The sequence below is a fragment of the Lissotriton vulgaris genome, chromosome 12 (assembly GCF_964263255.1).
Source record: "Lissotriton vulgaris chromosome 12, aLisVul1.2, whole genome shotgun sequence".
NCBI classification, from domain to species: Eukaryota; Metazoa; Chordata; class Amphibia; order Caudata; family Salamandridae; genus Lissotriton; species Lissotriton vulgaris.
Genome location: NC_141700.1, coordinates 723929355 through 724001443, shown reverse-complemented (window position 1 = coordinate 724001443; position 72089 = coordinate 723929355). Strand labels below are relative to the sequence as shown.

The following is a 72089-nucleotide window of genomic DNA, read 5'->3' as shown; positions in this document are numbered from 1 at the left end:
AACACATCACATGTAGCTGACAGGAACTGTAGATAGCTAAAAAGGGAAATGGATTATAACAGACTGCACACCGCTGAAAGAAAAGGGATTAATCAGTGTAACAATACAGTATGGAATATAGCTTAGGAAATAAAGGACAAGATTAATGTATGTATATATATATGGACACTAATATAACAGGACAGATATCACCTGATTAGTGTGAAGTCTTGCTCTAGCTGTCATCTGGGTAACTCTCCATCTGTGCCTTGGCTCATCTCAGATTCTCCCCTGCACTCTTGGACACACATCTGCGCCGATCACTCTGCACTGGATTCCTCTCTCCCACGAACTGTCTTCACCTTCCAACTTCAGCCTAATGATATAGTTTCCGCCGCTCTGATAACCGTTCGCTCCACTAGCTTCTTCACTCTGTCTGATTGTTCCAGCTCCAATGTCCAACTCACTCCAGCTGCTCCCACAGACTAATCCACGATATAACTTCAGTCTCTCCCAAAAGGTATCACTCCAAACGCCAGCTGTTAACTGCCTGCTCCAACTGATCACAACTCCTTCTGACAAGTAACTGCTTCTGACTGCTTTCTTCAGCTTCAAAAAACATCTGCCTTCTCTCTTCAGCTCCAAACACCATTTGACTTCTCTCTTCAGCTCCAAACACCATCTGACTGCTCTCTCCAGCTTCAAACACCATCTGAACACAACTGCTTCTGACAACTCCAAAAAACCAACTGAACACTCTGCCTCTCCTGCACTTCGCTAATACGGAATGCTCTCTCCTCATGGAAATTTCCAACAGAGAGCTGCCTCCCACCGAATTCCTGTGCCAGCTCCGAGGCTCTCCGCGCAGCTGCAGTGACCATCTGCATGTTACGTCTGGACCCAAGAGACAAACACATTCTTTCTATAAGATCCAGTCTCCGCTGGTTTTCCCCTAGCACACAACAGGCTTAACTATAAACATCACCTTTACCCTGCAAGCTCCTCAGTCAGCAGAGGCAGAAAGCAAAATGGAGTCTCTCTGGTTCTGGGCCTTGTAGGCCCAAAAAGGATGAAATAGACACTTAGCTCTATACACAAACCCTACCAATAGGTAATATAAAGTCAGAACTACAGGATCCACCCTCTACTATAGGTAGAATGATGAAAGGACACATAATTATGTCAAAGCCAATAGGCAATAGATGGATTAGAGTCAGGAATAAGGGATCTATCATCCTATAAAGCGGCTATCCTCTAGTTTATGCTTCTAGGTCTGAAAAGAGGCCTGAAAAGGACCAAAACAAGCTAAGAATAGGGATCTAGGATGGTAGCAATCTTAAAGTCACCATCACTCAGAAATAGAACCAAAAACCCGGTCAGTACACCAATCCATCCATCATTTCACTCATTCATCCACCCATTCACTTGCCTATCATCCACCCTTTCACTCATTCGTCCATCCATTCACCCTTTTACTTATTGATTCATCAATCCATCCATTATTTCACTCATCCATCCATTCTCCCATTCACTCACCCATCATCCACCTTTTCAGTCGTCCACCTATTCATTCACTCATCCATCCACCCTTTTAACCATCCATCTATCTTTCCACCCATACGTCCATCTATTTACCTTTTCTCTCATCCATCCAACCTTCCACTCATTCACTCATCCATCCATCATTTCTCTCATTATCCATCCATTCACCCTTTCATTCATCCGTTCACCTTTTCACTAATCCATCCAGCCATCGACCCTCCCCTTACTCACTCACCCACCTTTTCTCATTAATTATGAGCTGAGCTTTTGTCTGCAGAGTTGCAGCCAGAAGACACCCATCAAGAACTTCACCCTCGCTGTAGTTACTTAAGCAAGGGGTGGGGTGGGGGAAGGGTGCACTAAGCCCCTGCACATAGGCGATCTGAAAAAGTGGAAGTCACGAGTCATGCATAATGCACAGTGCCAGGACGTGAGGTGACTGTGACATGCTGTTGTTTTCAGGGCTTTAAGTGGGATGAAAAAACTGGGGGTCTCTGCAAAGGGGGTGTTTGATGTAATTAAGGGCATGGCTTAAAACACCTAAGCTAAAAATCTGTCCTCAGCATAGTGTGCCGCCCGACTGGTATTTTGCTGCTTCTGTCATTGTATCAAGATATATAATACAGCAAGTAAAGTTACACCTACAACAAACCAGAACTATTGGCTTTATCAATGGTTGTTAGTTCAATTAAATAAAAAAAGCAGCAATCATGACTAAGTAAACATGACATGTGTATTGTGGAGAGATGCACACCTTTTCTTCTTTGATTATTCCAACAATGTCTATAAATTCCACTTTTAGCCTTGTCGGCGTGCTACAAACAACAAACAATAATTATCATTGTACTGATCAAAATGTATTTTGTTTGTACTTTAGAAACCCCCGAAGAAGGGATTATTCCCGAAATGCATTGGGTGACCTGTATTAAAACGTGGCATAAGGAAGCAGCCTCTCTCCTGTGTTTTTTGAACTGCAAAGAAACTATGAACATGGGTATAATGGATTGAAAAAAAAATAGAGAAGGACGAGCATTACTGGTATAAATATGGAATAATTATATGATTGAGCAAGAATTTAATTCATTAAATTCATTTACAATAGGTTGTGCAGCTATAGGGGACAGAAACGTGTTCCCTTGTGTTTTAAGAAAACATGACGCAACAATGGACATGTTCTCCATTGGGCTGTGTTGCACAGCACCTTGGAGAACATGCCCAGGTTCCCTGGCACTGCATAAGCGGCCACCAATCACGACACTGCTCATGCAGCGTCATGATTGGCTAGGAGAGTGTGTGAGCCTGGTGCTTCCGGTGCCTTCCAGCATATGAAAAGGATGGAGGAGAGTCGGCGCGGTGGCAAAGGTCAATTTTGCTTTTATTATTTTTTTAATCCATTCTTACCCCCTCTCCCATCACCCCTGTTCTGAGGCAGCCACCACTGGATTTCCAGCTGCTCCCGAATTACTCCACTGACACTTATTCTGCAAATGAGTGTTCATGATTGTAGAAGCAAAACACTGTACCTCAAAAATCAAAATACCCCTACATTTATTTCAAACAGTGGATCATAAACACTGTTGAGCCTCAATTTCATGAGGCAATGCTTTCCCGGGTTAAGGCACTCCCCGAAATATTAGAATCAGGAAAAATACAGTTTATTAAATAATTCAAAAATTACATGAGTTGGACCCACAAAATAACTGCCCTACACAGGGCTGGGTGCATTGTATTGAAAACGTTGGACATATATACGTTTAAGTTTTGCATGTTCTGGTAGTGAAAAACTCCTAAATTTGTTTTTATTTTGTCCCTTGTTGTAGGAGAAAGGAGTGTGGAGCTTGTTCGCCTTACCTGCCGCCAGGAAAAGCTCGTGGAAAAAAGCTTGTGGACAACTGCTAGCCGCACCCGCTTCACGGGTGCTGCGTCGTTGCTACAACCAGGAGGAGATCCTTGCCTTGGGCTCTGTGGCTGCCTGACACCTGGGGCTCAGAGGAGGCGGAGCGGGTACTGGATACCAGCAGGGACTCGCTGTTCCAGGAGTCCCTGCGCAGATTGTTAACACCTGCTCCAGCGCTCTGCACCCAGCCCCGCCCACCGGCACCTACACGCATCTTTAAAGCCCTCAACTGACCGGCGCACTTGGGTTCCTTGTTGTAGGAGAAAGGAGTGTGGAGCGTGTTCGCCTTACCTGCCGCCAGGAAAAGCTAGTGGAAAAAAGCTTGTGGACAACTGCTAGCTGCACCCGCTTCGCGGGTGCCGCTTCGTTGCTACAACCAGGAGGAGATCCCTGCCTTGGGCTCTGTGGCTGGCTGACACCTGGGGCTGAGAGGAGGCGGAGCGCATACTGGATGCCAGCAGGGACTCGCTGTTCCAGGAGTCCCTGCGCAGATTGTTAACACCTGCTCCAGTGCTCTGCACCCAGCCCCGCCCACCGGCACCTACATGCATCTTTAAAGCCCTGAACTGACCGGCGCACTTGGGTCCCTTGTTGTAGGAGAAAGGAGTGTGGAGCGTGTTCGCCTTACCTGCCGCCAGGAAAAGCTCGTGGAAAAAAGCTTGTGGACAACTGCTAGCCACACCCGCTTCGCGGGTGCCGCGTCTTTGCTACACACAGGAGGAGATCCCTGCCTTGGGTTCTGTGGCTGCCTGACACCTGGGGCTGAGAGGAGGCGGAGCGCGTACTGGATGCCAGCAGGGACTCGCTGTTCCAGGAGTCCCTGCGCAGATCGTTAACACCTGCTCCAGCGCTCTGCACCCAGCCCCGCCCACCGGCACCTACACGCGGTATATAATCAGCTCAAGTAGCCGCTGCGCGGGAGCACGCGGGAGCGTCCCGGGAGAAGCCCGGGACAAGGGCGGGGCCGTCTTAGGCCGTCCGGGGCCGGCAGGGGCTGGGCTGGGCCACCCCCCTAACTTGTACTGTTCAATATCTGTGTAGAGTATTGTTTTCCCCGAAAACATTTGCAATTTAGTTGTTGGCGGTGTCTGCGCTAAGCCTAGTACCAACGCGGATGCCAATGACAACCCGATCTGGTAAGGGGAAGGGGGCCGGAGGAGGTTCCATCATTGGCTCGATGGACCAGTTTATCACCAGAGCAGTCTCGGCTATTGACAAAGAGATTGCCAATACTGAACGTCGTCTCTCTCACAAACTATTCAATCAAAAGTGCTCTTCCTTAGGTCCCACTGCTTTGGTAGTATCTCCTGTACAGCTAGTCGATGACCTGCCTGTTATCGGCGTTCCTGTTCTAGATCTGGCAAGAATAGGAGCTATTAGAGCCAGCCTCGACAGGCTCAATGCTCTTAATTGTAGTATATATCCGTCCACACAGCCTTTACTGGGGGTCGATTTGTGCTCTTCAACCGGGGACCAAACTATTGTTAGTACTCCTATTTCTTCTGAGGAAATCCCGGTCCAGCTAGAGGTAGCGCCCATTAGCATTAGCAGACCTAGAATTGTATGCACCAAGCGGAAAAGAAATTCCATTCAAGGGCTGACTACCTAAACCCCTCTAAGAAGTTTATGGGCAAGCGCCCTAAGGCAAGTGTTAATTTAAAAGGGGGAGGGGAGTCCGGAAATCATCAAACCATCGTTTCCCACTCTGCTCCTCCTGGGGTCTCTCTATCCAGAGCTCAGGTGCCAAGCACCCTGAGCAAGTCAGAGAGTGGGAAGCAGGCGCCCTCTAGCACATTAACTAATCCTGATAACTTGCTTTCCCTAGCCCAAATTGAGAAACTGTTGAAGTCACTCATTCTCCCGGTTCTTGAGAGGGTGAAGGTCTTGACTGAGAGGCTTGATCGGTTCGAGCAGGCCACTCTCAATAACTTTTTTTCTCTCAAGTCCCTAATTAAATTACACACAAAAATTTGGAGGGGGCTCCTGAAATGATTAAAGCCAGACAGTTGGACTTAACATCTCCAGTGTCTAGGGGGCAACCATCACCTGAGGAAGCAACAGGGCCCCCGTGTGTGAAAACCAAACTATTCAAGATGGATCTATTGAATCCAATGTCCAAGCTGGTAAGAAGCCCAGTGTGGATAAAGGATCCAATGGATGTCCTCCAAGTTTGACCATCCAGAGCAAGCCCACTAAAACCACTATCGGAAATAGCAAGGGCCAGAAAGGTAAACATCTTGATCTAACCAAAGAATCTACTGTAGCCAAAAATGATATTGACCTTCCCACCATCAACCTACCCCCAGAATGCCAGCCGTATGTAGTTGTGCTTCCAGGGGTACCTCTCCGTAAACCTGGCAATCAGGAATCGTATAATGAGCTTAAGAATAAAACGATGTTCTGGTTATCCGAAAATAGACCCCTGCCTAACTCATTTGATGGTCAGGTTCTCCACGTCAGAAGAGTTGGTTGGGTTGGGAATAGGCCCAAAGATTTGCCAGGGGATTGTATCCTGGTAAACTTTAGGGACCCCAGGGTGGCCAGATATATTTGTAATCTCCTGCCTACCATAGGGAACACAGAGATTGGCACATTTTAACGTAGCCACTTTCAAATTCTCCCTGTTCCCCAACCCATTGTTAGTCAGCATCCTAGGGGCTGGAGGGACAATGTGCTACATCCCGAAGCCGACTACGATACCCATCAGCGTTACATGCCCCGGGTTGGTAAAGCGGCTTATAGGTTGGGCTATGGCTGGTGACACAATCCCTATCCCTTTGTTAAGCTAGCTGAGTACCCCACAAAGGATGGGGGTTTGTCTGGGTGTTGGAAGGTAACTGAGGACCCTGATGGTAGAGTTTTCAACCAATCCTGCTCTGGTCCCTCGGCTCGAGAGAACATTAGTGGGTTGGGGGAGCAGGAGACTATCTCTGCCGAGATTGATGCTGGGCCTAGTCTGCCAGTTACACTTTATCCCTCTGAGGTGGTAAATACGAGTAATGATCTAAAGATCCTGAGTTGGAATATAGCTGGCATCTCCAGGAATTTAGATGTTCCTGATTGGAATTCACTGATCGAGTCCTATGAGATTTGTATCTTTCAAAAGACTTGGAGTGTGGAACCCTGTCATAAGGTTGGCTACACTACGTTTTTTGTTCCAGCTATTTCCTCACACACCAGGAGAGGTTGCCCTTCAGGAGGTCTTTTAATTTGGATCAACATCTCCTTGGGCTGCCACACTAGACAACTTGCTTCTAAAACTCCTGATATTTTAAGACTGTCAGTGAGGGGTCCACACCGAGGGCTCACAATTGAGATATTTAATATCTACGCCAGAGGCACTAATGGCGGCTCTGAATCTCCAATTATTTCTATCCTTGGAGAGGAGCTCAGTAAGTGTAGCAAGAATGCAAATGTCTTGGTCGCAGGGGATTTCAATTGCACTTTTGAACCCCTGGCGGATGAAGACATTTTGGGCACTACCGGTGAGGATAGTAGAAGGGGCATTCCAGCCCTTACTATTCCACATATTAAGAGATGGTCCCAACGGGCCATCCAGCTTAACACCCTGACCTTAGAATTTGGCTTGAGGGCTGTGAATGGTAGAACATCCTCAGACCCCTCAGGTGCCCACACATTTAACAGGGTAGACCATTCCTCACGGATAGACTACATTTTACTTGACCTAAAGCTCTGAGTTATATGAGAGATATGGAGGTACTGCCAACCACAGACAGCGATCACAACCCGTTGTCTTTAAGCCTAAAGTCTATGTGGCCATCCCCACTCGATGTTCCCCTACCACAACCCAGAATAACCTCAGATGTTCGTCCATCAAATGGGGGAAGGCGCCTTAAATGGTGCACGGTTGTCCTTGATGATGGGCTGGTGCAAAATTTAGGGGCCCTGATTGTAGGGGCAGTATCCAGGTTGGATACCTCCATCTTGGCCCCGCCTGAGGTTCTCTGCCTCTTTTGCAACACCATTGATGCCCTGGGAAGCCTACTTATAAAACCATGCAGGGACTCCCACGCCAGGGGGGATCAGAAACCGAAACATAATCCGGGGTGGTTTTTCATAAAGTGCCGGTCGTCAAAGACAGCTTTGGTGAAGGCTGTCAAGCTAAAAGATCTTGCACTGATTGGGACCGCCAGGAAAAATTACAGGCTTACCATTAGGGAAGCTAGGAGGGATTGGGATGATCAGTTTTGGTGTGATCTAAAGGTTGTCAGTGTAAGGAGGGATGCTGGAGGTTTCCGGAACGTGGTAAGGACCAGGTATAGGCCTGATTGTACCCTTGTTACATGTAATATCACGGGGCAAGCGCGGTTTGATCACTTTTCTCTTCTTTATTCCACACATCCTGTCGAGGGGTTGGGGTCGACTGCATCTCCTGCTTTGGACCTCTCTGAGGCAAGCGAGGCGTTACTTTTTACATCGAAGGAGGTGGAAGACGTGATCAAATCCCTAGTGCCAAACAAAGCAGCAGGCACTGATAGGCTACCGGGGGACCTACTCCGTTCGCATCCACAAGATTGGGGTAAACTTATATCAACTTTACTCAATGCCATTATGCATGATGCGGCGATTCCAGAATCTTGGAAGGGGGCGGAGGTCGTCCCGATTTTTAAAAGGGGCTGTCGGGACGACCCAGCGAATTATCGCCCTATAAGTCTTATAGACTCCACACAGAAGGTAGCCGGAAAGGTTGTCCTATGGAGAGTGCTCCAGTGGGAGGTCGAGAATAAAATTCTTTCAGAATTTCAAGCTGGTTTTAGGCCTGGCACTGGAACCATCGAGCAGGTTTTTAGACTGATGCTCATTTACTGGAAGGTGGTAGTACTTGGCAAAGGCAGTCTTTATCTCGCTTTTATCGATCTAAAGACTGCCTTTGACCTGGTGCCTCGGGACCGCTTGTGGGGGGTACTTCTCGATCTGGCGATTCCTGCATACATTTTGTCCTTGTTGGTGAAGTTGCACGATGGGAACTATGCGCAGGTGAGGTGGGGCACCCAGGGCCAGAAGACAGCCAAAATTCCAGTGGTTTGGGGCGTCCGCCAGGGGTGCGTCCTTGCCCCCACCCTGTTCTCACTATATGTGAACGGGGTGGTGGAGCATCTTTTAAATCAGCCATCTGATGCTCCCTCTTTGGCGGGAAAGAAAATACCCACGCTCCTTTTCGCTGACGATACCCTGCTCATCTCAAAGTCCCAGATGGGCCTACAGAGCCTCTTGGACAATTTTCAATCTGTTTGTAATAGCAGGGGCCTCAAAATCAATACTGATAAAACCAAGTATTTAGTATTGAACCCCCCCCAGGAATCTTGGTCACCCTCCTTCCTTAGACCTTGTGCCCTTGGAAAGGGTCAAGGAATTTGACTATTTGAGTATTCGTTTATCTGATTCTATGCAGTGGGGCCCCCATCTCCAGAAAATGCTACTGGGTCACAAAAGGGTTCCGGGGGCACTGATCAAAGAGCAATGCTCATCCTCATTTAGGCCTATTGCCCCAGCCCTAGATATTTATAGAGAAAGGGGAGTTAGTGCAGCGCTTTACGGGGCTGAACTTTGGAGATTAGGTACTATTGACCATCTCCTAAAATCCGAAAATAAATTTTTAAAGGACTTAATGTCACTTCCCCATAGCATCTCCACGCTTCCCTTACTGTTGGATATGGGTTGTCGCTCGATCGGAGACCAGGTCCAACTGCGTCGGCTTTTATTGTGGGCGAACTCCCGAACTTGCTAGCTACGCGGAGGGGCTAATGGAAATATTGTCAATGCCCGGCTGGTCAAAAATCGGGTGGCTTCCCAATGTTAAAACAATGTTTGACAATCTGGGTCTTGGAGATGCTTGGGCATACAGGAGTGCTCCCCCTAAATCTGTCCTTAAAACCATGTATTGGCAGTGGGTAGCTAACAAACTAAACTCAAACCCCAAGCTTTGTAGGACATACACTGAGTTCCTTAGGATCAAGGATGTCCCCCTTTGCGAACCGTATGTGGATCTGATTTCTAAATCCTTTGATCGAGCGCTGTACTTCAAGTTCAGGGTGGGTTTGCTCCCACTGAGAGAATTTCTGCCCGCTGGAACATTCCAGCACAAACCTCTCCATTTTGTATATTTTGTACTTCTAGAGTGGAGTCTGTCGCCCACTTTTTATTTGAATGCCCGGCCTACAAAACCCCAAGGTCTTTGTGGCTAAAGCCCTTATGCAGGGAGCTGGGTACCATAGTCGCTTTGCGAATCTTGAGGTCGGATTTCCGGCCCCTGTATGTTTGTGGTATGGCCAAATACCTTGGCTGGGCTTGGTCAATCAGATGTAAAAGGCTAAAACCCATTGTTTAATTGCGGTCATGTAGTGGACCTTCTTATCTAATTTATTGGAAAGTGTATCATTTTTAATTATTTGATTAGCCATTGGATTTTAACTAATATGGTTTTACTTTGTTGTTTTATGTAATGCTTTTATGATATTTTTATTATCGAAATAAAGCTGATTGACTTGACTTGACTTTATTTTATTTTATTTTAAAAGTTTTATATAGCGCTGGCTAGACCCTGAGGTATCAGAGCGCTTTACATGATCAGGATAGTATAAGGCAAACATGGTATAAAAAGCATAATAACAAAGTAAAAAACAACATAAATTACACAATCATGGAGGAATGAAACAGGAGTTGGAGCAATACAATATAGGTAATATAGGTAGAGTGGAGTACAAGAAGAGGGCCCTATATCACTGAGACAAATATGGTATAGTGAAAAGAGATCAGGAGTCGGGCACAGGTTCGGATCCCCAGTAGTAGTTAAGGAGGTGGGTTTTGAGGTCTTTTTTGAAACTGGCGTAAGAGCGGTTGCAGCACAGGTTTTTCGGGAGAGTATTCCAGATAGTAGGGGCATTGACAGAGAAGGAGCGAGATTGTGTGGTTTTCTTTTTATGCAGAGGTGGGATTAGGAGGAGGGCGTTGGTGCTTCTCAGAGGACGAGTGGTACCAGCGATGAGGAGTTTCTTGGATAGGTACTGCGGAGTGTTTTGGTGGAGGACTTTATGAGTAATGCAGGCCGTTTTGCAAGTTGATCTCCCTTCGATAGGGAGCCATTTAAGAGATTTGAGAACTGGGGAGATATGATCGAAGCGTTTGCAGTCTGTGATGAGCCTATTGTGAGGCCTATCTCTCTCATAGGCTAACACTGGGCTAAATCATTACATTTAGTAAATAATACATTTGTCTGAGAACAGGTAAAAATGTCATGTTTGGTCTCGAGAGGATTGCAATTTAAGCCCCTCTTTAATGTTGAAGTTGGATTTTAAGTCACAATTCTGGAAATTCCACTTTAAGAAAGTTCAGAAAAGACAAAAATTGCCAACTCCAATCATTATTATAAAAAGTTACTTAAGGACTACCCAAAAACCAATTGAAGTATGTCCTGGTATTTTTATTTATACCATATGTCTTTTTATATTTTATATACTTTTTTTCTTCATTTGCGTTTGAAAAAAGAACACATATACAATCAACAAAATTTACAATTATATACACCTGTCTTACATAAACATATTTACATTGCACAGTGAAACATACAAGCTGTGACAAAATCTCAAATATTATATACATACTAAATACAATCAAACAAAGACATATCTTTATATATTCACAATTTAGAAAACCATGAATTAATCAATATCCAAGATTCTTAAAGTGAAAAAGTCGAAAAAAGGAGAAAGGGGGGGCTAGATTGAATCACTAAAAAGCGACCAATTAAACCACGCAAAGATTGCTGCTGTAGTCTCCTGTAGATGTGCCTACGCGTTTCGAATCTAGGGATTCTAAAATTACCGTACATACCTGCGCAGTTTGAAATGAAAATAAAAAGGTATGTTTTACTTGCTGAGATGCAAGTTTTAAAAGTCCAGTTTTGGGGTGGCAATCAAGCTTTTTTTAATTGGCATTCATTTACCGGCAGATCATGAACTGAAAATTTGATCTTCTACCTGGAAATTCAGCGCCATGATGCTCAAATTACAAATTACAAATTACAAAATAGAACATCAGCCCAATTTCTTCCCCTGCCATAAAAACTGTAAGCAGCGTCTAATAAATAAAGGTAGGATCTCTAGGAGTATAGCTATAGTGATGCATTGTGCTTTTTGAGACTGTGTAACTTACAACTAAATAAGAAACCTTGTTGTTTCTATTTTTTAGAATATCGATGTCAGGATCGCTACAGTGTATCCCAGCCTAGTTTCAACAAAAAGAAACACTTGTTTGTCTAAAACATATAGATACAGGTACATAATTGAACATTACTTCAATAGAAGGTTGAGTAAGAGAGACACAAAATTTAAATAAAATTTAAACAAAACTTTATTTGTTTTACATTTTATACAGACAAAGTGATAGAGCCCTGATGAGAGTCTAGGAACTGGTTCCCTAGATTTGAAATGCGTCGGCACATCTACAGGAGAGTACAGCAGCATTTTGGGTGTAAGCTCCAAATTTTATCTAATACTGCTGTGGTTGCTTTATGCGACATCACCACTCATTTGGAGAGCAAGCGAACATATTTAATCAATCAATCAATCAATCATCTAATTTGTAAAGCATACTACTTACCCGTGAGGGTCTCAAGACGCCGGGGTGGGGAATGCTGCTACTGCTAGCAAAGCCAGGTCATGAGGAGTCTTCTGAAGGTCATCAGGTCTTGGGTTTGCCGTAGGTTGATGGGGAGAGTGTTCCAGGTCTTGGCGGCGAGGTGGGAGAACGATCTGCCACCGGAGGTCGTGCTTTGGAAGCAGGGGACTGTGACGAGGGTGAGGTCGGCGGAGCGGAGCTGGCGGTGGGGGTGTAGAAGCTGAGTCGTCTTTTGAGGTACGTTGGTCCGGTGATGTGGAGTGCCTTGTGTGCGTGGGTGAGGAGCTTTAAGGTTATCCTCTTGTTGACGGGGAGCCAGTGCAGGTCTCTCAGGTGGGGTGTGATGTGGCTGCGGCAAGGGATATCGAGGATCAGGCGTGCAGAGGCGTTCTGGATATGTTGGAGCCATCTCAGGAGTTTGGCCGAGGCTCCTGCATAGAGGGCGTTTCCGTAGTCCAACCTGCTGCTGACAAGTGCCTGTGTGACCATTCTTCTCGTTTCAGTGGGGAACCACTTGTAGATCCTGCGGAGCATGCGGAGGGTGTTGAAGCAGGAGGAGGAGACGGTGTTGACCTGATTAGTCATGGAGAGGGTGGAGTCGAGGATGACCCCTATGTTGCATGTGTGGTCGGTGGGTGCTGGAGCGGTTCCCAGTGCATTCGGCCACCAAGAATTGTCCCAGGCCGAAGAGGTGGATCCATCTTGTCCAAGTTCAGCTTCAGTCGGCTGTCCTCATCCATTCAGCGACGGCCTTCATTCCTTCGTGAAGTTTGGTTTTGGTGGTGTGGGGTCCTTGGTGAGGGAGAGGATCAGCTGGTTGTCATCGGCGTAGGAGATGATGTTGAGGTCGTGCCGACGGGTGTCGTGGGCGAGCGGTGCCATGTAGATGTTGAACAGCGTTGGGCTAAGGGATGAGCGCTGGGGTACGCCGCAGATGATCTCTGTGGCTTCGGAGCAGAATGGGGGAAGGTGGACGCTCTGTGATCTGCCAGAGAGGAAGGAGGTGGTCCAGTCCAGGGCCTTTTCTTTTATCCCGGCATCGTGGAGGCGTCTTCGTAGTGTGTGGTGGCAGACCGTGTCGAAGGCGGCTGACAGGTCCAGGAGGATGAAGGCCGCTGTTTCTCCATTGTCCAGCAGGGCCTTGATGGCATCGGTGGCTGTGATGAGGGCAGTCTCGGTGCTGTGGTTGCCTCGAAACCCAGACTGGGAAGGGTCCAGGATGTTGTTCTCCTTGAGGTAGCGGGTCAGTTGTTTGTTGAGGATCTTCTCGATGACCTTTACCGGGAACGGGAGCAGGGAGATGCGCCGGACGTTCTTGAGGTCTTTGGGGTCCGCCTTGGGATTCTTGAGTAAGGCGTTGATCTTGGCATGCTTTCAGCTCTCTGGGAAGGTTGCTGTCTCGAAAGAGATGTTGATGACTTTCCGGAGATGCGGTGCGATGGCTGTGCTGGCTTTGTTGAAGATGTGGTGTGGGCATGGGTCTGATCGAGATCCGGAGTGGATGGTGTTCATTATCTTGATGGTGTCGTCGTCATTGATGTTGGTCCAGGAGAGCAGGCGGTTGGTGCGGATGGTGGTTGTGGGGGCGGAGGTCTCAGTGGTTGTCGGGCGGTCTTGGTGTTGAAGCTGTTGTGGATGTCTGCAATCATGCGGTGGAAGAAGGTGGCCAGGGAGTCGCAAAGGTCTTTCAAAGGTGGGACATCACTGGTGTTGGAGCTTGGGTTGGAGTGTTCTTTATTGATGTTGAAGAGCTCTTTGCTTAAGCATGGGCGGAAAATCCGTTACGCTCGCGGATTTTGCGGATTTTCGGTAAATTCGCAATCCGCGAGATTCGCGAATTTCCCGCAAAATCCGCAAATTCGCACGCAGCAGATTTTTTTTCTTTGCGGTGTAAGTTCGCAATTGCGAACATGTAGGTGCGGTGGGCAGCAACAATCTCGCACTCGCGAAATTACAAAAATTGCAATTCTGCACAAGAAATCTACTAGCAAGCAGCATAGACCTTCTGAAAATGATGATTTTTATCAGAATAACTCCTCAGGTTGACATTTGCCTGTACTTTTTTGGATTTGAGGCCTTTTGATTTTCTTTGGATAACTTTTGGATTAGAAATCAACTTTCTCATATAAGCTTGGTGGGGCATTACAGTTGCTGTAATGCTGTTCTGCAGAAAAACGAGTTTTGCAAAAGTGAAAGCAGGTTCAAAAGTTCAAACTCATCATTAGTAACAGTTCCCTGTAGTGCTTCCTGACAAGGGCCCCTCCAGAGTTCAGTTGCTAGTTGCAACAATTGTATGACCCTCCTCTGACCCTCACAGCAGGCTCATAGAATAGCTACAAGTAGGCCACAAAGGTCCTGGAAAAAAAATTGCACTGCAACAGAAAGCAAATTACAGATAAGGAAGCAGGTGCCAGACTGGAATTTTAAAACAGTGACACATTAATAAATCAACCCCAAATTAATTCATGTCAGTTGAAGCAGGCAGGTGTGCTTGCTTTTTCCCCCCATAATCTACAGTGATGATAAACCAGAGGGTGGCATAAGGCATTGATGTACCAGAGGGTGGCATGGGTGAAACAGAGGGTGGCAGGGGTGAAACAGAGGGTGCTGGGAACCTGTGATGATGAACCAGACGTAGAAACAACATAATCGTGACCGTTGCGAGCCGACATGTAAGTTCGCAATTGCGAACTGTTACAAAACCCTCGCGAACTGTCAGAAATCCTTGCGAACTGGCAGAAATCCTTGTGAACAAAAAAAAAAAAAAATCCGCAAATTCGCGAGAATTTGCGGATTTTGCAGATTGCGAGTTCGCAAATTCGCAAAATTCGCGAACGACAGATTCGCAAAATTCGCCCATGCTTATCTTTGCTGCTGTGCGTGTTGTTGTCTAGGCGATCTTTGAAGGAGGCCCTATTGGCGGATCTGATGAGGTGATGGTGTCTACGGGTGGCATTCTTGTGGGCTGCATGGTTGTTCGATGTTCGTTCACGAGAAAGATCTTCTCCAGCTTTCGGCAGGTTTGCTTGGAGGCCAGGTGGTCTTCAGTGAACCAGCTGGCTTTCTTGCTGGTGTGATTGTTGGAGGGTTTCTTGAATGGGGTGAGTGTGTTGGCGCAGTTGTTGATCCACTATCTGAGGTTGCGGGCAGAGGTGTCAGGGTTGGTGGGGTCTGCAAGTGGGCTCTGGGCAAGGGTAGTGGTTAGCTGGTCTTCGGTGACTTTGCTCCAACAGTGGCAAGGAATCTGTTGGGTGCGGTGGTGAGTGGTGGGTTTCTTGAAGGTGAAGTGGATGCAGCTATGGTCAGTCCAGTGGAGTTCAGTGGTGTGGTTGAAGGAGAGGTGGGGTCTTGGGAAAAGATGGGGTCAAGCGTGTGACCGGTGGAGTGGGTGAGTGTTTTGACGAGTTGTCTGAGTCCGAAGTTGGCTAGGTTGTCGATCAGGGTGGTGGAGTTGGTGTTGTTGTTGTTCTCGAGGTGGAAGTTCAGGTCCCTGAGGAGGATGTATTCCGTGGAGGCAAGGGCGTGTGTGCTGACGAAGTCGGCAATGGAGTCGCTGAACTGTAGTCGGGGTCCGGGGGGTCTGTAGATGAGGGTTCCTCTGAGGGTGGTTTTGGGGTCGGTGTGGATCTTGAAGTGCAGGTGTTTGGCGGTGCTGAGGGTGTCGTCAGTGTTGGTTGAGACTCTGAAACTGTTCCTGTGGACGATGGTGATACCTCCTCCTACTCCGTTGGTGTGCTCCCTGCGGGTGATCTTGTAGCCTTCCAGGACAGCTACGGCTATGTCGGGTGCCGAGGCGGGGTTCAGCCAGGTCTCCGTCAGGAAGGCGACGTCTGGGGAGGTTGAGTCGAGTAGGTCCCAGAGTTCAACGGCTTGTTTGTGGGCAGAGCTGGTGTTGAGGTGGATGCATCTGAGGTAGTTGGGTTCTTTCCTGGTCGGTGAAAAGTTCACCAAATATATACATACGAGGATTGAAGTATGTCAAAGAGGTTTATTAATAAACACCGCATCCATCAGCTACCAGCGAGTAACTGATTTCCAGGGAACATCAGCAGGCATCACATTCCAAGTTCCACAGAACCTTAAGCCATGAATATAGAGAAGACACTACACATCTTCCTTCTTATAACAAAGCATCAACTCACAACTTAAGCATGAGGAGAAAAACAAGAAAAAGAACAATGCAAGAAGAAATCAAATTAAAAACATGTTACACATAATGCCACTTCTTTAACTTACATAGTCTTTGAGATATAATGGCATTTTCCTAATACGAGTAGAATTCTTTCTACAGCAAACATTTGACTCATTAGAATCGGAAGACCTACTTTCAACAGGAACAGAATTAAAAGTATTTTCATTGACCACCACCACACGATTAACATTCCAGATTTTCCCATTCTCCAATTTGACAGACTTCTTAAAACATTTCACTACCCGCATGGGAGTAGAATACTTTGACCAGGACATAGCTCCAACTGGAGCTTTCACACGAACAAAATCACCAACTACTACTACACTTTCCTTTACTCTTTTCCTTGAATCATAAGAAACCTTATTTTTTATCTGCATCCTTTCTTCTCTTTCTCTCCAAGCATTATAATTTTTATCCTTTACTCCTTTACCCCAAAACATCCAACCAAGAGACAGACTAGTATTGGGATTTCTACCCTTAAATAACTCAAAAGGTGTTTTCTTAGTAGTAGTTTGAGAAGAAAATCTATGTGCCAAAATACATTTCTGCAATTCTTCTTTCCAATCCAAGGAATTTACCCTTGAGAGTTGAATATTTTCCTTTAAAACTCTATTGAATCTTTCTATTACGCCATTGGATTCTAGGTGATATACAGATGTTCTTTTATGTTTAATCCCACAAGACAACATGAATTCATTCATCATATTTGAACAAAATTGGGGTCAATTATCAGTTAATATTGTCGTAGGGAATCCTTCCCTTCTGAACACCTCCTTGGGAAAAGAAATCACACAAAAAGATGTCACATCTGAGACAGAATAAACTTCGACCCATCTAGAGTATAGATCAATTAAAACAATTAAATAAGGAGTTCGCTGTTCACCTGAAAGAGGACCCACAATATCAATTGCAATATCCTCCCAAGGACCAGTAGGTAAATTTCTACAAACCATAGGTGCTGTCCTTGGAACCAAAATGTTATCAGTAATTTTACAATGTACACATTCCCTCACTTCCCTTTCTATTTCCAAATCCATGCCAGGCCACCAGAAGGAACTGCGAATCCTTTCCTTAGTTTTTACAATACCCAAGTGGCCTTGATGTGCCTCTTCAATAATTCTTTTCCTCAAAGTGATTAGAGGAATTAATTTCGAACCTCTTAACAATATATCATTTTCAACAGATAATTCACTAACAACTAAGTGCCAAACTTTATCAAAAGTTTTATCGAGCACTGAATTATTTTATTCTTAATCCTAGAAATCACCTCATCTTTCCCACATTCTTCCAACCACTCTTCTTCAAGTATTACACCAGATGTAATCTCACAAACATTCACTTCATCCTGACAGATCTCATCTTCTTCAGATACACCATTAGTATCTCCAACCAATCTTGAAAGGCAGTCCGCAGACACGTTTTCCACTCCAGGAATATAATTTACACTAAAATTGAATATCTTGAAGTCCAATCACCCATTTCCTTATGCGAGAAGAAACACAATCCAAACCTTTCGTCGTGAAAATCTCCTTTAATGGTTTGTGATCAGAACAAACCTTGAATTCTTGACCCCATAAGACATTTTTTAACTTCCTAAGCGCCAAGAATATGGCCAAAGCCTCTTTCTCTATTACAGAATAGTTTAACTCTGCACCTCGCAAACTCCTAGAAGCACAGGCAATACGTTTCTCATTTCCACCTCTATTCTGTTTCAAAATTGCACCAAGTCGTTTTGAACTAGTATCAGTTACAACAAACGTTTCTTCAAAAGGAATAAAAGCCTGTAGATTGGGAGCATTTTCTAAATCTTTCTTAATACCTTCAAATTCTTTCTGACAAAGCTTTGTCCAAATAAATTCTTTGTTCTTAACTGTAAACCTCTCAAATTGCTAGACTTACTGGCTAAATCCTTTATAAATTTTCCATAATATTCAACCATGCCTAAAAATTAAACACCTTCCTCTTTATTTTTAGGACATTCCAAATTTTTAATGGTATCCACCAAATCTTTCTTTGGAGATATTCCAAAAGCAGAGAAATTATGTCCCAAGTAATTTACACTTTTCACCGAAAATTTACATTTTTCATATTTCAAAGTAAGACCTGCAGATTCTAATCTCCTTAAAACCATTCTCAAAAAATCTTATCATGTTCTTCTTGACTCCTCCCATGAATCAACAGATCGTCCTGATAACATTTTACTGACTTAATTCCTCTCAAAATAGAAGCCATAACCCTTTGAAAAACTGACGCAGAAGACACAAGACCAAACGGCATCCTTTTATATTTGTAAGAGCCCATAGGTGTGATAAAAGCTGTCAAATCTTGTGACTCCTGCGTCAATTCAATCTGATGATACGCCTGAGTTAAGTCTAAAGTTGAAAATATTCTTGAATCACCTAGAGAAGTTAAAATCTCATCAATATTTGGTAGAGGAAATTTACCAACCACCACCTCCTTATTTAGCGATCTCAAATCCCAACAGAGTCTAATTTCGACATTGGGTTTGTTCGCGACAACAACTGGCGCCAACCATTCAGTTGCCTCAACTGCTTCAATAATATTTTGCTCAAGTCATTTTTTTATTTCCTCCTCAACTTTTCCTTGAACAGCGATAGGAACCTTCCTAACTTTTGCAATAACAGGAATTGCATTCTTCTTGATTTTAATGCAATGTTTGTACCCTTTTAAGCATCCTAACTCTTTTCTAAAAAGACGAGGAAACTCCTTTACAAAAGAATTCCCATCTGACTTTATTTCCTGAATCTGAATTTGTGGATTAGAATTGGGATCTTACTCTACCCCCAACATGCGCTGATGTGACCAACTGATCAAACAATCACCAACCTTTGAGACATAAACCTTTCCAACGATCATGTTGTTTTCAATTTCAATCATGGCATTAAAATAACCCAACATACTTATAGGAAAACCACCATATCCTCCTGGATTGAGATCCATTCTAAAAAGTTTGTTATTCATTTGAAAATACTTCACAAACATTTCCTTGGAAATGATCGTAATGGGAGAACAAGAATCAAACTTCATGTCAATTTCAATACCTTCAACCTTCACTTTGCCAACAGGATGATCATCATTCAAACTCTCCTTAACCTGACATATGACTTCTTTTATCTCTTTTCTGAACATCTTTCTTTCTTTTGATTTGCAACATTTCACAAAATGCCCTTTTTTCCCACAAGCATGGCAAACAAAGGTTAAAGCAGGACACATTTTTGAATTCACCTTATGTCCAGACTTTCCACACCTGAAACATGAAATTGCATTAAAAGAAGCATCCTCTTTGCTTGGATCTTTAGGAACATTCTTAACCTCTTTTACCTGACAAACAATTTCTTTTACATCCTCAACTACAGTTTCAACTTTCATTTTGTCCCCTTTTAATTCATTTACACATTTTAACATATGTTCAACCCTTTTTGCTATACTCACAACTTCTTCTAATGGCGGTTCATCCTTCAACCATAATTCCTCTCTGATCTTTTCATTTCTATATTTCAATACTAACTGATCCCTCAAACGTTCTTCATTCACCGCACCAAATTTACACGTTGAAGATAACTTTCGTAAAGCAGATAAATACTCTTCAATTGATTCATCTTTCCCTTGTTCTCTTTTTCCAAAGTGATACCTTTCCATAATAGTACTAACACGAGGCAAATAATGTTTATCTAACTTCAATAAACAAACTTCATATTCATCCAGACCCCTTTGTTCTTGAACAGATTAATCAGGCAAATTTTCTAATACTTCTTGACCTTCTCCTCCTAAACAATGTGTTAAAAGTGAATACTTTCTTTCTGCACTTAAATTTGTACCACATACACGTGCATAATGCGCAAATATTTTTTTCCATTTACTCCATTTTACCTTTGGTTCACCTGGATCAGGGAGAAAAAAACGGTGGAGTAGTAACATTCTGCATTTTACATTTTAAACTGACCTACAATAAGCACCTTTTATTTCTTATGATAGCTACTTTCCTATGTCCTTAAAGGTATTAAACACTAAATATACTTTTTTTAAACACAAGAAAATACTATATTTCAAAATAGCTTCACATACAAAAAAAATAGTCTTTTCTTCAAAATGTTTTTTTCTAAAAAAAATGTATTGTTCAAAATAACCTTCTCTTCGTTAGCTCAATATTCCAATTTTACTTCCTTCTTTCTCTCCTGACACATCAGAAATCCCGCGCTTCTAAGAGTGCTCTTCTTTACACCGACTTCGCTTCACAGAATATCTCTTCAGCGTCCCTCTTCACTTCACGGAATACTTCTTCTGCGTTCCACACGCCGAACAAACTTTCCTCAAATCTCGCGTTTATTGGAAACGCCAGGACGCTCACACGCATTCCATTGCGTCATCATTTCTCCAAAACCATCGCAGCTTGAACAACGCTTAAACACACCAACGGCTTCAAACAAAACGACTTTCTGCAGGTGAATACGCACAACTTTGAAAGTCTTGGACAGTCTTATTTCACATAAAGCTTCAAGTCAAAAAGCACGAGAGAGGTATTTAACTCCTAAGGATATTTACAAAATTATCGGACAGTTCGTTTTTAAACTCAAATTGATAGTTCAAATCTTTCCTTCTCTTGTTCTAAATGTAAATGACAGCCGCTGGAGAAATACTTTCTTCTCAAATGTATACAGCCGCCGGAGAAGGATATTTACTAAACATTTCCTTCAGATTCCTTCATAACCGATTTCCATTAGCAAACACCTTCCCACTTGATTTAATCTGCCGCTGGGGAAGCTATTTTTTCCCTTTTTAAACACAGCCGCTGGGGAAGATTCTTTCAATTAACAGTCATTCAAGATCGCTTTCATTTTCCTTGTTATACCTTCTTTCATACACTTTCCTTTACGTCATTAATCTTTCTTTCCTTATTATATATATAACTTAGCTTGATGTTGAGGTGTCTTTCTCTTCTCCTTTTCCTCCCAATCCCATCCTCGTCGCCAATGAAATGTTCACCAAATATATACATACAAGGATTGAAGTATGTCAAAGAGGTTTATTAATAAACACCCCATCCATCAGCTACCAGCGAGTAACTGATTTCCAGGGAACATCAGCAGGCATCACATTCCAAGTTCCACAGAACCTTAAGCCATGAATATAGACAAGACACTACAGTCGGCAGCATGGCGGGGCGGATGTTGATGAAGCTGCAGTTCCGGCAGATGAAGGCTCCGTGGGTGCGCTTCGGGGCGGCCAGGAAGCAGGTGTGTTATTGTGCGGTGTTGAGTGCATGGAATGTTCTGGCATCGTAGCGGTGCGGTGTCGGGCATCGTGGTGCTTGCGTGTTTCAGGCGCGGACGGGCGCAGATGGGCTTGCCTTAGCTGCGCGGCCTCCATAAGAAGGGATGTGAGAGGGAGGAGCAGCTGGGAGGCGGGAGCGGAGTGGCAAATGGGATTTCAGGGGGGCGGGGCCGCAGGGACGCAGCGGCTGGAAAAACAGGCGGGCAGCGGGAAAGCTGGGCACAGTACGACACAGGATGGAGAAAAAAAACAAGTTTAGGCAAGAAAGACAAGTTCAGGCACAAAGGAATAAACACGTATTGGCAAGAAAGCAGTTAGGCACAGAGGAAAATACAAGATTATACAATAGAATGCAAGATTAGTCAAAAACAATGCATGCCAAGGCAGGCGGAGTCATGCAGCAGCGTGGGGAGCGACCTGCCTGCGAGCAGGGTCAGAGATCGCTCCTTTCACCGCTGCGCGGGCTCCATATGAGGGGATGTGGGAGGGTGGAGCAGCTGGGAGGCGGGAGTGGGGCGGCGAATGGGAGTGCAGGCAGAGGGCCTGCAGGGATGCTGCGGCGGGAAAAAACAGCTTGGGGAAGTGGGAAAGCTGGGCACAGTATGGCACAGGAAGGGAAAAAAAACAAGTTTATGCAAGAAAGACAAGTCCGGGCACAGAAGAATAAACAAGTGTGGGCAAGAAAGCAGTTAGGCACAGAGGAAAATACAAGATTATACAAGAGAACACAAGATCAGGCAAAAACAATGCAGGCCAAGGCAGGCGGAGGCGTGCACCAGGGTGGGGAGCGACCTGCCTGCGAGCAGGGTCTAGTTTGTATTCGGAACAAACTAGACATGCTGTTGATGTCATTTTAGCCAAGAGTGGTGGTGTATGAGCCGAAGTCAGAGATCAGTGTGTTATAGAAATATCCAATATGAAAAAGAATATTACCCAACAGATTTTAGACATCTTTGACAATGTCAAGGGAATGGAAAGTGGGAACTCGAGTTGGTCTCTTTTCGGAAGTTGGGGCTGGATTCTTCAAAAGGTGATTTACTTAATAGTGGTATTGGTGTCTCGTTGTGCCCTTATTAAATGCGTTCCCTTCATTTGTTCTTATTGCACCACTCTTCTCACCCTTAAGAGGAAAAAATCAATTAATGACACCAATGCTGCAATTATGGTCCAGAAACAGATCGATGTACTAATGCAGATAGATGAGTGCATTTTCGAGACTTCATCCATTCCTAAGGTCTCCCTTTCTGATTCTGACAGTATAAAGTGCTCCTAAGAAGTTTACCTATGATTTTCTTTTTTTATTATTTCCCTTCGTTTTTATTTGAATTTTCAAAAAATTATATACATTACATACATAAATATAGTCACTGCAAATAGCATTAGCCCTCCTCCTCCCTTTCCCACCACCCACCCTCCCAGTTGGTCCAACATTCCAACAATATTTCATTCAATCTATTGACAGAACAAAAAAGTAATACAATAATACAATACAGATATACTCCTATATCTATCCAGCTAATAATTCATTATGTTTGCAATTATCCATCGGAGCAAGTAACATTAGCAATAATATAATTAATGATTCCTCACTTGAAAGTTCCTCACCTTTAATCATTAATATTCTCCCTCTTCCTCACCAGTAGACCATTTTATCAGTGGAGCCCAAATCTCATACCATCTTTTTTGCTCTATCCATCCTTTCTTAGGGTACACTGCAGTGTCCAACCTATAAACCACTAAATATCTACTCAGCCATTGTTGACTGGATGGTGGTACCTGATCGAGCCAATACATGGCTAAACATAACCTGAATACTGTCATAGCAATATACACGAATACACGTATCTGTTCTGGAAGTGAGATATCAGCAACTCCTAACATGACCAGCTGTTTTGACATATGTAATTTCCTTCAAATTTGGGATTCTAATAGAGCACCCACCTCTCTTTTAAGAACATTCAAGCTAGGGCAGGATGCAAACATATGAAAGCAGTCGGCTGCATATAACCCACATCTTGGGCAGGATGTGCCAGCTGAGCTGAGCCGCCCCATTTAGCAATCTTGGCCGGCGTAATGTATAAGTTAAACCACGTTTTAAAGCATTGGAGTTGTAGATTGGCCGCTATACATGATGTTCGGGCTAAAAATAATGAGCCATCTACTTCACCAAACCCAGTTTGTAGATGTTCCTGCCAGTAGCCATAGTGCTTATAAAGATCATCTACCATTATTTCCTTCAACAGTTTATATATCTTGCCAAGTGTAGCAGATCGGTTAAATAACACCTCCAGTAAGGTTACTTTTCCAAATCCGCAATACAACTCAACCTTTTTCATCAGGAAGTCTCTAATTTGAAGATATTTGAAGAATTGATTATTCTCCAGTCCATGCTTATAACAAATCTTATCAAACGATCTAAAACCATTCTCGTCCCTCACATTCCCCACCACTCTAATTCCCTTTTCCCACCATATTTTCATATACCCATCAAAAAAGATATCAGGAAGGGACTCGTTTTGGTATTCCTGAAGGGTATGGTCTGGTTTCTGAAAGGCAGCATGTAACAATACATCCTGGGGGCTTCCTTGGAGCTTTCTCCCAGCCTTCCTTCACCAGACTGAGGTCCGCTCACAGGGTGTCAATACAGCAGCTCAAAGGGGCTAAAGCCATCCCCCTTTTGACATACGTCCCTGTTAGCAACGAGAAGGAATGGTAAGAGGACATCCCACGTATGCCTCCTGGAGTCTGACAGACCAACAATACTGCTGGTTGAACCTTTCAATCAACCCAATACCTTGGGGGTGGTGAGGAGTGGTGAATTTGTAGTTCACGCCACACTCTTCCCAAGTGGCCTTCATGTATTGGGACATGAAGCTCCCAATCAGATACCAGCACTGTGGGGAAATCCATGCAGGAAAAAAATCCCCATCAGTGCCTGGACCACCATGGGTGCAGTCACGTCCTCAGATGGATAGCCTCTGGGTACCGGGTGGCATGACCATCAAGACCAGAATGTACCTGTTGCCCATGGCTGACTTGGGGTTCAGAGGCCCCACATGTAGATGCTCACCCTCTTGAAAGGGGTGCTCACAACTGGGAAAGGTTGGAGTGGAGCCTTATATCTTTCTACACTCAGGAAACTTGCCTGGCAAGTTTGACAAGACCTGTAATGTGCATCAGATTGCCTTTGCATTTAGGGACAAAAGAAGTGGGTGACAAGCATTACAAAGGTCTTGTCCTACCCCAAGTGCCCTGTCAGGGGCACATTAACAGCCAGATCCAGTAGGAAGGCTCTGAAGGGGTGGGGTACCCCCAGTACACAGTCCCCCTCAAGCTCAGCAACCTTAGACCCACTATACAGAAGACCATTCCCCAGTAGATCCAATGTAATCCACACTACTTGCCGGCTGCCTGCTCTTCAGCCATCCACCACAGTCCCTAAAGAGAAGGGCACTCCTGCTTGCTCTTTGCAGAATTCCTCTCTGGTGGGACCCACTTATTGCTGCAATGGGTCAGCTCAGGCAAGTCTCCCAGTTCAGCCACTTGCTTCCCTGTAGGTTCTGGGGCATACCTCTCAAGGTCAGAGATGTTCCCAGATCATGGGAACATCTGGGTGGGTTTCCCATGCCCTGTGTCCCTTCTCTTTCTGACAGGCACCTGGGTCACTCTTTCAGGCTACATCTCTTTCTGATCACCCTTACTGTCTGCCATGGACCAAGTGGCCATGCATGCCCACTCAGGTAGACCCACCATCCCCAAGTGTGACCTGCGTTCCACCTCACTCCAAGGGGAATCCTCCAGATTTTCATTCAGCAGACAATACAACAGGCATGGATGGACTCACTACCACCCTCAAGGAACCTGAGACCCCCCAGCTCGAAGGGAACATGTGCCACCTTATACTGGTGCTCAGAGTTGTCCACTGCAACTACTTGGTGAAACACATCAGGGACCACCTACTCTACAGTACCAGGTGGCCCCTGCTAATAGTCATGCTAGCTCCTGCTGAGTATCTCAGAGGCTCCACCCTCTGTCCATTGATGGTCACCAACTCCCTGTACTTCTTAGTGTTTTCTGGCATAAGGGTCCTCAGGACAATTTCACTGCCCCCTAGTGAGACAAGGGTCATCTCAACTGCCCCCACCCTTGTCATGGAACCAACTCTTCCCCAAGACCAACACTGGCCAACCCCCATGACTGCCCACCAGTGGGTGGTGGTGCCCACTTGGCACACTAGGGATCTCCCATAATGTGAACCTCCTGTCCACATGCATTACACCTGTGCTGGCCCCTCTCTTTAGGCTTCATCATATAAAGCCAAAGCTTCTTGTCACCTGAGCGATGGGAATTCTTACCCTAGGAACTAGACTGCGGCCCTTATGTGAACTCCCTCTGTTTACCCTTGTCCTCTCACTCTTCTGCTGGGGGCATCGCCCACCGATGGCACAGTGTCCCTCATATCTCTTGTGGACCCTGGTACTCAACCAGAAGTCCGACTCCTGAGCAATGCATTTTGGGGTCAGTCAGCTTGCTGTAATCAGATGCTGGCAGATCTCTGGAAAGCAAAGACTGTACAGGTGCTCCCATGCAATTGAATTATACAGCCCCTGATAGTCTGTTACCTGCCCTTTCACCCAACCATCCTGTGCTCTCCAGAAAGAATCCACACATTAAAGCCAAGTTTGGGAATCAGACTTTTTGTATGTCCTAAATTGTATTTTGCACTGCTCTGAGGTGAGTCCATACCTAGTGATCAGGGAGTCCTTCCTGGCGGAGTATGTGAGATTCTGTATTGGGCCTATTGGGCCTAAGGCTGTCAAAGTGTCCTTCCCCTCTACCTCAAAGTGCTTCCAAACACCTGCACCCCAGTGTAAGTCAGGGACCTGGTACATGTGGAGAGCTGACTCATACCCCGAAAACGAACTGTGAATGCCATCCTCCCTTTTGTAATCCTTTACAATGTCCTTGGGGATGTACACCCTCCTCTCAAATTGAACTGGACATACGCTGCCACCATTGGGACTGGACTCTGCCTGCTTGGCCTTGATGTATAGCTCCTTCATACTCAACTCATGAGCCATATGCAATTTCCTTTCCTCCAGAGCAAAAGTATTTTCCTTTTTTTGTTGTTGCTTGTTCTCCATTTTGAACTTTTTGCTTTCCAATTCCAAATTTTTGTTTTCCATTTCCCACTTGATCATCTCAAGCTCCTGCTCTTGCTCTCTGGCATGTCGCCTGTCCTCCAGCTTCTCTGGGGACATATTTCTATATGACAGACTGCTGCCAGTCCTGGACAGGACTCACCCACACTGGCAGAACCTGGGCTTCAAAATCCCCTTTCTGGCTTTGAATCTCCAGATCCACATCCTCATTCCCAGCTTCACTTGCTGCCCACCATGCCCTCTTGCCTTTTGTATTTCCTCTTTCATCGCGGAACTTTTAACAGGGCAATTAAGATCCTTGCAGATCTGTTTAAGTTGAGGCACTGTATAGGATTTTAGCCTCTCTATCTCAAACAAAACCTCTGCAACTTCAACTGTTGGCTCACCAAGCTGAGACATGATTTGTAGATCCATAACTTAAGGATTTAAAAAAAAATTAAAAAGCAAAAAGCAAAATGTGGACACCTAATGGTCTGCACTATGAAGTAGTGTACACTAATCACTGAAGTTAAATACAAATACAAGTCCTATCCTCACCACTGACCATCAGTGTTAGAAATGGGGGTGTCTAGTTGGCAGTGGTATGTGCCCTGTCCAAGTAGGGACCCTTCCTTCTAGTCAGGGTGAGGGAGTTACACATCCAATATAACCCCTGCTCACCCCCTTGGTAGCTTGGCATGAACAGTCAGACTTATCTCAAAGCCAATGTGTAAAGTATTTGTACATAGCACACACAGTAAACAGTGAAAACACGACAAATGGACACCACACAAGTTTAGAAAAATAACCAATCTTTATCTAAACCAAACAAGACCAAAATGACAAAACTCCAACATACACAGGCAGAAATATCCATTTTAAAAGTTTAAGCAATTCAGTCCTTAGAACAATATGAATGAATTGTTTTGAGCACAAAGTACCTTTGACACCTCAAAATCCAAGACAAAAAAAAAGCCACAAAGAAGGGAAGCATCAGAAACTACAAGGGATCCATCGATTCCTCGATTCTTGAGTCCCAAGTGAGGCCATTTTAAAATTTGCTACATTTGCTAAATCCCTGTAGGCTCCAGAATCTGCTTCTCATTCCTCCACAATTGCAGATTATTTAGATCACACCCCTCAATGTATTCCCCCAAATCTCGACTTTGCATCTTTAGAGAACAACCTTACTTCCAAAGAAGTTGCTACAGCCTTGAAAATGGTATTTCTGTCTGTGCTGAAAGTTCAAGTGTGAGACATTGCTTCAGCATTAGCTCATTGTGTGTTATTCAGATTAATAGATCTTCACTCTCAAAGAAAGATCTTTCTAATGGATTTTATTTAAGAAACCAGCGTTGACAGGTGCACCAGTGCAGGAGCAGTGTCACGTGACTGTGTCTGAGCCAATACAAGCAAAGAAGCCCAGAGACACAGTGTGTGACTAGTGCAACCATGACATGTCAGGGACAAGGGACCCCTTTCTCTCAGTTTTAATGCACGTATGGAGCTCTCATGCTTCCCAGGTCCAGGGGTGAGTCGCTCACCCAGCCCAGGTTTGTGTTTTTAGAATCTGGGACTGGTGGCCTGGATTCATGATGTGGCAAACAGGAACACAAGTCCAAGAACACAGAGAAAAACAGTTGACTGGGAGAGCTACTAATCCTGATGGACACTTGGGAGCTCTGAGGTGTAACAAGAATAACCTTTATTTGGTAGAATATATTTCCCCTCACATTCTCAATTTCCTGCCACATTGTGATACAAAGCTCTACACTGATCTCTGGATATGTTTGCACTTCATGAATTCCAGCAGATAAACGCATCCTTTTATATATGCATAAGTACAGAAAAGAAGCCTAGAGTGTGAGGGATCTCAACATGAAATGCGAGGGATAAAAGATCCATGTGAGGAAAATGCACATGGAATATTTGCTGTGGGTGGACAGAAAGTTGAATGTGAGGGACAGGAAGATTATTGCCCAGTGTCCCGTTGACCCCACCCCCTGCCACACCTTCAGCCACCTGAGGCTTTCTAGAGAACCCTATGTTTCATTCGGGGCCTTGTGCTTTCATTGTTCCCATTAAAACCAGGTGCCAAGAAGTCTTAACATTCAAAGTGCCGCTGGCTAAAGACCAGGACCGGTGGTGGTGCCGCGTGACCCTTGGCGCCCCGTGACCACTCTGTAGCAGTGCAGACCCCAGTGGAGAGACGTCTGAAGACTGGTGAATAGAAACAAACACTGCAGCTTGAGACCACCAGGCCTCCGTAGACATCACCAGGGCTGGTGACACCGGTCTGCAAATAGAACATGGCCACCTCCAGGTTCTGCGCCACCAGAATATGTATTACAAGCCCAGGGGCCCGATACTAGAGAAGAGAGACCCTAGTCCATCCCCTCCATGGCCCCCTGGGGTGTCCACCCAGGCTTTCACAGATCGAGTTGAAATTGGCCTTTAATTCATCCGATTCTGCAGCCTCTTCCCTGTCTTTCGAGCTGGTTTTCGTCTCTCGTCTCTCGTCTGTTCTCCTTCGAAGTGCTTTCAGGCTGTCTTGGCTGCATGGTTATTTATAAGACCTAGACATCAAACAGGGAATCTTTGTTATGTTTGCATCTTCCTGCTTTCTTTAGTACTGGTTATCATTAGCAGCTGGGGACGGTTTTGGTTTTGAGAAAAAATGTGACAATCTGCTTTTTTCCATTTTGACAAAATGTTGCTGATTTGTGCTTTGCACTTGATAGCTCATGGATTTTTGTGGTGGTTTGCAGTGGGGGTGGGGACGGTGCAAGCTCCCAAACATGTGTAAACAATGTTACATTATCCAAAATTCTTCAAAATCCGTTGAGAAGAATAACGATGTGTGTAGTGGCCGGTTCATTATGCCAGTGATTTCTTTTTCCATTGAAAACATTCACGTTTCGCTATTTGTCGCCACTAACTGTTACCATCTAAAGTATTTTTATACATGTTGATATCATCTATTTAAACACCGTTCCTTGTAGCTCTTCCTCCCCTGACTTGCACATTAGGACAATCCCTCGCTCTGGAGATCTTGGCCACTGGTGCAGTGAGGGTACCAGGTGGCCTCGGGCAAGCCAAGGAAATGCACCCATGTCCTCTGGTTAACTAGTAAATGAAAACAGTAATTGGGGGTGTCATGGGCTTTTCAACCCCAACGACCCCGGTGCCACTGCGCCTGATGCACCATTAAAAGGGACCTTTGTGATGTTCCTGGAGCCACGCCCTACATACAATAGAAAAGAGTTGTATGGGATTGAGAAGCACAGAAGGCCTTGTGCCTCGAGCGAGCAGGGACTGCCTTCACGGAGGTTTCTAGGCGCTCTTTAACAACAGAGTTAAACATAAATTGTCAAACTTGGGAAGAAATGAGAAGCAACATTTGAAAATTCATAATGCCAGTAGGCATCAACCATTATTCAAAGTGAAAAGGTAATGCAGCGAGCACTGCCTTCGAATTCAGCAAAGAAGCAACAAGGCACAGGGGGGCTCGAGAAAGGCTGGATTAATATGTGGCACTGGCAGCATGATATGGAAAATCGAATATAATGTTCACTCGCTGAATCTGGGCCATTAAGGCTGTGTGTGGACCTGTGAAGCCGGGGAAAGCCAGATGTCTGCAAAAGTTTTATTTATTGAGGTGGGGGGGGGGGGGCATTGCCTGCCACTGGTTCAGGGCAGTTGAGGGATGACCATTGACACACTTTACTCCAGAATCGCCCCTGCACTAGGGCTCATGCGTGACACTCCCGCTACTCAAGTGACAGGGAAACAGGGCGACACCAAAACAAAGCTACGGGCACTGACGGTCCGAGGGGCGGCGCTCTGCCTCGGTGCCCTCCAGGAGGGCAGCTCTGTCAGCTGAGCTGATGGGATCTCGGCTGACGGGCGTGACAAATGTCTGCTCTCGCGCGCTGCGAGAAGAATCGTGGGTTTTCACAGTCTGTCACCCTTGGAAGTGTCAGAATAGAGCAGCGCCAACAGCAAAGCAAGTTGATGCGTCTCACGAAAAGGCAGAAGTGCCCTAAAAACAGTTGAATTACCTATCTAAACCGATAGTGCCCCACACGACTATAGAAATTATGTAATGATACAACTTTTGACCGTAGCAACATTTACCCGGGTGACTTTCATAGAGTACCTTCCTGCTACATTTTTCAAAAGCAAAAAATCATCGGCAACCACATTTGATCCGTGCCAGCTATTATCACATATGTATAAAAAATCCTTACTAGACTGATGCAGCTGACTTCGTGGCGCACCGGCAGCGCGTCTGACTCCAGATCAGAAGGTTGCGTGTTCAAATCACGTCGAGGTCATAAATGAATGCTCTTACAATTGAAATCTGGAAGTTAAACCACTAATTCAATTTACCATCACTCATTCATCTATACTACTATTATAAAGAGAGAACACAAACCTTTTGGCATGGTAAACTCGGGAACCACAGCACCAATCCACACACCCAATACATTGTTGTAATCCTCAGGGTGTGCAGATGGACATAGGCTATAAAAAAAAAACGTGAATTAAAAAATATAACTTAAAAAAAAAGAAGTGCCCTGAAAGTAGCGCCGGCCGCGACGCTGACGGCCACGACGTAGCGCTGGCCGCAACGTATGTGATGACGAGGAGGAGCGGCGGTGAAGTGAGGAGCTCGGGGAGGAGCGGCGGCTCAGTTAAGGCTCTGGGACACGGGACGGGAGGGAGCCGGTGCGGGAGGTTGGCCCGGAACAACTGCGGTAAGGCTCAGGGTCTGGGGGCAGCATTTCCGGCATGCGAGGAGGAGCAGTGGTGAAGTGAGGACCTCGGGGAGGAGCGGCGGCTCAGGTAAGGCTCTGGGACACGGGACGGGAGGGAGCCGGTGCGGGAGGTTGGGCCGGAACAACTGCGATAAGGCTCAGGGTCTGGGGGCAGCATTTCAGGCTTGCGTGCACTCCCGCCCCGCCCGCCCTGACATTGTCCGGGACACAGACAATGTCGTGGCAGGCGGGGTCGGGAGTGCACGCAAGCCTGAAATGCTGCCTCCAGACCCCTTCTGCCCCAGGCAACGCTGGGGCGGGCTGCTAGTTTAAAAATAAATGCGGATTTATTTGATATGGATAACAGAGGAACACACCTGCTGCTTATATATTGCTAGGCTACCTAGAAGCCACTGTCAGCTATATTGTTTTTGTGCTTTTATTAATTTTAAAGAGTTTGAGATGTACTGAGCAACCAAAGTAGTGAGCTCTGGCCCCTCATGAACTAAGTAATAATGCCCCCTCCTGTGTAATATTAACAGGAAACATCAGGGTCACACAGGACAGAAAATAGTCCCAGACACCAAAATAAAAGCGACCCCCATTATCGAATCAGATAGGTATAAATCTGGCACCTTTGCAAATTGGTGCAGTTTTGAACTTGTTAGTACACGAAGTATAATTATTTTACAGGGTATAAAAGACTGCATGGATTTGTGGTCATTGCAGGCAATCTTTGTTTTAAAATCATGGAATCCATCATCAAATCTCACCAACCAGACTGCTAGACCTATCATCCATAGGGTGGTCTTCCCCCAAACGTTTTGCCTGCTTACCTCCTCTTTTTGCTGTATCTTTTTGTTGGTCTTAATACTCTGAGCACTTTACCACTGCCAACCAGTGCTAAAGTGCATGTGCGTCTTCCCAAAACATGCTGACACTGGCGTACACATGATTGGCATATTAGTTTACTGATAAGTGCCTTGTGAAGAGGTACCATATACCCAGGGCCTGCGATCTAAATGCTACTAGTGGGTCTGCAGCACTGGTTTTGCCACTCACTCTTAGTCTTCCAAACATTTAAACCCACTTGTCAAGCTTTAAACTCCTCTTTTATTATGAATAAGTCACTGCTAAGGTAAGCCCTAGGTAGCCCAAGGGGCAGGGTGCTGTGTAACTAAAGGGTAGGACTTGTACTGTAAAGTTTTACTTGTACTGGTAGTGCAAACAGCTAAATTCCCTTTTCACTACTGTGAGGCCGACTCCTCTCAAAGGCTAGCACCAGGAATTCCTTAAACACTTTTAAGCTGTAATTTCTGATTAGAAAGGAGTAGTTACATGATGTTTCATATCTTTGAAATAGTAATGAGAAATCCTCTTTAGTGGTAATGATTGATTTAGCAGTACTATTTTAGAAATGGCACTTTAAAAAATTTGGAAATTTCTCTGCTCTTAACTTAGCTTTGTGTGCCCGCAGTTTGTCTCCAATACATGTCTGGATTGGATTACTAAGATATTTTGTGCACTCCCTCTAGGTAGCAACAAACACAGGAAGGGTGGGTATGACAAAAAACTCATCTACATGCATCTACAATCTAATAACTCTTCCTGGGCAGGAAAATGGAGGGGGAGTTCACACTTAAACCTGAATATGCAGTGTCCTGTGTCTCTCACAAAGGGATGAATACCTCCCACAGAAAGCCTGGCTCACTCACAAAGTGGCGATTACCTCCCACAGATTGCCATCTGTGAGTCCTCCCATGCTTGAGGTATCAATCCAGTCCTGGGCCTCAGAAGTGGGTTCTGCAGCTCTTTTTGTTTCAAAATTGACACAGTGCTGACTTTGCACCAAATGGAACCAACACATTGCCCTTCGACACAGGTGCTGATAGACAAAATCTACTTGACGGACTGCGTGGCTTGCGGATGATGGACAGCATGACAGGACAATGATGCAGTCCCTGCATCTTTAAGAAGTTCAACACCGAAGCTTTAATCGACTTCGTGGATAATCACTGACGCATCACCTCCAGCCACAAGATCCACGAGGATGCAACGCCTCCTCACATGAAGTCTTCTAAGTCAACACTTGCTCCATCCAAGGTGCCTTATTTACCAGGCAATGTTGCCTCGCCCCGCAATAGGGAAGCGTGCCATGGGTGTTACAGTGGGTGTCCCCACAGGACACAGATGGCATTTAACACGTACCTAGATTTACAAGATTTTTAAACCTGAGAATTTGTTAAAAGCATAATACGAGCATAATAGGAGGCGTAAGGGGGGGCGCAATGAGTAGAAACACCTTTATTTCTCCTTGTTTTTCCCTTTTCTGTGTGTGCTGTATTCTGCAGCACACACAGAAAGAGGAAAATGCCTCTTGTGTTGTTTTTGTGCAGGACCGTGTCCCTTTGTGCACAAAAATAAAAATCTCTGCAATGCAGGCACCCTTGCACCATGATGCAAGGTTGCCTGCGCTGGCGCATGGCTGCTTGTTGTGAACAAGCACAGGGGAAAAGGACAGGAATGCACCATATCTAATAGATACATCGCATCCCTCCCCTTTTTTTGCCATAGGACGCCGCCACAAAAAAGCTTGCCGCACCGCCCTATTGCAAAATCTTGTAAATGACTCTAAGGTACTTTGTCTGCAGGACCTGTCTAAGTCATGTAGCTGGCCCGCCCTCCATCTTGGTCAGCCTGAATTTTGGATGCAGCCCGTTCTAACGTGACCTCAAGTTACCCCTAAGAGATATTGACTTCTAAGACCTATTTGTGATTTATTCTTTAAAAATTCATAACTTCGTTCTACTAATTACATTTTTGTTATTTTGGTCTTGATTTACTCTCAAAATTACTCTCTATTTTTCTTATCCTGAGTATTTTTGTGGTCTTTCATTGTGTTACTGTGTGTGTGTGTTTGTGTTGCCCACATGCTTTTATACATTGCCTCTTTAGATAAGCCTGCCTGCTCCGTGCCAAGCTGAGAACAGGTTATCTTTTAGTGTGTATCTAGTTTACTCTGTTTAGGATTTTGGCCCCTACTTGGACAGGGTGCATACCTCTTCTACAAGTGACCCAATTTCTGACATTAGACCATAATACTGGCCCACAAACACCCCCAAAAAACTGGCCACACACTGACCTGTGAGGCGAACCCTTCAGGCACTGCCTCTGTGTCCTATAGAGATGGCCACTGAAATTTTACGATTCTGGGTGCCACAACTGTTTTTGCATACTTGAGGAATTACCTAATTTGCCACGTAATCCATCATCTGCTCCATATTCTGTATTTTTTAACCCAAAAAATTGTTTCAAGCTCAAACAGATCAAAAGTTTAAAAAAATGCAGCAACATGTGTTTGTACATAGTGGAAGCCCTTCGCGAAAGTTAACTGGTCACCTTTCATTTGATTATTTCTATATTTAGTTGTTGAACTGAAACTAATGAGTTGGCCTCATTGTCCACGCAGTATTACCATATGTGAAAATGTCAAACTTTTGAAATAATGCTAAAAAAAAAGTACCGAGTTATGTCATATAATATGATTTTCCTTGCATCATAATTTGGTGCTCCCTTGCCTCATAACTCCAGTGTCCCAGCCTATTATCCATTCCAACCCCTGTTGTACGCTAGCACAGCTTCTTAATACACCTAAACTCTTTGTTAACTTCATTTGAAGAACAGTAGAGGGCGCTGTGGTATTAGTATGTGGCCGATCGCGAAGATTCATTCTTCCCAGTTGTAGAATGGAAAAATAAATATGACGTTTTCAGCTGTTTTATTATTTTGTTTGTACATGGGATAGTAAAACGGTAATTTCCAGAGTTCAAATATATTTTGTTATGTGCGTTTGTAACAAACAGAGGAACGAAGTAGGACCAATTGGTGAGACGAAATATACGATTACTAGGCGAGTATTGTATTAAAGGCGGGAAAGAGAAAGACAATAAAGAACAGAGTGAATATATAACTAATTTTGAAATGTCAAGTAAAAAAACTTATGTTGGAAGTCGGAAAAGGTTAGCAGAGGATGGTTTCGATCCATCGACCTCTGGGTTATGGGCCCAGCACGCTTCCGCTGCGCCACTCTGCTGCTACGTACATCGACGCTGCAGCTTAGACCCTAATTTTTAATATGATCTGGCTGTCATACGGTAGCTGTTGTGGGGTGCACAGAGCAGAAACAACTTGAAAATAAAACACACTTTGTGCGGTGCACTCATAAGGGGGCAGAAAGAGACTGTATATATTTCCAGTAGGGCGCAAACAAATCATATAGATCTTTGCAATTAAAGGCAGTGCTCGCTACTTTATGAGATTTTACAGGTTTTTCTTTTTCGTTCCTGAAGATTTCTTAGATGGCCACGCAGGCTTTTCCCTTCTTTGCAGCTTTTCACATCTATTACTGGGGTGATGGGCTAATCCACGTCACTGCCGCAAACACTCCAGAGGCTGATAACTGACTGACCACAAACACGTATTCAATGCTCTTCCCCCTTTAGAGTGCTGCAGGGAGACCCTTGGGAGCAGGATCCTTTGGGTGCAGTAACACCCCCTCCCCCTTGAGTCTCTCTCTTTACATTGCACGCGCTGCTCTGCATTAACCCGTTCATCGAGAGCGCTGGAGTTCACTGTCCTAGGACAGGATTCAAGCCGTAGTCCGCATCCGGGCACCTGCGGGGTTTGGTGAATGGTGCCGCTGGTTTCTCCTCGGTAATGATGACGGCTCCAGTCAGAGCTGCTCAGCCCTCTTAGAAGCGGACGGTCTGGGGTTCTTGGAAGAGTCATTGGAAAGAAAATTCTGTGCGTGAATGGTTTACTTGAAGTCCACAATTGCACACCTCTGATACAGAGTGAGGGGCCTGTGTTTCAAGCCTGACGCAGCAAGCGTTGGTGGTATAGTGGTGAGCATAGCTGCCTTCCAAGCAGTTGACCCGGGTTCGATTCCCGGCCAACGCAGCTCTTTTCTCATCCAATATTAACAATTTGTATTACTACCTCTGTCTGTATTTTTTATAGCAAATTATTAAGCCTGTCACAGTAATATCATTGTGCTGGACTATTCTCTTTAATAACAGCCACTGGGACAGAAATGCAGCTCTTCCTGTGACTCAGATGGAAAGTGCGTTGCGAAATGAGAAGGAATTGAGAAATTGGAGTACACTTTCCATACAGTATGAACAGGATTTGAAGCTGCGAGAAAACAATGCTCTTTGATACTGTCTGTTTGACCCTGAACTTCTGGAATATTTGATGATACTTTTCAGAACTGATTGCAAATACTTTTATTTTCAGAGTGTTAGCTGTCAGTACAGCCCTGCACGTGGAGATCTGTATAACAAGACCTCTCGGGTAATAATAATGCATTTATGTCGGACCTCCCTCTCCATGATATCATTCCCTCCTCGTCTTCTTGGTGCTGTGTCCTCCAAATTTTATTTGGTGTTTGGTTGGACAAGACATTTCTCAGCCCTTTTTAGGTTTCGCTGGGGGGCGGAGCCGTTAGGCTCCTCCTCCAGAGAAATCTGTAGTTTCTAGTATGGGTGACTTGAACACGCCTCTCTGCTTCATTGGCTAGCTCCATAAATGGAGGCTAGCCATTGGAACAGAGAGGCGTCCGTCAATGCCGGACCAGACACGGGGGCGTTCCCGAGATTCTTTGGCTTTTGCCGACGTCACGCGACGCCGGGAACGCCCCCGTGTCTGGTCCGGCCGGGCCGTGCTTGCTGCTGTCCTGCCTTGTGTCCCTCCTCCCCCCGTCCCCACGTTTCCCGCCTCCCTCCCGACGTCCGTGTCCTTTCCCGCCCCCCTCGTCCTCTCCCGCCCGCCCCCCTCGTCCTCTCCCGCCCCCCCGTGTCCTCACAAATAGTGGACTATAGTTAAAGAAAAATGGGAAGTCGGGTGAAAAGTCGCAACGTAAGCCGGATAGGGGGGTCATGTGTAACATGGGATAAATGTGATGGGAGGGGGTTAAGTGGCGGTAAAATAAATAAGTCTGAGGTGCCTGGGAGCAAGTTGAAGGTTAGGCCGAGATTTTAGAAGGGTGGGAACTCTGCGGGTTTTAGCGCTCAGAGACTCCGCTGAAAAAGCTTTGAAGGGCAGTGCCGGGTGCAGTACTTTACAGTGGCTGACCGTTTGTTATGAATTGTATTTATCTTTATAGAAATGGCCTGGGATGTTGATGTTCTTAGAATGATACGTTTTCTTGAGCGTGAAGATGCTTGGGATGGTAACATTTTGACTGACAGATTCGGTAAGGCTGCGCTTTTGCCCTCGGGGGCGGACGCGAACTCACTAGAGGCGCGGTTATTAAAGAGCCTGAATATTCTGCTGGGCGGGGTTACGAGGGCGGGATTAGGGAGCAGGACCAGGGAGCAGGACTGGGAGTTTACAGTCGGCACGAAAGAGTCCTTGGAGCGGAGGCGGGTAAGGGAGCAGACGGGAGCAAAGAACGGTGAGGTATTTCCCATACGAACGGCGGAGGGCCTCTGTTGCGTTCTCTCTCGAAGAGTCCTTGGAGCGGAGGCGGGTAAGGGAGCAGACGGGAGCAAAGAACGGTGAGGTATTTCCCATACGAACGGCGGAGGGCCTCTGTTGCGTTCTCTCTCGAAGAGTCCTTGGAGCGGAGGCGGGTAAGGGAGCAGACGGGAGCAAAGAACGGTGAGGTATTTCCCATACGAACGGCGGAGGGCCTCTGTTGCGTTCTCTCTCGAAGAGTCCTTGGAGCGGAGGCGGGTAAGGGAGCAGACGGGAGCAAAGAACGGTGAGGTATTTCCCATACGAACGGCGGAGGGCCTCTGTTGCGTTCTCTCTCGAAGAGTCCTTGGAGCGGAGGCGGGTAAGGGAGCAGACGGGAGCAAAGAACGGTGAGGTATTTCCCATACGAACGGCGGAGGGCCTCTGTTGCGTTCTCTCTCGTCCCATACAGATCGTTCCAATCATTTAACTTGTTGCAATCTTTCCACTGTCCTGTTTGGTCCCGATTGATTTACCCTGCACTCTGTCAAACTCAACGAACTGCCCCTGCAGTCTGCTACTTTAGTTTCCCCAATCATGTATTTCCCTCCATATCTTGTCCCCCCCCGCCCTTCCGTTCAGTTTTTATTATCTTTCTACTCCTCCACTTTTCCCCTTTGCTGACCTTTCACTCGCCAGACTTCCTCAACTGAAACCTCCGAGAGTTGTTTTGTCATAGGGACATTTTAGGTCCACCCCGCGGTCTTGCAGTTCTAATAAATGCTTTCTGTGAGTTGTAGTAAGCTTAGTTAGCGACTGTTAAACTGAACTAGCTCAAAGGATAACTATATTATTTAGTGGAAAAAAGATCAAGACTGCAAGCGTTGTGTCCCAATGACATAGAATCTTCTTCATACCACTTCACCCAGTTGATTGTAATTGCTGTTGTTCACTGCCTCAGATAGTGTCATTTCACCTCCTTATGCCTCTTTCTTGACCACTTGTCATTTGTCCCACTGCCGATCTTACACTTACTCCATATCAAGTCCATGGAACCTGTTTCACCCACCCGTCTGACCAGAATTTCACTTGCTTCCCTCATCCCTATTAGACTCCAGTGTACTAAACTTTCGTCCCTCAGGGTCCCACTGCGGCTCCATCATCCTCCTGCGGTCACTTTCCACATCCCGCTGGTCATGTCTGATATTACCTGGCAGTCTCTTTTCTCTCACGTTCTAATTTCATGGCACCTCTTATTAATCTACTACGTCGTTCACTGTTTCACCCCTTGACCCCCCCATGTATTCTTTGCTACCTTCCGGATTGCGCTGACTATTCCCTGCTGGCCCACGTTTCTATTATCTCTACTTCTGTTCATGCTGCCTTTAATCGGATTTTTTATTTTTTTGGGCAATGTTTTGAACCCTACATAAAACATTAAGCGTAGAAGACCTAAATGTCAAAATTACGCTTAACTGTATTATGCAAATATATTTTGTGAACATTGAAATGAAAGATGGAAGATTGCTGGCCGGGCCCTTAAGATATTCCTCTCTTGTGCAAGATGATTATTTGGGGACTAAAGGTCAGCGCAAAGGAAGTTTGTCAGGGTATAGTCTTTGCCACAATTGACATTTGAAACTGGACACATTAGTATTGTAGTGTGTAGCATTTATATAGTTTTTCGTATATCGTTGTGGGGCCTATTTTCGCGGACCTACACAATTGAGGTGTGCACGGTTGTTGCAGAATGCTGTATTTGTTGTCATCCTTGGTGTCTTAACTTAATGACCGCAGATATGCTTTCATCTTGTCTTGTAGTACAGTGGATAACACTGTGATGGAGGTGGTAGCACAAGAGCCTCACATAATTTAGTTGTAATTAGTTGAGGTTTATAATTTACTTAGGCTCCATGCTATGCTTCATGCTTTCTTTTCCGAAATAGCAAAAGACACACAAATGATGGACGGGATGCAGAACAAATCAAAACATTCACCCCCAGTCAAGAGATCTGAGTTAAATCCAACATTCTTTTTCTCACCATGCCACCCCCGTTTAGACCCAGCCATATGCAAATCAGTCTTTTCCCTGTGCCTCATGGGAACAGTCCAGCCCAAACTGCCAAGGGTAGGACCTGGCTTGGCAGTTTGGGCTGGACTGTTCCCATGAGGCACAGGGTCAGACTGATTTGCATATAGCCATGTCTGAACTGGGGTGGCGGAGTGAGCTAAAGAACAGTGATGGATTAAACCCAGATCATTTGACTGGGGGGTGAGTGTTTGATTTGCTCAAACGCTCTGTCCATCATCCCCTTTTGTATCGAACTTGTAATACAAACAGCATTATTATAAATCTTTTGTTATGTAGTCCTTTTGTTCTCCAATTATTGTTCAATCTTTGCATTTATTTCCCTTTTACGTAATTTTGGGTACACTGCATTTTGTATTAATGTATGCGATACTTGTCTTTAATTAAAATGTATTGTCTGGAATATTGATTAATAACAGGGCACAAATCCTTATCAAGGTGAAGCAGCAGCTCCTTCACAGAGCCAGGACTCAGGCCCCAAGGTCAGGGTTCACATCTCTATAAGATGAAGCATCAAGTGACTCCCAAGGCCAGGGTCTGATTCCAACCAAGACCAAGGGGGGCTCTTGTGTGGTGTGTGTGGGGGGCTCTTGTGTGTGTGTGTGTGGGGGGCTCTTGTGTGGGTGTGTGTGTGCAAATGCAATACGTCTTGCATTTGCGACAGAGTAAGCTATTGGCATTGTAAATGAGAATGCCATTTATTTATCTGTTTTCAAAACCAACACATAAATAAAAAGTTTGTCATTTACAATGCCAATAGCTCAAACTTTTCCGAAGGCGAAACCGTTGCATTGTAAATGCTTGTTAAGCGTTGAACACTTCTCCAGTCCCTCAACCCACTGGGGATTGTCCCGACTCCCGATGCCTCCTGTCCAGCACTTACTGCTTGGCTAAGAAATCATTCAGAAAACGTTAGATGAATCCTTTCCGAAACTGGTCCAACTTGTTCAGAATATGACCTTTGCACTGATCTAGTCAGTTAATTTAGCTGCAAAATTTCGCTTCTCAAAAAATTGTGAAACCTCTCTGAAATTTTGTAGTATTCCTTTATAGTAGCTACTGTGAAAATTGAAAAGTTAGAGAGGGTACTTGTTCAAGGAAAAAATATCTCCAGTGTGTAAAATTGTGGGAAAATAATGTTCCAACAATTAAATGCGTAGATGTTGCATTATGTGACATTTGCAAATCTTGCTAGTGCATTAAAACATTTCTCTCAGACTTGGTGAGAAAATAGTAAACAAAATCTAGTTTTAATCATTCCACCTACATGCAAAGCTTATGTCAGATGATCATCAATGCCTAAGGGATTTATAGATGACGATGAAAGCCTTGTGGCAGATATAGCTGTTGCCTTTGAAACTAAATAGTGCTGCAAGGCTAATATGTAAAAAAAAACTCCCCTTTCGGCCTTCATTTTCAGAGGGTACCAAAGCTGAATGGTTTAATCTTGATTTTGAATGGTGATATTGATTTAAGGAATTCAGATAAAAGGGACACATGGTTAACATAAAAGGCTGATTGTCAGAGCCGTGTTCTGACTGTTTTCTTCAGTAGGATTAATAGTTTGGCAAATCATGATAGCCGTAGCTCAGTGATACTCAAAGTACGACCCAGGGGGCGCATGTGGCCCTCCTGACCTTTACATGCAGCCCCCTGGTCAAAAGCAGCCCTGGGCTAATGTTTACATGACTCAGCACTAACATAGACAATATGTTACAAAAACCAGCAAGCATTTATTTAAAGGTTAATTGAAATTAAAGAAAGGAAGTAACTAGGGTGTCCTAAACCACTTCACTTTAGGAACACCTTTATTTTTAAAAAGATCTTGTAGTAAAAGAAGGATAAAGTATGTTAATTAATTAACTTGCAGAATGATTTCACCTTAGTACATCAGATTTTCAGTACATTGAGAAGTATGTCTTTAAGTGATTGTTTTAAAGCATGAATTGAGAACCATTAATTCTTCCTGTTTAAAGATTTTTAAATAGTCGAATGTTTTAATTTATACTAGAGTGTGTTTTTTTAACTAGTTTACGTTTATATATATATATATATATATATATATATATATATATATATATATATATATATATATGTTTAATTTTTATATAATTTTAACATTATAAAATACATTAAAGTTAATCCTTTAACAATTGTTTAAAAGTAAATATATATTTATATATTAATTATTATATTTGTATGTTTATCTTTTTGTAATTAAGTTTATTTGTTATATTTGTTAAAGTGTATATAAAATCTAAATAATTTTTTTAATTAATTGTATTCTTTAATATATTTAATATTTATCATGTAAGGCAACTGACACCGAAACGCGTAAGGATATGGGGAATGGAACGCACTGCTGAACCTGTGAATAAATGCCTTACACTCCAGTATTGAGTCTCAATGTGGTGTGTAATAGATGTTTATTTAATGGGCTGCTCTGTCCCCATTTATAGTGGCCGCCCTGAAGGGTCAGGGCTCCTATGCTCGGAGGCTGTTTGTTTGAATATATATATATATATATATATATATATATATATATATATATATATATATATATATATATATATATATATATATATCAATCTGTCTATCTATCTATATATATATATATACATGTATGTATGTATATATATATATATATATATATATATATATATATATATATATATATATATATATATATATATATATATATGATATTTAAAACAACTATATTTATGACATCAATAGTTTTTTCCAATATTTTTGTACTTACCATTACTATAAGATGTTGATATATTTGACATTGATATCTTGGTCACAATATTTTTGTATGGGGATATTTTTACTTCGATATTTTGTCAGTATACCCAACTTTATTTTACTTCCTTCGCAATGTTACAAGTTCTCTTTGGATACTCTTGTTGATTGTTGGTCTTGTAATTTTTCTGAAGCAGATTTTATACATTTAGTATTTAATTGTCCTAACATACTTTCTTTCTGGCACATGGTTTGGTCTCAAGTCAAAAAGATTTACAATCTGTATAATTTTTTTATTATTCTTCATCTTTTTTTAGGAACATTGACCAATTCTCCCATTTAATCTTTCCCAGAAGATAAATTATTAGATATTTTATTAGCAATTGCTTTTCCGCACATCAATTTTAATTGGAGAACGTCAGCCTTGTTAACATGTAAAGTATGGTGGGATTCAGTGGGTTCACATCATAAGTTGGATACTATGGAGCCGATTATGATGTCATTAGGAAGGGCTCCGTATGGGATATGGTATTGCAGAATCCGATTCGGAACCCTTGTTTCCTACCGAATTGGACAGTTTTCCCATCAACTAATTATGATGTCCAGAAACTGTACGAGCAGTTTGAATCAGCTCAGAAAGCAATTGGGTCAGTCCGAGTCCGAGTCTTTTGGAGCCGAATTGTGCAGCTCAATGGGCAGGGTTCTGGACGTGCGATGATGATGACTGATTCGGAGAGCCGTTCTGCCTCAGTTTGCCAATACAAAATGGCTTTTGGAATCAGTCTTTGGGGGCCCGTTGCAAGCCCCCATTCACCCAGAGGTGACCAAATGTGGCTCAAGGGACCCCTCTTCTCAGCCATGCACAATGTGGCAGCCACCATGAGGTGCCCGCCACAGGGTGCAAGGTTTTTCCCAATCACCCCTTTTTCCACTGTTAGCCTGTGTTCTCAGTCAGAAAGCAGGCTCCAATTGGAATCAATTTGAGTCCGACCGAACGATGTTGGCAAGCATCGTAATTGGTCATCCAGACTAGCAGGACATGATTTGGTAGGAAACGAGTCTGGAACCGATTAGTTTGGCACAGTTTCTGTACAACATCGTAATCGGCCCCTTTATATACTATGCAATGTTTACCTTCTCATAATGTGCAATTGTTATGGTTACCTCTTACTACGTTTCTTAGCCAAGTTGAAATTGGTGTATCTAGTTCATTACCTATATTATCTGAAACCGTTTATCCTCCATGAATATTCTATCTCTCTGTTCTCCCTACTTTTACATTTAAGTTAAATTTTATTGTTATAGTTATACAGTTACTGTTTCTTTTTAGAGGCTAAGTTATAGATGAGAATTGTATTAGTCTTTGTCATAATATTCATGATATAGTATAAGATGTTTTCTTTTATCCTTTTATGTTTTCCCCTTCTCTCTTTCCCTCCCTTGCTCATAAAATTATAAAGACTTGAATGGATTTTCCCTAGGTTTTTAATACAGCATGTTCATTGGTAACTCATTATTTTTAGATTAATTTGAATTTGCGTTTTGCTGTATATAATGGATTAAATAAAGTATTTTAAACATTAAAATATAGATGATATCACTGGCTGGTGACTTATATAGGTTCCTTAATGCACTGAAATATGAAATATTCTGTGCTCACATGAGAGTCCATTTCCTTATCCTTGTATCTCAACAGCAGGAGTCTGGACTCCATTCTCAAATTGGGCCAGCAACTGACACCTGGCACTAGGGCAATGTTTTCCTCTGTAACTGATGCAGGCCTGCATTGATGGCGAGCGACCAGCACAGCTCCACTGGGTGCTGACCTGGATGGGGGGCACTGACCCCAGGGGCAGGGCACTATGTTTAGCAATAACGTAGGTTTTAACAGCATCTGGCGCAGAATTCCTTGTCTGTCCAGTTTTCAGGCATCAATAAAAGTGTCATGATAGTTCCTATGATTGATGTTGCTGTCAGAGGAAGAGCCAATCAGTGGGATGAATATTCATCCTAGTTGGTCCATAATCAATCAGTATCTGTTGCTAGGATTTCGGTTTTCCTGCAATAGCAGAAACAAGATTTGCAGGATGGATGTGGGCTACTTCCTCTAATGTTCCTGTGTTTTCACGAAAAAATTATATCAGAACATTTTTGGAGAAGAGGAAAACTGGCAGGTGTTCCTCACTCCTCACACCTCATCATGTGCTGTGGAAATAGTGGTGTGAGGAGTCAGGCAAACCCATCAGATACTCTCTTACAGCCACAGAGCCCTGCCCCAAAAACCATAAATACTACACAGGCTCAAATAATATTTTATAACCCAGTTTCAGGTATTATATGCGAATTATGAGTGTATCGCATGAACAAGAATGAGACTCATATTTGTGAGAAGAATTAAAAAGGGAATACGAATTCCAGAAAGTAGTCAGGGTTTCAATAATATTGAGTGGTATGGTTGGCACGCGATGCCAAGAGGAGGAAATTGTGAGCAGGTAGACCAACATTATGAAACTAAACCAGCTCCATCTTGTATTGACCATGTGAGCGCATTGTTGCAGCATTAACACGTGGAAGGGCTTCAGCAGGTAACTCTTTACATGGGATTTAGCAGAGCTCAGCTACTGATGGCACAAGAAGGCAGGGAGTGAGATATGAAGTTCTCATTGTCAATGTTTCTCAAGGATGACCCTGCAGAGACAAGAATTCGCAGTTCTGCTAGTATTCTCAGCTGCACCAGGAGGGAGCTGCTATTTGCTTCCTGAATGAACCACTGTCTTCATTGCTTGAGACCCAAACTGTTGGTACATTTCCATTGCTTGAAATTGATATATCTGTCTGTGCTTGGAGTTCAAGTGTGAGGCATTGCTTGATTATTAGCTCGTTATGTTATTCAGATTAATAGAATCTTCACTCTCAAAGAAAGATCTTTCTAATTGATTTTATTTAAGAAACCAGCGTTGACAGGTGCAGGAGCAGTGTCACGTGACGGTGTCTGAGCCAATATAAGCAGAGAAGCCCTGAGACAGAGTGTGTGACTAGTGGAGCCATGACATGTCAGGGAAAGGGACCCCCTTCTCTTTCAGCCCTAATGAACGGATGGAGCTCCCATGCTTCCCAGGTCCAGGGGTGAATCGCTCACCCAGCCCAGGCTTGTGTTTTTAGAATCTGTGACTTGTGGCCTGGATTCATGATGTGGCAAACAGGAACACAAGTCCAAGAACACAGAGAAACACAGTAGACTGGAAGAGATACTACTCCTGATGGACACTTGAGAGCTCTGAGGTGTAACAAGAATAACCTTTTTTTGGTAGAATATATTCCCCCTCACATTCCCAATTTCCTGCCCCATTGTGATACAAAGCTCTCCACTGATCTCTGGATATGTTTGCACTTCATGAATTCCAGCAGATAAAGGCATCCTTTTATATATGCATGAGTACAGAAAAGAAGCCTAGAGTGTGAGGGATCTCAACATGAAATGTGAGGGATAAAAGATCCATGTGAGGAAAATGCACATGGAATCTTTGCTGTGGGTGGAGAGAAAGTTGAATGTGAGGGACAGGAAGATTATTGCCCAGTGTCCCGTGACCCCACCCCCTGCCACAGCTTCAGCCACCTGAGGCTTTCCAGGGAACCCTATGTTTCATTCTGGGCCTTGTACTTTCATTGTTCCCATTAAAACCATGTGCCAAGAAGTCTTAACATTCAAAGTGCCGCTGGCTAAAGACCAGGACCAGTGGTATGCTGCGTGCCTTTGCGCCCCTTGACTACCATGTAGCAGTGCAGAACCCAGTGGAGAGATGTCTGAAGACTGGTGAAGAGAAACAAACACTGCCCTGGAGCTTGAGACCACCAGGCCTCCGTAGACATCACCAGGGCTGGTGACACTGGTCTGCACATAGAACATGGCCACCTCCAGGTTCTGCGCCACCAGAATATTTATTACAAGCCCAGGGGCCCTATACTACAGAAGAGAGACCCCACTCCATCCCCTCCATGGCCCCCTGGGGTGTCCACCCAGACTTTCACAGATTGAGTTGAAATTGTCCTTTCATTTATCAGGTCCTGCAGCCTCGTCCCTGTCTTTCGAGCTGGTTTTCGTCTCTCGTCTCTCGTTGCCTCCTGTGTTCTCCTTCGTGGTGCTTTCAGGCTGTCTTGGCTGCATGGGTATTTATAAGACCTAGACATCAAACAGGGTATCTTTGTTATGTTTGCATCATTCTACTTTCTTTAGTGCTGCTTATCATTAGCAGCTGGGGGTGGCTTTGGTTTTGAGAAAAAATGTGACAATCTGCTTGTTTCCATTGTGACAAAATGTTGCTGATTTGTGCTTTGCACTTGATAGCTCATGGGGTTTCGTGGTGGTTTGCAGTGGGGCTGGGGACGGCGCAAGCTCCCCAACATGTGTAAAAAATGTTACATTATCCAAAATTCTTCAAAATCCGTTGAGAAGAATAACGATGTGTGTAGTGGCGGGTTCATTATGCCAGTGATTTCTTTTTCCATTGAAAACATTCACGTTTCGCTATTTGTCGCCACTAACTGTTACCATCTAAATTATTTTTATACATGTTGATATCATCTATTTAAACACCGTTCCTTGTAGCTCTTCCTCCCCTGACTTGCACATTAGGACAATCCCTCGCTCTGGAGATCTTGGCCACTGGTGCAGTGAGGGTACCAGGTGGCCTCGGGCAAGCCAAGGAAATGCACCCATGTCCTCTGGTTAACTAGTAAATGAAAACAGTAATTGGGGGTGTCATGGGCTTTTCAACCCCAACGACCCCGGTGCCACTGCACCTGATGCACTATTAAAAGGGACCTTTGTGATGTTCCTGGAGCCACGCCCTACATACAATAGAAAGAGTTGTATGGGATTGAGAAGCACGGGAGGCCTTGTGCCTAGAGCGAGCAGCGGCTTCACGGAGGTTTCTAGGCGCTCTTTGAAAACAGAGTTAAAAATAAATTGTCAAACTTGGGAAGAATTACGAGGCAACATTTGAAAATTCATAATGCCAGCAGGCATCAACCATTATTCAAAGTGAAAAAGTAATGCAGTGAGCACTGCCTTCGAATTCAGCAAAGAAGCAACAAGGCACAGGGGGGCTCGAGAAAGGCTGGATTAATATGTGGCACTGGCAGCATGATATGAAAAATCGAATATAATGTTCACTCGCTGAATCTGGGCCATTAAGGCTGTGTGTGGACCTGTGAAGCCGGGGAAAGTCAGATGTCTGCAAACGTTTTATTTATTGAGGGGGGGAGGGGGGCATTGCCTGCCACTGGTTCGGGGCGGCTGATTGATGACCATTGACACACTTTACTCCAGAATCGTCCCTGCACTGGGGCTCATGCGTGACACTCCCGCTAATCAAGTGACAGGGAAACAGGGCGTCACCAAAACAAAGCTACGGGCACTGACGTCCGAGGGGCGGCGCTCTGCCTCGGTGCCCACCAGGAGGGCAGCTCTGTCAGCTGAGCTGATGGGATCTCGGCTGACGGGCGTGACAAATGTCTGCTCTCGCGCGCTGCGAGAAGAATCGTGTGTTTCAGTCTGTCACCCTTGGAAGTGTCAGAATAGAGCAGCGTCAACAGCAAAGCAAGTTGATGCGTCTCACGAAAAGGCAGAAGAGCCTTAAAAACTGTTGAATTACCGATCTAAACGGAAAGTGCCCTACATGACTATCCAAATTATGTAATGATACAATTTTTGACCGTAGCAGCATTTACCCGGGTGACTTTCATAGAGTACCTTCCTGCTACATTTTTCAAACGCAAAACATCATCGCCAAACACATTTGATCCCTGACATCGGTTATCACATATGTCAGAAAAAACCTGGTCTACTCGAATAGCTGACTTCGTGGCGCAACGGTAGCGCGTCTGACTCCAGATCAGAAGGTTGCGTGTTCAAATCACGTCGAGGTCATAAACTTATGCTTTTACAATTAAAATTGAAATCTGTTAGTTAAAACACTAATTCAATTTACCAATCACTCATTCATTTAAAAATAAATGCGGATATTTTGTATATGCATAAAAGAGGAACAAACCTGCTGCTTGTACAATGCTAGGCGTGCCTAAAAGCCACTGTCCGCTATATTGTTTTTGTGTTTTTATTAATTGTCAAGAGTTTGAGATGTAACGAGCAACCAAAGTAGTGAGCTTTGGTCCCTCATGAACTAAGTAATAATGCCCACTCCTGTGTAATATTAACAGGAAACATCAGGGTCACACAGGACAGAAAATAGTCCCAGACATCAAAATAAAAGTGACCCCCATTGTCGAATCAGATAGGTAGAAATCTGGCAGCTTTGCAAATTGGTGCAGTTTTGAACTTGTAAGTACACGCGGTATAATTATTTTACAGGGTATAGAAGACTGCATGGATTTGTGGTCATTGCAGGCAATCTTTGTTTTAAAATCATGAAAACCATCAGCAAAACTGACCAACCAGACTGCTAGACCTATCATCCATAGGGTGGTCTTCCCCCAAACGTTTTGCCTGCTTACCTCCTCTTTTTGCTGTATTTTTTTGTTGGTCTTAATACTCTGAGCACTTTACCGCTGCCAACCAGTGCTAAAGTGCATGTGTGTCTTCCCTAAACATGCTGACACTGGCGTATACATGATTGGCATGTTAGTTTACTGATAAGTGCCTTGTGAAGAGGTACCATATACCCAGGGCCTGTGATCTAAATGCTACTAGTGGGTCTGCAAAACAACAGAATAAATGCCAGTACCGTGATCTTTACTAGACAGAACTGAATTGTATCACACAAAGAATTAAACTAAGTTCAAATTCGAACCAATTATTAGAATAAATCACTGTTTATTTATCATATGTTTTTCAGGGAGTTTTTTGTTGGTTATTATTCACCAAAGATACATAACGACAATTAAAGAACAAACATTACATAAATCAATTTTCATAAAAATGACATTAGCCTAAAAATGTGCATAAATAACAAAAATCTATCATACGTGGTTGATCAACATCAGTACTCCAGTCTCACACTCACACACAACACATACATACAAGTCAATATTTACAATTTGAATGTCACAAAATAGAAAAAAAAAATCAAAAGTACACCAAAGAAACTTGTTTAGTTTACTCAAGAATTATTGGACAATATCAAGAATACAATTTAGTGAATTGAGATCTTATGGTGTAAACAAACGGTCTACGCGTTTCGAACCCCTAAATGGTTGGGGGGTTCTCATCAGGACCTCATAACTTCACAAAAGAGTGTGCACTAATTGCTCAGAGGCCGGACGTTGACAATTTACTACTGCGTTGAAGTCTGTAAGTTATTTATAAATACTCTGCAGGGAACAGAATGCCAGGATTGAATCGTGGACTTGGAGATTGTTGCTGCTATTCCGCGGAGTAAAGTGGAAGGTCCAGGGCAGGGTCGAGGACCTTCGAGGAGCTAACGCTCTCCTCTCTATGGTGTCCGGGTGTAAGTCTTAAGCCAACGGCTAGTGGGTCTGCAGCACTGGTTTTGCCACCCACTCATTAACCTTTCAAACTTGCCTCGGGCCTGCCATTGCAAGGGGTGTGTGTGCAGTTTACTACCACTTTGTCTAGACATTTAAACCCATTTGTCAAGCCTTAAACTCCCCTTTTATTATGAATAACTCACTGCTAAGGTAAGACCTAGGTAGCCCAAGGGGCAGGGTGCTTTGTAACTAAAGGCTAGGACTTGTACTGTAAAGTTTTATATGTACTGGTAGTGACAAACAGCTAAATTCCCTTTTCACTACTGTGAGGCCGACTCCACTCAAAGGCTAGCATCAGGAATTCCTTAAACACTTTTAAGCTGTAATTCCTGATTAGAAAGGAGTAGTGACATGATGTTTCATATCTTTGAAATAGTAATGAGAAATCCTCTTTAGTGGTAATGATTGATTTAGCAGTACTATTTTAGAAATGCCACTTTAAAAAATTTGGAAATTTCTCTGCTCTTAACTTAGCTTTGTGTGCCTGCAGTTTGTCTCCAATCCATGTCTGGGTTGGATTACTATGATATTTTGTGCACTCCCTCTAGGTAGCCACAAACACAGGAAGGGTGGGCATGACAGCTAACTCATCTACATGCATCTACAATCTGATAACTCTTTCTGGACAGGAAACTGGAGGGGGAGTTCACACTTAAACCTGAATAGGCAGTGTCCTGTGTCTCTCACAAAGGAATGATTACCTCCCACAGATAGCCTGGCTCACTCACAAAGTGGCGATAACCTCCCACAGATAGCCTGGGGGACAAAGCTAGGACCGGTTTAGGGCTTTCAGCCCTCATCAGCCAGGATAGCTTCACTCCAGTAGCATGAAGAGCATGGGGCCCACGTCTGGGCATACCCGTCCCACTTGGGGTGACAAATGCAAATAGAACAATTGATGGACAGAATGCAGAACAATGTCCTACGTTCACACCAATACAGAGATCTGGGACTAAATTCATACTTTTATTGCTCACCATGCCATTCCAGGTTGGACACAGCCATATGCAAATCAGTCTTGACCCTGCGCCCAATGGGAACAGTCCAGCCCGAACTACCAGGGCCAGGTCCTCCCTGGACTGGAAACAAGCATCCTAGGACCTTAGGAGAGGGGCTGGACCCATCCCACTTAAACCCAGAGTGGCTCCCTGGGCTTGCTGACTTGCCTCCTGTTCTGAAGTCTTAGCACGATCGAAGACTTCCCACAGTCATGCTGCTGGACTCTGCCATCTGTGAGTCCTCCCATGCCTGCGGTATCAATCCAGTCCTGGGCCTCAGAAGTGCATTCTGCAGCTCTTTTTGTTTCAAAATTGACATAGTGCCGACTTTGCACCAAATGGAACCAACACATTGCCCTTCCACACAGGTGCTGATAGACAAAATCTACTCGACAGACTGCGTGGCTTGCGGATGATGGACAGCGTGACTGGTCAATGATGCAGTCCCTGCATCTTTAAGGAGTTCAACACCGAAGCTTTAATCGACTTCGTGGATAATCACTGACGCATCACCTCCAGCCACAAGATCCACGAGGATGCAACGCCTCCTCACATGAAGTCTTCTATGTCAACACTCGCTCCATCCAAGGGGCCTCATTTACCAGGCAATGTTGCCTCGCCCCGCGATAGGGAGGCGTGCCATGAGTGTTACAGTGGGTGTCCCCACAGGACACAGATGGCATTTAACACATACCGAGATTTACAAGATTTTTAATCCTGAGAATGTGTCAAAAGCATAATACTCCCCACAGGAGCCGTAAGGGAGACGCAAGGAGGAGAAACACCTTTATTTCTCCTTGTTTTTCCCTTTTCAATGTGTGCTGTGTTCTGCAGCACACACAGAAAGAGGAAAATGCCTCTTGTATTGTTTTTGTGCAGGACCGTGTCCCTTTGTGCACAAAAATAATAATCTCTGCAATGCAGGCACCCTTGCACCATGATGCAAGGTTGCCTGCTCTGGCGCGTGGCTGCCTGTTGTGAACAAGCACAGGGGAAAAGGACAGGAATGCACCATATCTAAGAGATACAGTGCATTCCTCCCCTTTTCTTGCCATAGGGCGCCGCCACAAAAGGCTTGCAGCGCCGCCCCATTGCAAAATCTTGTAAATGACTCTAAGGTACTTTGTCTGCAGCACCTGTCTAAGTCATGTAGCTGGTCCGCCCTCCATCACGGTCAGCCTGAATTCTGGATGCACCCCGTTCTAACGTGACCTCAAGTTACCCCTAAGAGATATTGACTTCTAAGACCTATTTTTGATTTATTCTTTAAAAAATTCATAACTCCGTTCTACTAATTAAATTTTTGTTATTTTGGTCTTGATTTACTCTCAAAATTACTCTCTATTTTTCTTAACCTGAGTATTTTTGTGGTCTTTCATTGTGTTACTTTGTGTGTTTGTGTTGCCCACATGCTTTTATACATTGCCTCTTTAGATAAGCCTGCCTGCTCCGTGCCAAGCTGAGAACAGGTTATCTTTTAGTGTGTATCTAGTTTACTCTGTCTAGGATTTTGGCCCCTACTTGGAGAGGGTGCATGCCTCTGCCCACTAGCGACCCAATTTCTGACATTAGACCATAAAACTGGCCCACAAACACCCCCCAAAAACTGGCCACACACTGACCTGTGAGGCAAACCCTTCAGGCACTGCCTCTGTGTCCTAAAGAGGTGGACACTGACATTTTGCGATTCTGGGGGCCACAACTGTTTTTGCATACTTGAGGAATCACCTAATTTGCCACGTAATCCATCATCTGCTCCATATTCTGTATTTTTTAACCCAAAAATTGTTTCAAGCTCAAACAGATCAAAAGTTAAAAAAATGCAGCAACATGTGTTTGTACATAGTGGAAACCCTTCGCGAAGGTTAACTGGTCACCTTTCATTTGATTATTTCTATATTTAGTTGTTGAACTGAAACTAATGAGTTGACCTCATTGTCCACGCAGTATTACCATATGTGAAAATGTCAAACTTTTGAAATAATGCTACAAAAAAAGTACCGAGTTATGTCATATAATATGATTCTTCTTGCTTCATAATTTGGTGCTCCCTTGCCTCATAACTCCAGTGTTCAAGCCATCCAGTCCAACCCCTGTACTCCATCCCTAACGCTAGCACTGCTTCTTATTACACCTAAACTCTTTGTTAGATACTTCAGTTGAAAAACAGTAGAGGGCGCTGTGGTATTAGTATGTGGCCGATCGAGAAGATTCATTCTTCCCTGTTGTAGAATGGAAAATAAAATATGACGTTTTCAGCTGTTTTATTATTTTGTTTGTACGTACATGGTATAGTAAAGCGGTAATTTCCAGAGTTCAAATATAATTTGTTATGTGCGTTTGTAACAAACAAAGGAACGAAGTAGGACCAATTGGTGAGACGAAACATACGATTACTAGGCGAGTATTGTATTAAAGGCGGGAAAGAGAAAGACAATAAAGAACAGAGTTAATACATAAATAATTTTGAAATGTCAAGTAAAAGTCTCATGTTGGAAGTCGGAAAAGGTTAGCAGAGGATGGTTTCGATCCATCGACCTCTGGGTTATGGGCCCAGCACGCTTCCGCTGCGCCACTCTGCTACTGCTTACAAAGTAACTGATACTAAATCTGCTCTGACTGTCATACGATAGCTGTTGTGGGGTGCACAGAGCAGAAACAACTTGAAAATAAAGCACACTTTGTGCGGTGCACTCATAAGGGCGTAGAAAGAGATTAAAATATTTCGAGGAGGGCGCAAACTAATCATATAGATCTTTGTAATTAAAGATTTTTATGAGATTTTACAGGTTTTTCTTTTTCGTTCCTAAAGATTTCTTAGATGGTCACGCAGGCTTTTCCCTTCTTTGCAGCTTTTCACATCTATTACTGGGGTGATGAGTTAATCCACGTCACTGCCACATACACTCAAGAGACTAATTACTAACTGACCACAAACACGTATTCAATGCTCTTCCCCCTTAAGAGTGCTGCAGTGAGACCCTTGGGGGCAGGCGCCTTTGGGTGCAGTAACACCCCCCCCCCCCTTGAGTCTCTCTCTTTACATTGCACGCGCTGCTCTGCATTAACCCGTTCATCGACGGAGCTGGAGTTCACTGTCCTAGGACAGGATTCAAGCCGTAGTCAGCATCCGGGCACCTGCGGGGGTTGGGTGAATGGTGCAGCTGGTTTCTCCTCGGTAATGATGACGGCTCCAGTCAGCGCTGCTCAGCCCAAGGAGGGGCTCTTAGAGGCGGACAGTCTGGGGGTCTTGGAAGAGTCATTGGAAAGAACATTCTGTGCGTGAATGGTTGACTTGAAGTCCACAGTCGCACACCTCCGACACAGACTGGGAGGTTTGTGTTTCCATCGCCCCGCAGCAAGCGTTGGTGGTATAGTGGTGAGCATAGCTGCCTTCCAAGCAGTTGACCCGGGTTCGATTCCCGGCCAACGCAGCTCTTTTCTCATCCAATATTAACGATTAGTATTACTACGTCTGTCTGTATTTTTATAGCTAATGATTAAGCCTGTCACAGCAATAACATTCTGCTGGACTAGTCTCTTTAATAACAGCCACTGGGACAGAAATGCAGCTCTTCCTGTGACCCAGATGGAAAGTGCGTTGGGAAAGGAGAAGGAATTTGGAGGACACAGCACCAAGAAGACGAAGAGGGAATTATATCATGGAGAGGGAGGGGCGACATAAATGCATTATTATTACCCGAGAGGTTTTGTTATACAGATCTCCACGTGCAGGGCTGTACTAACAGCTAACAATCTGAAAATCGAGTATTTGCAACCAGTTCTGAAAAGTGTCATCAAATATTCCAGAAGTTCAGGGTCAAACAGACAGTATCAAAGACCATTGTTTTCTCACAGCTTCAAATCCTGTTCACGACTGTTTGGAAACTGTACTCCAATTTATCAATTCTATTTTCTGTTTGGTAGTACTAGACATTTCTCAGCCCTTTTTCAGCGTTGAACACTTCTCCAGTCCCTCAACCCACTGGGGATTGTCCCGATGCCTCGTGTCCAGCACTTACTGCTTGGCTAAGAAATCATTCAGAATACGTTAGATGAATCCTTTTCGAAACTGGTCCAACTTGTTCAGAATATGACCTTTGCACTGATCTAGTCAGTTAACTTAGCTGCAAAATTTCTTTTCTCAAAAAATTGTGAAAGCTCTCTGAAATTTTGTAGTATTCCTTTATAGTAGCTACTGTGAAAATTGAAAAGTTAGAGAGGGTACTTGTTCAAGGAAAAAATATCTCCAGTGTGTAAAATTGTGGGAAAATAATTTTCCAACAATGAAATGTGTAGATGTTGCATTATGTGAAATTTGCAAATCTTGCTAGTGCATTAAAACATTTCTCTCAGGCTTGGTGAGAAAATAGTAAAAAAAAGTCTAGTTTTAATCATTCCACCTGCATGCAAAGCTTATGTCAGGTGATCATCAATGCCCAAGGGATTTATAGATGACGATGAAAGCCTTGTGGCAGATATTGCTGTTGCCTTTGAAACTAAATAGTGCTGCAAGGCTAATATGTAAAAAAAAAACCTCCCCTTTCGGCCTTCATTTTCAGAGGGTACCAAAGCTGAATGGTTTAATCTTGATTTTGTAAGGTGATATTGATTTAAGGAACTCAGATAAAAGTGACACATGATTAACATAAAAGGCTGATGGTCAAATCCATGTTCTGACGGTTTTCTACAGTACGATTAATAGTTTGGCAATATTTACAAAAAGGGGTGGTGAGGGACAGAGTCTCTGAATTAAGCAGAAAGCTCTCACCCAGTCAAGAGATCAGGGCTAGATCCAACACCGTTTTTTAGCTCACTGCACCATCCCAGTTTCAGAACCTGGCTGTATGCAAATTAGTCTGTTCCTGTCCCAGTGCATGATGGGAACAGGACAAACCAAACTACAGAAGCCAATTCTTACACTGGGAAGGAAACAAGCTCCCGGGGACCGGTTTCTCGCATTACAGCCGTCTTCGGCCCGGTTTGCTTGATATTTACAAAAAGGGGTGGTGAGGGACAGAGTCTCTGAATTAAGCAGAAAGCTCTCACCCAGTCAAAAGATCAGGGCTAGATCCAACACCGTTTTTTAGCTCACTGCACCATCCCAGTTTCAGAACCTGGCTGTATGCAAATTAGTCTGTTCCTGTCCCAGTGCATGATGGGAACAGGACAAACCAAACTACAGAAGCCAATTCTTACACTGGGACTGATTTGCATATAGCCAGGTTCTGAGCTGGGATGGGGCAGTGAGATAAATAACGGTGATGGATCAAGCCCTGATCTTTGGACTGGGTAAGAGTGGTCTGTTTAACTCAGACACTCTGTTCATCACCACCCCCTTTTCTAACTCGTAATAGTTTGGCAAAGCATGATAGCTCTAGCTCAGTGATACTCAAAGTACGACCCGGGGGGGGCGCATGCGGCCCTCCTGACCTTTACATGCAGCCCCCCGGTCAAAAGCAGCACTGGGCTAATGTTTACATGACTCAGCACTAACATAGACAATATCCTACAAAAACCAGCAAGCATTTATTTAAAGGTTAATTGAAATTAAAGAAAGGAAGTAACTAGGGTGTCCTAAACCACTTCACTTTAGGAACACCTTCATTTTGAAAAAGATCTTGTAGTAAAAGAAGGATAAAGTATGTTAATTAATTAACTTGCAGAATGATTTCACCTTAGTACATCAGATTTTCAGTACATTGAGAAGTATGTCTTTAAGTGATAGTTTTCAAGCATGAATTGAGAACCATTAATTCTTCCTGTTTAAAGATTTTTAAATAGTTTAATGTTTTAATTTATACTAGAGTGTGTTTTTTTAACTAGTTTAAGTTTATGTATATATATATATGTTTAATTTTTATATAATTTTAAAATTATAAAATACATTAAAGTTAATCCTTTAACAATTGTTTTAAAGTAAATATATATTTATATATTAATTATTATATTTGTATGCTTATCTTTTTGTAATTAAGTTTATTTGTTATATTTGTTAAAGTGTATATAAAATCTAAATAATTTTTTTAATTAATTGTATTCTTTAATATATTTAATATGTATCATGTAAGGCAACTGACACCGAAACGCGTAAGGATATGGGGAATGGAACGCACTGCTGAACCTGTGAATAAATGCCTTAACCTCCAGTATTGAGTCTCAATGTGGTGTGTAATAGATGTTTATTTGATGGGCTGCTCTGGCCCCATTTATAGTGGCTGCCCTGAAAGATCAGGGCTCCTATGCTCGGAGGCTGTTTGTTTGAATATATATATATATATATATATACATATATACGTATATGTATCGGTCTGTGCTCGGAGGCTGTTTGTTTGAATATATATATATATATATATATATATATATATATATATATATATATATCTCACCGGCAGCGCGCCACCCCCACTTGACGAGGGATACTCCATTGAGGTTGCCGTTGGATTTCATATATATATACATATATACATATATGTATCGGTCTGTGCTCGGAGGCTGTTTGTTTGAATATATATATATATATATATATATATATATATATATATATATATGTATCGTTCTATCTATCTATCTATCTATCTATCTATCTATCTATCTATCTATATATATATATATGTATGTGTATATATATATATATATATATGATATTTAAAACAACTATATTTATGACATCAATAGTTTTTTCCAATATTTTTGTACTTACCATTACTATAAGATGTTGATATATTTGACATTGATATCTTGATCACAATATGGAAACCAACTACATATTGAAATTCAATAGCAAACAGCCCATAGGGCTCAATGTGACTGAAGATCTGTACACATGTTTACATAAATAAAACCAACGAGATAGGAAGGGAGTAAAATGATATTGCCATTTGAAAATCTTGAACTAATGTAAAATATGTGTAAATAGGGTGTATATATATGAAATGTTCAATATGGAATTTTAATGAAGTTTTTTACACATATATATATATATATATATATATATATATTTGTACAATGGTGTATATATAATGAATTATGAAGGAGAAATGCAGTTGAAGAGAAAAATGGCCTACTCGTTGGGGGTTAAATTAAACCAAATTAGATCATAGATGAAAATGTACTATATGTAGTATGGTTAGTTCATGTGTTCTGCAATCATGTTTATTGATAACCTGAGTAAAATGAAAGAGAGAGAAGGATATATATCTATTTTTACGAAATTCATAGCGAAAAGACGAGCTGTTGTAAAATTGGTACAGATGAATAATGTAAAAACAAGGGAGTATGTTTAGAACCCTGGTATAGCCAAGAAAATATAAAATAAGTAGATACAGAAAGAAATGATGTGAAAATAGCTTAGCCCTTGAATATTGTTTACAAATTTTAGTTTTATTCACACAGGAGCACTTTACACGGGTTGGAAGGGTAATGCGTAGGACAGTAAGAAGTACTAATAGGATGCATTCACAACTCAACTATTATTGCTGATAAATTTGGTAATTTCTCCAATGTTTACATTCAGGGATTTAACCCGGTATTTCATGTTTACAATTAGGGATTTATCCCAATATTTTTAAATGATCAGCTATACCTAATCAAATTGTGAGCAACAATTATAAATGGTGTTCACATTGTTAGTTGTGAATAGATGTGAGCATTGAACATTCTTAATGTATAGTCTGTCCACTATGTCAATGCCAATTGGTGGCAATTTTAATGAACCAATCACAAAATAGCACTGTGCACTTTAAAAACGCTTTGAAAATGTGGTTATGCTGTCATGTGATCAAGGCTTTGTGCCGAAACGTTATGGCGACAGCTGAATAAAATTTGAAACCAGCATCTCACGTTTGGTCCGTGTCTGTTTCCAGCGCGATCGAGAGCAAGGGCGATTGCGATAGGAACGGAGGTTGGAGTATATATATATATATATATATATATATATATATATATATATATATATATATATATATATATACATATATGTATCGGTCTGTGCTCGGAGGCTGTTTGTTTGAATATATATATATATATATATATATATATATATATATATATATATATATATATATATATATATATATATATATATATGTATATATATGTATCGTTCTATCTATCTATCTATCTATCTATCTATCTATCTATCTATATATATATATGTATATATATATATATATATATATATATATATATATATATATATATATATATATGATATTTAAAACAACTATATTTATGACATCATTAGTTTTTCCAATATTTTTGTACTTACCATTACTATAAGATGTTGATATATTTGACATTGATATCTTGATCACAATATTTTTGTATGGGGATATTTTTACTTCGATATTTTGTCAGTATACCCAACTTTATATTACTTCCTTCGCAATGTTACAAGTTCTCTTTGGATACTCTTGTTGATTGTTGGTCTTGTAATTTTTCCTGAAGCAGATTTTATAATTTTAGTATTTAATTGTCCTAACATACTTTCTTTCTGGCACATGGTTTGGTCTCAAGTCAAAAAGATTTACAATCTGTATAATTTTTTTATTATTCTTCATCTTTTTTTAGGAACATTGACCAATTCTCCCATTTAATCTTTCCCAGAAGATAAATTATTAGATATTTTATTAGCAATTGCTTTTCCGCACATCAATTTTAATTGGAGAATGTCAGCCTTGTTAACATGTAAAGTATGGTGGGATTCAGTGGGTTCACATCATAAGTTGTATACTATGGAGCCGATTATGATGTCATTAGGAAGGGCTCCGTATGGGATATGGTATTGCAGAATCCGATTCGGAACCCTTGTTTCCTACCGAATTGGACAGTTTTCCCATCAACTAATTATGATGTCCAGAAACTGTACGAGCAGTTCGAATCAGCTCAGAAAGCAATTGGGTCAGTCCGAGTCTTTTGGAGCCGAATTGTGCAGCTCAATGGGCAGGGTTCTGGACGTGCGATGATGATGACTGATTCGGACAGCCGTTCTGCCTCAGTTTGCCAATACAAAATGGATTTTGGAATCAGTCTTTGGGGGCCCGTTGCAACCCCCTATTCACCCAGAGGTGACCAAATGTGGCCCTTGGAGGTGCCCAAGGGACCCCTCTTCCCAGCCATGCACAATGTGGCAGCCACCATGAGGTGCCCGCCACAGGGTGCAAGGTTTTCCCCAATCACCCCTTTTTCCACTGTTAGCCTGTGGTCTCAGTCAGACTGCAGGCTCCAAGTGGAATCAATGTGAGTCTGACCGAACGATGTTGGCAAGCATCGTAATTGTTCATCCTGACTAGCAGGACACGATTTGGTAGGAAACGAGTCTGGAACCGTTTAGTTTGGCACTGTTTCCTAACAACATCGTAATCGGCCCCTATATATACTATGCAATGTTTACCTTCTCATAATGTGCAATTGTTATGGTTACCTCTTAATACGTTTCTTAGCCAAGTTGAAATTGGTGTATCTAGTTCATTACCTATATTATCTGAAACCGTTTATCCTCCATGAATATTCTATCTCTCTGTCCTCCCTCCTTTTACATTTAAGTGGAATTTTATTGTTATAGTTATACAGCTACTGTTTCTTTTTAGAGGCTAAGTTATAGATGAGAATGTTATTAGTCTTTGTCATAATATTCATGATATAGTATAAGATGTTTTATTTTATCCTTTTATGTTTTCTCCTTCTCTCTTTCCCTCCCTTGCTCATAAAATTATAAAGACTTGAATGTTTTTTCCCTAGGTTTTTAATACAGCATGTTCATTGGTAACTCATTATTTTTAATTTGCATTTGCGTTTTGCTGTATATAATGGATTAAATAAAGTATTTTAAACATTAAAATATAGATGATATTTCTGGCTGGTGACTTATATAGGTTCCTTAATGCACTGAAATATGAAATTTTCTCTGCTCACATGAGAGTCCATTTCCTTATCCTTGTATCTCAACAGCAGGAGTCTGGACTCCATTCTCAAATTGGGCCAGCAACAGACACCTGGCAGTAGGGCAATGTTTTCCTCTGTAACTGATGCAGGCCTGCATTTATGGCGTGCGACCAACACAGATCCACTGGGTGCGGACCTGGAAGGGGGGCACTGACCCCAGGGGCAGGGCACTATGTTTAGCAATAACGTAGGTTTTAACAGCATCTGGCGCAGAATTCCTTGTCTGTCCAGTTTTCAAGCATCAATAAAAGTGTCATGATACTTCCTGTGATTGATGCTGCTGTCAGAGGAAGAGCCAATCAGTGGGATGAATATTCATCCTATTTGGTCCATAATCAATCAGTATCTGTTGCTAGGATTTCGGTTTTCCTGCAATAGCAGAAACAAGATATGGAGGATGGATGTGGTCTACTTCCTCTAATGTTCCTGTGTTTTCACGAAAAAAGTATATTAGAACTTTTTGGGAGGAGAGGAAAACTGGCAGGTGTTCCTCACTCCTCACACCTCATCATGTGCTGTGGAAATAGTGGTGTGAGGAGTCAGGCAAACCCATCACATACTCTCTTACAGCCACAGAGCCCTGCCCCAAAAACCATAATTACTACACAGGCTCAAATAATATTTTATAACCCAGTTTCAGGTATTATATGCGAATTATGAGCGTATCGCGTGAACAAGAATGAGACTCATATTTGTGAGAAGAATTAAAAAGGGAATACGCATTCCAGAAAGAAGTCAGGGTTTTCAATAATATTGAGTAGTATGGTTGGCGCGTGGTGCCAAGAGGAGGAAATTGTGAGCAGGCGCCTTACTGTGCTGGCGGACGCGCCAGCACAGTAAGGCGCTAGCGTGCGGTGGTGCGATAACTGCTCTGTATTTACTCCTGGGACTTGATTAGAGAAGTTCAAGTGTTATTTCTTTTAAACTGTGTATATATTTTAAACTGCCTATTTTACCTCATTTTCTTGTGTGTTCTCTTCCGGTCTCGCCCCGGTCCACCACGGCTTGTGCCGCTTGTGTGGAGGGCGTTCACAGACCTGACCCGGCCCCTAGGGGGTGACGTACTACCGCCTGAGGCGGGGCCGGCGCCCTCATAACTGACATGCCAGCTCACCTGTGCAGCGGACGCACCAGCACAGTAAGGCGCTAGCGTGCTGTGGTGCGATAACTGCTCTGTATTTACTCCTGGGACTTGATTAGAGAAGTTTGAGTGATATTTCTTTTAAACTGTGTATATATTTTAAATGGCCTATTTTACCTCATTGTCATGTGTGTTTGTAGTGAGCGCACTAGTCTATGCACGTCACGTAGGACGTGACGTGCGGCGGCCATCTTGGATGCGATGCGCGCGCATCGCATAGCGCGCCTGAGACCGGGAGAGACGGCAGCGCCGGCCGGCGCTCTTCAAGTAAAGCCTGTAATAATTGCCAATAAACCCAAGGTGTTACAAGCAACCAGAGTCAGTGAGATTATTGAAAGGAGTAACATTACAGTGGCGACGAGGTCTGGAGGTGCCCAGCAAGACCACACTAGAAAAAACGGACCCTCCACGTGGACTGCTGAAGAGAGGGCAGCACCCCAGTCCACCCAGATCTTGGCAGAGATCTACCCTGCGCAGCCCAGCTACTCCGAACAGAACAAGGGACACGGCAGGACTCACAGAAGGTACGGCAAAAAAAAAAAAACTTGAAGAGCGTGGCAGAGCCACAGCTACCCACACAGGCGGCAAAGAGGTCAGGAAGGTGGCGCAGACACCCCAAATCAGCCAAATTGAGCGCGCAAATTCCCAAGTGATCGCGTCAGGGAGGAACAGAGCTGGCTACCAAAGAGGAGGGTGTGTGGACTAGCACTAAGAGTCCCCAGGCGCAAACCAGCACAACAGTAAAGGACAGCACCCCAGGTAGTCCCACCAGCAAAGAAGACAAAACAACCGTAACCAAAGAAGTGAAAATGAGCACACCAGCAGGGTACGCAATTGCACCAGTACAATTCCTACCGAAACCAGGTGACCCACTGATGAAGTGGGAGGACTGGAAGGAATATATCGACAACTTCATAGGGGTCCTGGAGGATGAGAATGAGGAAAAATTCACCGCACAAAGGAAGAAACGCATACTGTTACTCAACTTGGGTCCGGAGGGACTCAGGATTTACAAGAGCCTGGTGCCCAAACAGAGAGAAAGTACCGACGTTGACATGTATGCCCACACCGTCGAAGACCTGGATGAACATTATCGACCCACGGTCTGCGTGTCAGTCGACAGATTCAATTTCCAGCAGAGGAAACAGCGGACGGGAGAGTCCATAGAAGAATACGTTGCGGCCTTGAGGAAGCTAGCGACCACGTGCAGGAATGCACTTTGGGAGGAGGAGTTTATCAAGGATCAGATAGTAATGCACACTACTAGCACGAACGTGCAGGACAAGTTATGGGCAAGTGGGGACACCACACTCAAGGACGTAATGGTCATCGTCAAAAGAGCAGAACTCGCACGGAGATGCGCCAACGCGACCAAGAAAGACATGGCAACCCCAACCATGGTGAACAGGATACAGGAGGAGGAACATCGCAGAGACCAGAGATACAAGAACCCAGTACCCAAAGGAACCAACAGATGGCAGGACAAGACCGGACCACAAGGGAAACAAGCGAGTGGCGACAACAAGAAAACGTGCTATAGGTGTGGGAGTTGGTCCCACGAGGCACACGACAGAAGATGTCCGGCGTTCCGGGCCAAGTGCCTGCACTGTGGCATCATAGGTCACTACGAGAAAGTGTGCCGGAAGAAGTTATCCAAAGGTGTGGTAAAATGTATTGACCAAGATGAAGAAGATCAGGATGGGGCCGCAGAGGAAGATGTGGTCACCGTCCTATGCATATATGACCAGATATTATGCATGGAAGGAAAAAGGACAACCAAACCCATACTGGAAATGACAATGGGCGGAATAACCATCAGCGTTGTGGCGGACACAGGCTCCCCCTACACAATAGTCCAACGAGCCGTGTGGGACGACACGTTCAGACCGAAGCTAGGCCCAGAGTTGGAGAAACTAGACATTCGACCAGTCACATACAACGGCGATCGCATCCCAATGGTGGGATTCCGACGCCTGAAGTTTGAATTCAGAGGCCGTTCAGCGTCCTGCAAGCTATACATAGCAGAGAGGGGACCCTCCATCTTGGGATGGCTAGACCAGGGCGATCTAGGAATCAAATTAGACCCAGGAGGGAAGGAACAAATACTACTCACGGAACCGGAAGTGTGGCCCAATCTGAATAAATGGAAGGAGGACCACCCAAACGTGTTTGGGGGCACAGTAGGAAAAATGGAGAAATTCCAACACAAGATCGTACTCAAGGAAGGCGCCATCCCCATGGCTCACAAAGTAAGGAACGTACCCATAGCAGTAAGAGAGGCAGTCCACACAGAACTCCAGGATTTGGAGAGAAAAGGGATTATCGAACCAATCACCTGCGCCGAGTGGCTCGCACCATTGGTGGTAGTCATGAAACCCAACGGGAAGGTCAGGCTTTGTGTGGACTTGAGAGAACTGAACAAGAACATTGTCGTAGAGAAATTTCCCCTTCCAGGGATCGAGGAAATGCTGGCAAAAACCAGGGGGATAAGGTGGTACTCCACAATTGACTTGACCTCTGCCTACCACCAAATAGTACTGCATCCAGACAGCAAAAAACTCACATCCTTCATCACCCCATTTGGGTGCTACCAGTTCTGCCGCATGCCGTTTGGGCTGGCCTCGGCAGCCGCAGTGTTTCAGAAACTGATGCACCAGCTGTTCAGAAACATAACAGGCGTCCAATATTTCCAGGACGACATTCTGGTAATGGGGCGTGACAAACTGGACGATCAGAAACTCGGAAGGGTGTTAGACACCTTGGAAAGCAAAGGCCTCACGGCAGAGTGGTCAAAGTGTCGATTGGGCCTGGAGTCAGTAACATATCTGGGCCACGAGATAGGAGTGCAGGGCATCACACCTAAGGCAGAAAATGTAAAAGCAATCGCAGAAGCGCCGCCCCCCAAGAACCCAAGAACAAGGAAGAGGTCAGATCGTTTTTGGGGATGGCGGAGTACTACAGCAAATTTGTGGTGCACTTTGCCTCGAAGACTCATCATATGAGGATGCTGACCAGGGAGAGCACCTCTTTCCAGTGGACACCAGAAACTCAAACTGAGTTCGAGACAATCAAGAAGGATGTCACGGGAGCTGTACCACTCAAAGGATATGACCCACAGGGCGCCACAGTGCTCACGACTAACGCCAGTGACAAGGGCCTGGGCGCAGTACTCATGCAGGATCGTGGACGAGGAGAAATGGAGACGATCTGCTTTGCATCCCGGGCATTGACAGATACCGAGAAAAAATACAGCGTGATTGAAAAGGAGATGCTGGCGGTGGTATGGGCCATGACGAGATTCCGGCAATTCCTTTGGGGGACCCGATTCCTACTCAAGACAGATCATAAGCCATTGGTAAAAGTGTTAACATCGAGTGGACATGCCAATGCCACTCCCAGGATATCCAAAATGACTCTGAAATTACTTGAGTTCAGGTACGATGTGGAATACATCCCCGGAAATCGGAACCGAGTGGCCGACTACCTGAGCAGAGCAGCGGCAATGGAGCCACGGGAGGAAGACCCTGCAGGCAAAGGGGAATTGGTAGCTCTCGTAGAAGACCAGGAGAAACTAATCAGCCACCAGGAGTGGACAGAGGCATACGAGGAGGACAGCATTATGAAGGAAGTGAAGATGCACGTCGTCAAGGGCTGGCCAGACAAAAGACACGTGAGCGAAAATATGAAACCATACTATGAAGTAAGGGAAGAATTGTCGGTAGGAGACAAGGGTGTGTTCACTTACAGAGGAGACAAGGTGATCCCCCCCAGTAACCTCATCACTAAGCTATTGGGCATGCTACATGAGGGCCACTTAGGCATAGGGAAACTGAAATTAAGGGCCAAACAAAACTACTGGTGGCCAGGCCTGGACATAAGGGCAGAAAGGCACGTCAGAGAGTGCCCACAGTGCCAGGGAGCTGACAAGACACTCAAACCACTACGCCTAGCGTTAGGAAAGTTTGTCCCCCCACAGAACCCGTGGGAAGAACTATCTATAGACATTTTGGGACCTGTCCTAGATGACCAGGGCACGCAGAAGTATGTATGTGTCCTCATGGATCGATACTCCAAATGGCCGGAGATAAGGGTGGGTGAGACCATGGACACTGAGAATATTTTGAAGTTTCTGTCAGAGACCTTAATAAGAGAAGGGATCCCCAAATCCATTCTGAGTGTCAATGGCCCCCAGTTCACGTCGGAAAAATGGAGCAAATTTATGCAAAGGAACGGCATCACCATCAAACACACGGCGATCTACCATCCAGCAGGAAATGGCTTGGTGGAGCGATTTAATTGGGTGGTGATGGGAGCCATACAAGCCGCGATCTCCAGCGACAAAGACTGGGAGAAAGCACTAGAGAATATGGTGTGGGCCTACAGGATCACTCCCACTGGCACAGGATACAGCCCATTTCAGATCTTGAGAGGGCGTGAGCCTTTCACGCACGACAATAGGATTTGGAAGGAGAAGGTCATTACCAGCGAATGGTCCCCTGCGGTGGTACGGGCCAACCTAGAAAGAGCACAGACCGTCTATATCAACCATTACAACAAATGGAGAAATGTGAGAGGAACCGGTCTGGAGAAAGGCGAGTGGGTAAGAGTAAAGTTAGCCACCCTACAGAAGAAAGGAGACAGCAAATATAGCAAACCCATGCAAGTTAAGGAGGTGTATGACCGAGCGGCCCTGTTGAGTGACAGGAACGTGTGGTCCCAAGACCGCATGGTCAGGTGTAACAAGATCTTGCGATGGGAGCAAACCGGAACTGAAGGGGAGGACATAGAGGATTCGAATGCAGAGATGGAACAATGTGTAGGTGAGCAGCAAGATGGAGTAAGTGATAGAAGTGTACGAGAGGATGAAGGAAGAGCGAGCAGAACCCAAGGAACCAACATGGACTTGCTAAGGAGAAGAGTGGACGACGGCGCGGTTGCGAAGGAGGAAGTTGAAAGCACTGAGACGCAGAGCCAAGGGGCCCCGGAGAATCGCATCAGGATGACCAGGAGTGGAAGGCCGGTGGTAAGGCCCTCCAGATTTCGAGATTTCGAGTTGGACAATGAACTGTAAGTGACTCTTCAATGTTTGGGAAAAAAGGGGAGATATGTAGTGAGCGCACTAGTCTATGCACGTCACGTAGGACGTGACGTGCGGCGGCCATCTTGGATGTGATGCGCGCGCATCGCATAGCGCGCCTGAGACCGGGAGAGACGGCAGCGCCGGCCGGCGCTCTTCAAGTAAAGCCTGTAATAATTGCCAATAAACCCAAGGTGTTACAAGCAACCAGAGTCAGTGAGATTATTGAAAGGAGTAACATTACAGTGTTCTCTTCCGGTCTCGCCCCGGTCCACCACCATAGGCTCCAATATTCTCGGAAGGACCTGGTTACTCTCCATGCTCAGGCCCCTTGCGCCCCTCATTTCTGGCGCCCAGACACCACGGCTATAGATACAATAAATGTGGCTTTAGAACCACAGAGGACTTATCTACCACTCTAGAGTCTTCTAAACCCACAAGCTTAAATGTCTAGAGCCTGAACTACAGGTCTCTTGTAAGACACCACGAGGATGTTTTTCAGTTACTTCTAGACAGATCCCCGGACATTCTTCTCCTTACGGAGACATGGCTCACCAATGATGCGACCACCATCCCCGCCTTGGCCCTTCCGCTGGGTTACTCTATGTATACCCAGAATAGGTCTAAAGGTAGGGGCGGCGGGTTAGCTGTGATAGCCAAATCTGCATTTGCCTGTGTACTGTCTCCTGTGACAGTACCAGACTGCGAATGTGCGCAATTTAAGATTAGGATCTCAGACAATTTTACTCTTACAGGGCTCCTCATTTATCGCCCTCCGGGATCCGGAAGGGTCTTCCAGGAAGCCCGACCTCAGATCACCTCCTCCTTGGCTATAAAGACGCCCAACTTCAGTATATTAGGGGACCTTAATTTACACTTAGAGCGACTTGACTCCCAGGACATTTCTAGCTTCCTTAGAGATCTAGAAGCCAGTCAGCTATCCCAGCTGGTTAAAGGTCCCTCCCACTCAGCGGGCCACTTGCTCGACCCGGTATTTTCAAACATTGAGGGAATTAAAGCGTATGCTCCCCTCCCCCTTACCTGGACGGATCATTTTCTTATCCACATATCTATTAATGTCCCGAATACTGCCCATCAGAATCTCCCCCCCCCCTCTGGAGACGCCCTTGGCACAAACTGGATGCCCCCAACCTAGAGTCCAACCTTCTTTACTCTCCCGCCCGATATGGTCTAACCACCTGGAGGAAGCTGACAAAGCCTTTAGGGGTGGGATTAATAGCTCCCTAGACCTCCAGATCCCCAATAAAATGTCCCGGCCGAAGCGGGTGCAGTCTCACCCCTGGTACACTGAGACGCTAGCCATAGAAAAAAAACGCTGCAAGATTCTTGAACGCGCTTGGAGGCGCTCCTATGACATCTCAGCAAAGAATAGTTACAGGTCTGCCACCAAAGCCTACCACAAACATATTCGAGAAACTAAGACAGCATTCTACTCAGATTTGATTAATTCCAGTCAAAACCCTTCCAAAATCATCTTTTCTTTGATAAAAGATTTGACTAAAACCCCTGAGGGAACCAGCAACTTAATTGCCTCTAACTCACAGTGGGAAGACCTGGTTACTTTCTTTACCAATAAAATTCAGGAGATTTATAGCTCGCTGGAAATGAGAAAGTCCCTCCCCACCCCCAACTTAGCGACCCTTCCTCTTGTTTCCTTCGTCCCTTTACATACTCTCCCTCCTATCTCTCATAAAAATCTTGATTCCCTTGCCACTAAGGTTAAGTCTGGATCTCCCGATGATCCTGTTAAACCTAACATCTTCCGGCTCCTCAAGGAATCCATTTTGAAAGAAGGACTGGCTCTGATTAATAGATCTCTTCAGTCCTCCACTATTCCCAGGTCCTGGAAGCATGCTAAAGTTGTTTCCCCTGCTGAAGAAGCCTTCTCTTGACCCTTTGCGCCCTGAAAACTTCAGACCTATTTCCCTCCTACCCTATTTGGCCAAGATTATGGAAGCTCATGTGAATGCCATCCTGACTGACCACCTGGTATCCAATAGTATCCCGGACGATTCCCAAAATGGCTTCCGGGCTAATCACAGCACGGAGTCAGCTCCTATGTCTGTCTCGGAACATCTAAGGGCCGCACAAGATCTAGGAAACAGATCTGCCCTGGTCCTGCTGGATTTGAGTGCGGCGTTTGACACGGTCTCTCACAAGATGCTGCTTAAGCGTCTCGGGGAGATCGGGGTCAAAGACGGGGCCCTGGCTTGGTTCGCGTCCTTTCTATCTGAACGTTCCTTCCAGATCCACGCCCCACCATACTCATCCAGCAGGATCTCCTTGGAATGCGGCGTCCCCCAGGGATCGGCCCTTAGCCCCACATTGTTTAACGTGTACGTCCGCCCACTGGCCCTTCTGGCCAGGGAACGAAAGATCAAAATAATATCTTACACAGACGACACGCAACTTATCTTCACTTTTCCCAAGGATACCACGTCTGACCAGGCTAAACTTCAGGACGACATCCTGGCCATCTCTAACTGGATGGCGGTGAATTATCTACAGCTCAACTCCTCTAAAACAGAGCTACTTTGGCTGGGAGGTGACTATCAGAAGTGGGACCATCAGTGGTGGCCCCCTTCGATGGGCCCTCCCCCCATTCCTAAGGAGGCTGTTAAGAACTTGGGCGTTTTAATGGATAAGTCTCTGTCCTTTGAGCTCCATGCTAAGAAGGTTGCAGGCACTTGCTTTGGGCGCCTGCGCTGTATTAAACCTATTCTGGGCTTCTTTGAGCCACCCACCCGCCAAGTTATAGTCCAGTCCCTGGTTCTCTCCCACCTTGACTACTGCAATGGTCTCCTGTTGGGGGCCAACAAGTCAGTGGTCAAGAGACTCCAGAGAGCCAGAATGCCGCGGCTCGGACTCTCTTTGCCCTCCCCAAACATTGCCACATTTCTCACCTTCTTCGCCGGCTTCATTGGCTACCAGTGAAACAGAGAATTGAATTTAAGACCCTCTGCCTCACCCACAAATTCCTACACGGCCAGGGCCCTTATATACTACAGGATCTCTGCACACTTTATGTTCCCACCCGTACCCTACGTTCTGCCGATCTCCATCTCGCCCGGACCATCAGAGTACGCAAGAGCAGAGCAGGTGGCCGTTCCTTTAGGTCCCTCGCCCTGGCTCTCTGGAATTCTATCCCCATTGAGGCACGCGCCACTCATACCCACTGGCACTTGAGGAGACTTATCAAAACCTGGCTGTTTGCCTCTACTCAGGGGTTCAATTCCTAGGCCGCTTTCTGTGCTCTATCCCTCTTTCTGTCTGGTTGTCCGCAAGCGCTGGGACGCCCCGTTGCTGGGGCAGCCATGCGCTATATAAGCCCATTTAACATAACATAACATTATGAAACTAAACCAACTCCATCTTGTATTGACCATGTGAGCGCATTGTTGCAGCATTAGCATATACATGGCCGTCAGCAGATGACACTTAAAATGGGATTTTTGCAGAGCTCAGCTACTGATGGCATAAGAAGGAAGGGAGTGAGATACGAAGTTCTCATTGTCAATGTTTCTCAAGGATGAACCTGCAGAGACAAGAATTCGCAGTTCTGCTAGTATTCTCAGCTGCACGACTTAATGTTTGTAAGGTATTTCTACTTTCCCGATGTCCTCATAAGCTCATGGAGTCAACAATGTCATTCGACAAAGCGATATTAGGTCAATAGTACAGGGACTGTTATAGATTAATTTCTGGTATCTTTTTTTCCACTGCCTTCATACATTTTATGAAGCTACAGCTCAAGCGAGAATCATGGGTAGAAAAGCAAGCCAGAACTGCCTCCCTTCGTGTGCGGATTCCTTGCCGATTGAAGTGGTGTTTCAACAAGTGTTTCTGTTTGTCGCGTAATTTCTCGCAAGAGCATATCAAGTGCAGCATGTCCTCTTGCCCCAAGCCACATAGCCGACAAAGGGGAACAGCTTTTATTTTAATCCAGGGTGGGAGATTTTGAGTACAGGGTAGCAGGCCCAGCCTGTGCTTTAAGAAGCACATTTTGACGGATTTGGAGTATCCCTCGCCAAAGTAGCTCTGTGGTGCCTTAGTAGTATACGAGTTTAGGGTCATCCAACCATGTGTTCTTTTGGAGAGGGCTGCCTTATCTTGGACCCATGATAGCTGTTTGATCGATTTCTTGACCAATTTTTTGAATGTTATATGATTTACTGGGGTATCCCAGAGCTGCTCTAGTCCCGTGTTCATCCGGCTGTCCAGTAGGATCTCCTACCAAGAAATCAGCGCCAAGATGCTCCTTCCGAAGCGACCATTGCGCTCTACAAATACCACCACAAATTACAAAAATTACAAAAATTACAAAAAAATAGGAACTTGGCTGCTGCTGAGGACGGATGTTGTACTAACTCTCTCCACAGATATTCATTTAATGTTCCCTGTTTTGATTTCCTCACTTTGTCCCAGGCTATCAGCAGCACGAGGAGGGAGCTGTTATATGCTTCCTGAATGAACCACTGTCTTCATAGCTTGAGACCCAAACTGTTGGTACATTTCCATTGCTTGAAATTGATATATCTGTCTGTGCTTAGAGTTCAAGTGTGAGACATTGCTTGTTTATTAGCTCGTTGTGTTATTCAGATTAATAGAATCTTCACTCTCAAAGAAAGATCTTTCTAATTGATTTTATTTAAGAAACCAGCATTGACAGGT

The 72089-nt window shown here is 44.2% G+C and overlaps 4 non-coding genes across 4 annotated transcripts; all 4 read left to right on the top strand.

Annotated features, from left to right (window-relative positions):
* The first annotated feature begins 30945 nt into the window (after positions 1-30945).
* TRNAW-CCA (transfer RNA tryptophan (anticodon CCA)) lies at positions 30946-31017 on the top strand. Its single transcript has one exon. It is a non-coding gene; the product is annotated as a tRNA-Trp (tRNA).
* A 5310-nt stretch (positions 31018-36327) lies between these two features.
* On the top strand, positions 36328-36399 carry TRNAG-UCC (transfer RNA glycine (anticodon UCC)). The gene has a single exon. It is a non-coding gene; the product is annotated as a tRNA-Gly (tRNA).
* A 12188-nt stretch (positions 36400-48587) lies between these two features.
* On the top strand, positions 48588-48659 carry TRNAW-CCA (transfer RNA tryptophan (anticodon CCA)). The gene has a single exon. It is a non-coding gene; the product is annotated as a tRNA-Trp (tRNA).
* Positions 48660-54596: 5937 nt separating this feature from the next.
* TRNAG-UCC (transfer RNA glycine (anticodon UCC)) lies at positions 54597-54668 on the top strand. The gene has a single exon. It is a non-coding gene; the product is annotated as a tRNA-Gly (tRNA).
* Positions 54669-72089: the final 17421 nt, after the last annotated feature.